Here is a 72089-nt window from a genome sequence, read left to right on the forward strand (position 1 = left end):
AGGTTGGAAAACGGGGGTAAGAACTTCAACATACAGACAATTGAATGGGAAATAATTATGGCGTATTTTTAAAACGTTAAGCTATAGTGCATAATTTCTGGGATGATGTCTTTTATCCACAGGAATCCGTTATGTCAATGTCTTTAAAATATCGAAAATTGGGGCGAGACATGGATGTATCAAAGCATGGATCTAAGTAGATAATTTTTCGCAAAAATGTGTCTCACCCCCAATACCCCAGAAGGACATATTTTAGCTACTACAATCGGAAATTGAGAACCACATGAGAAATTATGGGGGATACCATTATATGGGTGCTACCCGAAACCAATATAATTGGACCAATATTGATAATTCTTTGTAAGGAGATTTTGTACTCACTGATAAAAATTACAGCCAATTTGGTAGGAACACGTGGCCAAACCCCTCAAAATACAGAAGAGTGGACCAATATTGACAATTTTAAGTTGGATTCATGCTACCAAAGAAAACAACCAATTACAGCTGATTCGCTTAAAACCCGTGCCCAAATCCCCAAAAATGTGTAGTGCCATTATAAGAAGGCTTTTCGGAAGCTTGCGCAAATTTTCTAGGAAAATTTTCTACACAATGATCATCCAAAATATGAAATTACTGCCAAACACCGAATATACTTGGACCAATATTGATAATTTTAAGTAGAAAGATTTTCTGCTCAATAAGTATCCCCTATATTAAAAGAAATTCTGTTGAAACCCGTGCCCAAGATCTTCAAAATATGGAAAGTTTATTGCTACCGTTATATGAGCGGTACCCCAAAATATGTGCAAATATTTGTAATATTTGGTACGGACTTTCTGCTCAATTACAAACAATTCTGTTGAACAAATTTCTCATGTTGCGAGGTACCGTTATATGGGAGCTGTCCTAAATAGTGAACTAATATTGAACATGTTCAATACCAAATATCCTAAGAGTAGTAGCAATGTACGTGCAAATTTCAGAGCACTACCTCAAATCGTGGAGGGTGGCGTAGGGGATGATAGATACCAAGCAACGGCTCTGATTGGCTTATCTTGGTCCCTCTTTCATCTCAATTGTGGACACTGACCTCCCCGCGGTGCCACCTGGGGAGCTATTCTCATCACCCGATGAAATAGTGAGCTAATATGTGCCGCGAGTTCACCCATAATGAACTATAAAAAAATGGGTTGAGGCGTCGGGTTAGTTGCCCACTCTCGGAAAACCCAACCTACTATGAAAAAGAAAACCAAACCCCCCTAATGTTGACGACCCCCGCAAACGCATAAAGGACCACGATCTGCGAATCTGCACTTGGAATGTGCGCACGTTGTACAGAACAGGGGCAGTGTTCGCTTTGGCGGATATACTCAAGAAGTACAAAGCCGATATTATTGCCTTACAGGAAATGCGATGGAAAGGGACAGGCGTAAGTAAATCAGACGATTACGCCCTGTATTATAGCTGCCATGAAACGAGACATGAATTTGGCTGCGGATTTATGGTTAACAGGAGAATAAAAGACATTGTCTCCAGATTCACTCCAGTAGATGAGCGAATTGCTATAATCCATATAAAAGCGAAGTTCTTTTACATCAGTCTAATTTGCGCCCATGCTCCGACCGAAGATAAAGATGAACAGACCAAAGACATATTTTACGAGCGCCTAGAAACAGCATATGACCGTTGCCCTGGCCATGACATTAAAATTCTGCTAGGAGATTTTAATGCAAAAATCGGAAGGGAAGGAGAAACGTGTTTTCAGAAAAAAGAAGAAAGAACAAGAAAAACGTGAGCGTGAGCAAATCGAGATGTACAGGAGTCAGAATGAAGTCCGGAAATTTTACCAACGAGTAAAACACCAAACCGAAGGCTTTGGTGCAGGCACATCCTCCTGTAGAGATGAAGAAGGAAACCTGGTGACAGATACAGACAGCGTGTTGAGGATCTGGAAGGGGCATTTCGAAAAGCTACTAGTATCAAATAGTGGCGATGAAGAAGATACCCCAGAACCAATAAGAGATGATGGTATAGAGTGTATACCACCTAGCCAAGATGAGGTCATAAAAGCAATTAATCGGCTCAAGAACAACAAAGCAGCAGGAGCTGATGGGTTACCAGCCGAACTATTCAAGACTGGTGCCCAGATGCTGGTCAGGAGCATGTACCAGCTGATTAACACAATTTGGCTAGATGAATGCATGCCCAATGATTGGAACCTCAGCATTCTGTGTCCCGTACACAAAAAAGGAGACAAGACGATATGTGCCAACTATAGAGGAATAAGTCTCCCTCCCATCGCATATAAAGTGCTATCCAGTGTGCTGTGTGAACGATTGAAGCCAATGGTCAATGACATCATCGGACCATACCAATGCGGCTTCAGACCTGGCAGATTTTCACTCTGCGCCAAATCCTGGAAAATACCCACGAAAAACATATCGACACTTACCACCTATTTGTCGACTATAAAGCCGCATTCGACAGCCCTATCCGTTCAGAGGTGTTTAAAGCCATGTCTGCGTTCGGCATTCCTGCAAAATTAAAACGCTATGCAGGATAACTTTAAGTGGCACAAGGTCAGCCGTTAAAGTGGGAAAGGACCTATCGGAGCCCTTCAATACCGAACGAGGATTCAGACAAGGTGACAGTTTGTCGTGTGATCTTTTTTAACATCCTACTGGAAAAGGTCATACGAGACGCAAAGGTGAACAGAAATGGCACTCTGTACAGCAAACAACACCAGTTACTTGCCTACGCCGATGACATCGATATAATGGGTCGAACATTGCGAGCGGTAACAGCCACCTTAGAACAAATTGAAAAGGAGTCTGCCAAAGTGGGTCTAGCAGTAAACGGCGAGAAGACCAAGCTGATGGTATCAACGCGCAAGACGTCCAGTAGACTCGGACCAACTGTGGAACTTGACAACTACAGCTTCGAGGTAGTTAAAGACTTTATATACCTTGGTACCGCCATAAATAAAACGAATGATATCAGTTTTGAAATTCGGAGAAGGATTGTGATGGCCAACAGATGCTACTATGGTCTAAGTAAGCAGTTTAGAAACAAGGCCACCTCTCGCCAGACCAAACTCACACTTTGCAAGACGCTGATACTACCCGTGCTATTATATGGATCAGAAGCATGGGTACTTGCGCAAGCAGATGAGGCAGCGCTTGGGGTGTTTGAGAGAAAAATTCTCCGAAAGATCTACGGGCCGGTCTGCGTCGACGGTGAATATCGGCGTCGAATGAACCACGAGCTCTACAATTTATACGCGGACATCGACATAGTCAGTCGTATTGAGCTGCAGCGACTACGGTGGCTAGGCCATGTTGTGCGGATGAATGAACATGCCCAAGCTCAAAAGGCATATAAAAATGAGCCTACTGATGGTTCCCGTAGAAGGGGAAGGCCACGAATTAGATGGAAAGACCAAGTAGAAAACAACATCTTGAAACGTGGTCTTCCAAATTGGTGGACTTGCGCACAAGACCGACGCGCTTGGAAATCTTTTTTAAGCTCGGCTTATGGAACAACCGTTCTGTAACAAGCCAGCTAAGTAATGTAAGTAAAATCTCAAATCGTGGAAGGTAAATAAGGTAACTTAATATTGGGCTATACATCAACAATATTGATATGCAAGACAACGTTTGCCGGGCCCGCTAGTTACAAATATTTTTTAATGATTTTAAATTCTAAAGTATTCTCCTCAATGTTCTTTACAATTACGAAGAAGGTTCTTGTGAAAAATATATAATTTTAATATAGTTATAAGTCTTTTAAATTCGACATGTCCACTAATTTTTTCTTAAGAAACATGAATTATCGCTAGTGTTAGCAAACCTCATTGACCAAATGCCAAATGTGTACTGAATAAAGGTACTTAGGTCGATTTAATTTTATACAGAGATAGGTTGCAGTGTTATTAAAGACTATTCAAGGTATTTTTCATATTTAGTTATAGGATTTTTTAGTTATTTGAAGTTATATAAAACAGATGCCGACTATTGGTACAAGCCGGAATTAGGTGCGTTTACCCTATATTTTTAGAAACATTTTAAATTTATTACCTACGTAGATCAATAACCACGGTACATTTGTACCGATCTAAAGTTAGCACTGTAATTCATTCATAAATTGGACTGTCGTGCGTTTTTTTTTTTTTTAAATTAGTCTATACGGATCTGAATTAGATAGGTGGTTCCCAACCCCTCTGCAAATCATAAAAACGATTCGAAAATTCAGAGGTGCCATTTTAAGTATGATGTTATTTTGTGGATTTAATCTCAAAGCTAAATTTATAGATCTTATTGAGGGGTAAAACCTTGCTGAAGAAATAAATATCAATATTTTGAGTATTTTGTACGTATTATTTCAAAATTCACCATAAGTAGAAAAACTTAAAACCGGGTTTAAACAAAAAATTTAGCTAACAATTTAAAACCCAGCTAATATATTTCTTCAACTTGAAAATTGTGTAATTTGAATTATAAACCAGTAAGGAAAGTAGTAAAGTCGGACTGGGCCGACTATATGATACCCTTCACCACTTTGGGTATATTCTACATATGTATCCTGAAAGACCTCGCCTTTTCGAAGGAGCATTGGCGTGAAATTGAACGAACTTAAATATGTGATCTTTATCTATATCTGCTGCACTGTTTATAATTTAATCTCAAACAAACAATAAACATGAGTAAGTCGAAATTATATATGAAAGCTATGCTATATCTATATCTGAACAGATTTCAAGGAAACTTACCAGAGATTAAATTATATAGTAACTTTAGTACGTTGTGTCGATCGCCTTACCTAGGGGTCTTTAGTGCACCATTTACTTAAAATCGGACGAAAATGTATATAGAAGATTTTTGTAAATCTGATCAGATTTTCACGAAACTTTGCACACAAAACTCTGGACGTATTTAACGAAACTTAGCGCACGATTTTAACGAAACTTAGCGCACGTCATTCTAGACTCAATTCATTACGCTATACCGAAATTCGTGCAAATCTAATGATTTTCGGGACTTTGGTGTACCATTTACTTAAAATCGGACGAATCCATATATGGGAGCTATATCTAAATCTGAACCGATTTTCACGAAACTTAACACACATCATTCTAGACTTTATTCAGTACGCTATGCCAAATTTCGTGCAAATCTAATGATTTACAGGGACTTTCGTGCACCATTTACCTAAAATCGGGCGAAACTATATATGGGAGCTATATCAAAATCTGAACCGATTTTCCCGAAATTTAGCACACATCATTGTTGACTTAATCTAGTATGCTATGCCAAAATTCGTGCAAATCTAATTATTTTCAGGGACTTTGGTGCACCATTTACCTAAAATCGGACGAAAATATATATGGGAGCAGATGGGCGGACGGACAGACGGATATGCGTAAATCGACTCATAATGTGATTCTATGCATATTCTCAAAAGGAACCATGGGTCTATCTCGATTCCTTTTGCCTGTTACAAACATATGCACAAAGACATAATACCCTGTACCACAGTGTGGTGAAGGGTATAAAAAGTGTTGTCCTATGTTATCTGAAAATTATTAAGAAAAGTCTTAAGAAAATGACAATTCCTTTTTTGTTTTGTTTGTCGATTCACTAATTTTTGCATTACGAATAACTACCGAATTAGATAGCTTTTTCAGTCAACAAATGATGTCAATAGTATATTTTGTGAGTTATTTTTGGGTATAAAGTAACTAGAGGACTATATAGCAATAACTATAATAGCAGGCAATTACTCATGGTAACAGCAAATTATAAAAGGTAACAGCAAATCCCAGCTGATTTGATTCCAACATAATACTAGTGTCAATATGAATTTGACAAATTATGTTTTTAAAAATCACCCAACAGGAAAATTGGGAACGCATACCATTTCTAATTGTTCTTTATTAAATGTGCTCCTGTATTCAATTTATTCAATCTGCCCGCTGGGAAAGTTTGAGGAAGCAAATCTTTCTTCAAGGAATAACTCGCTATTCCCAGCATTTTCATATGTGTTACACATATATATGTCAATGGCTCAATTATAGGAAAAATGTGGAAGCGATAGAAATATAAATTTGATACATTTCCATTCATGTTTTTCAATTTTTATTTTGAGGATTCGAAAATATTTCATTTTCAAAATAAAAATAATTTCATGATAATTTGTTTGTTTGTTTACATTTTTCTGTCAAATGAGTTGACACTAGTAGAACTTACAACAACAAATTTCCATGTGGTTGTTGTATAGTTTTTTGTACAACAACACTTGCTGTTACCTTCTATTATTATACAATGGCAATTACTATTCATTGAAAAACTGGGTAACAACTATTGGCCTGTTCTCGTACTGCAAGAATCGACCACTTTTTACTACGATAGCAAATTTTCCCTTGTGATATCGGAAAAATATATTAACAAGTGAAAAAGACGTTTGGATACCCTCCACCATAGGTATTCTGAAATGTGAAATGAAAATATAGAGAACTTATCAGAGTGTGAACATATATCGACAATAATACTAATCGATTTTTGTAAACCATAATGTACACCCAATACAAATTTCAGCAATTTTTAATGACATCTCAAAACCCCGAAACGCATTTGTGTATAAAAGCCTCCAAATACTGAAATTTACAAGACAATATTTGTATCTTCCTTCACCCCAATTATTAACTCGGTAAGTATTTTTATATAGGCTCTAGACCTAAAGTTATTCTTCAACCAGACGTTCTAGATTTTTATCTATATATCCTACGAATGTAGAATGATTATAACGGATGACTAAATCGTCTTAGAATTGCATACTTTGTAGGGCATAAAATGACAATGTCGAGTACGGAATATTCCCCATACTATGGTGGATGGGGAATATCGGTACCTTCTGGTACCTCCCGCACAGGGGCTAGGTCTAAATACAGGTTATAGTTCATTATCGAACCTTACGTTCTAGTTTTTCATCTCGATATCCTCCGCATGTAATATGATTAGAACTAAACCCAAAACACGGAACAAATTGCACAACTATTTTTATATAAAAAGGGGGTTATATGGGGACTACCCCAAAACGGAGTGCATATTAATAATTTTTAGTAGGGAACTTTATTGCCATATACGACTACAAAGTACCAAATTTCAGAGAATTCGGTTGAAAAACGTGCTCAAGAACGTCAAATAGCTAAAATTAGGAGTACCCTTATATGGGGGCTAGCAGAAAAATTGGACCCACATTTATAATTTTTGGTGGAAATATTTGGCATAGGAACCAAGTGTACCAAATTTCAGGGAATTCGGTTGAAAAACGCGCTCAAGAACCCCAAAATACCGACATTTGGGGGGGTACCCTTATATGGGGGCCACAAGAAAAAATGGTCCTATATTTATAATTTTTAGTGGAGAGATTTGCTACCCAATAAGAACTGAAAATTAGAGGGTACCGTTATATGGGGGCTACCAGAAAAAATGGACCTATATGTATAATTTTTTGTGGAGAAATTGGGTACCCAATAGCAACTCAATATACCAAATTTCAGCGAATACGGTTGAAAAACGCGCTCAAGATCCTCAAAATACGGAAAATTGGGGGGTACCCTTATATGGGAGCTATACCTAAACGTGGACCGATATATCTTCGAACTTGACCTGCCTGCAGACAAAAGACGACTCTATGCAATATTTTGGTGATCTATCTCAACTCGTTTAGACGCTAGAGTGATTACAACAGACGGACATGCTTAGATCGTCTTAGAATTTTACGCTGATCAAGAATATATATACTTTATAGGGTCGGAAATGATTATTTCGATGAGTTACAAACGAAAAATCAAAATTAATATACTCTCCATACTATGGTGGAGGTTATAAAAAGGGGTTTATATGGGGACTACATACAAAAGGATACGAATACAAATAATTCTTGAAATGGGGATTTGTTACCAACTACAATATACGAAATTACAGCAAATTCGATTAAAAAACACCCTCAAAATACCGAAAATTATTGGGTTACCGTTATATGGGAGCTAGCAGAAAAAGTGGATTAATATTTATAATTTTTAGTGGAGACATTCGGCACGAAGCCACAATACTGCAAATTTCGTGTTATCCTTATATGGGGGCTATGCCTAAACGTGAACCGATATAGCTCATCTTCGAACTTGACCTGCCTGCAGACAACCCTATGCAAAATTTCAGCACCCTATTTCAATTCCTTCAGAAGACAACGTAATTACAACAGGCGGACGGAAATGGCTAGATCGTCTTAGAATTTTACCCTGATGAGGAATATATGGGAAATTACAAAAATCTTTTAAATTCCTTGAAACTGAGGTTTGCAAGGTTATAACTCGCGAAATATGAACATATTGCATATAATTTAAATTCATTTCTATAAAATGAAGTGTTCTCGTCAAAATCTTAAAATATTGGTAATAAATAATAAGTTGCGTGGAAGTAGTGATGGTGGTAATGTAAAAAAATGGAGCCAACGAGTTTTTTGTGTTCCTTCCTGATTTGTGGCTAAACTACACAACCCACGCACATATGATCAGTGATTAAGTTGCAGAATACCCCATGGACAATATGGTTCTAATATATGATTATTCGATATAACCACTGCATCCACCCAAAATGGATCCTCACATTTTGAAGCCGGATTTTCGGTGTTTTTTGAATTTTATCTTATAATTAGGACGCGCATGTGCTCACCGTAGCTTCTTTGCAATTGGATTCCAATTTTTATAAAAAAAATATTTTTTGAATCTAAAATTAAGAAAGTCCATTCAAATTCCGTGGAACCCCGCGTGATTTTCGTTTTTTTACGTGCCAGATCTAATGAACCCATCCATGTTCAATTCCGCCCGGATATAGGTATCTTGACTGTGGGAAAAACTGCAAAAACTTATTTTGACAAATTCGCGTATATACTCGCGTTTTTCCTCGAATGGATTACACATACATTCATTCTTGTGTTATCATATTCGCGAATCTGTGTGAAAATAGGACAAAAATATATCGATACGCGAATAATATTCGTATTTTATCCAAAATCGATTGGGGAGGCACATCCGCGGTTCTTAATCGATCCTTTTAAAATAGGTATCCTTTAGTGTATTTTCATAGGAGATTACTGAAATCGGATGCGCATAAAAATCGTATGCACGTTGTGCCATTTTTAGGGTTTTTGCATAGTAAAGTGCATCGAGCGGCACACTTTGGCCGCTTAATTAAACCTCGAAAAATTCATCATTATTGGAAGAGATTGATTCGGTTTATATGAAATCCGCATGCGCATCAACTGATTTTAACTAATACGCAAACTTGCTTTTTAATGTTGATCATTTCCATATACTGTAACTGCAATATATTTGGTCATTTTTAAAGTCAAAACTCTTAACAGAGGAATCTACCGATATTTAACAATCATCTAAAATTTTTTAGAAGAAATCGTCACATGTTTTCGAAGATCTAGACAAAACCGTATTCCCTTAACCAAACTGAAAAAAAACATTGTGTGGCAATTGAAAAATGAATTTATTTTATTTTCAGATATTTTAATGCTTTTATTTGTTTTTCGCGACTATTAAACCGTATTTTAATGTGATTTGACTAGTATGCAAAAAAGCAAATGTGTCATGAAATTCGCGAATTACTACAAATAGGAAATAATTTAATTTATATTTGAAATACAAGATTTAAACCCGCTATAACTTTTCTGCGCAGCATCCGAATTTGTGAACGCGAACAGATTTTGAATCAGCATATTTTCCTTAACCTGTGTACCAAAAATCATGAATGTGCTCGCAAACAATTTTTTATGGAATTTTAAAAGAGTTTTGTAATTTCCCATATATACTTTATAGGGTCGGAAATGAATATTTCGATGAGTTATAAAGGGAATGACAAAATGAATATACCCTCCATACTATGTTTCGGTTCTATTCCTTCTTATATTATAATTATCTAAATTTTGTTGTAACATAACATCTAATATTTTTCTTTTAAAATAATTCATTTTAACTACAAAAAAATATTTATTAATTTTTTAGTCCATCGTAAATATGTATTTTTTTTTAAATGGGTTATGTTTTCTTTAGAACTTGCTGCTTTAAAATTAACATTTAGAATATAACAAAAAAGAAATGTGAATAAACAAGTATAAAATATGAACAAGTAAAAACGATATTAAGTTCGGCCCGACCGAACCATGAGTATGAGAATCAAAATATCTAAAATTAATTAATAGAAGCTTGAACATACCGAAAAATTCTCAAAATATCTAATAGTGAGACTACCGTTATATGGGGCTATAATAAAACGTTAGTGATATATTTTTTTTTTTTTTTTTTTGCAGTGAGCCAATGATAGTGCACAATACCAAATTACACCCAATTCGGTTGAAAAACGTGTCCAAATTCTCAATGTTAATAATGTTTAGTGTGGAGATATCGTTATAATCATCCAAAGAAACCAATCCCCTTAATGCGGGCGTGGGTCAATATTAAACATTTTTAGTTTGGAAATGTGCTATACAATGAGAATCCAAAATACGAAATTACAGCTAATTCGGTTGGAAACCCTGTACAAAATACCCAGGGAGTACTTTGTGGGCTCTCTGGTGAACATTTCAAAATGTTGCAAATTGAGTGCACACTGAACCTAATGGCAGTGGGTATAAAAAATGCGCAAAAAACATGCGTATAATGGTAAATTTTCTCTATTTTTTCTTTACTTATTTAACATTCTTGTAAAAGTACGGTGGCGCCAACTAAGTTAATCTAATTTGCAAAACAGATTTTGAAATTAGTGGTGTGGAAAACAAAATTTCAAAAAGTATCGCCCTATTTATTTTTAATTTAAATTGTCAAAAGTATAAAAAATGATTCACTTTTTAGTTTCCAACTTATTAAAATATTATTAAATAAAAAATATGACATATATAAATATGTCATGTATAAATTTTTATCAGAATTAGAAATATGTTAGAATTCGCTTTAAAATATTGTTGTTACATCATTGCATTTGAATTAGATATGGTAAGTTTGAAAATTGTACTTATTTACCATATTTAACGAGCCATTTGCGACATACATATTTAGGATAATTGTAATCTGTAGAATGCAGTACATTACCTTTGATGTGAGCAACCCGAAAATTTGGTAGAGTCGAGTTAAATAAAAATTTTATTTAGTATTTTATATACAATCCGACATTGTTATATCCTTGAACAACCATAAAATGGAGGTAATCAATATTACATTTGGGAAGGCGATACTGTATATATTCCTGTGCCTCAATTCTCTAACACATTTTATCGACACTCAAATTGTTTAAATATTTTAACGACATTTTTATCGAATTCGACATTCTGAAACGTTTTTACAACGTTTCTTATTGTCGTTGTTGTTTAATAAACTGGAATAAATTTTGTGCTGTTAAGTTGTCGACAATTTGTTTATTATTTCTGAAAATGGCATTTGAGTATATAATGCAAGATTTAGCATTACACAACTATGTGGATAGAGAACCAACAGTAAACCGGCGATTACTCTGCGATGTGGACAATCCATTCAATATGTCAATACGGGAATTTAAAAAATTGTATCGTATAAGTCCTAATTTAGTTCAAAAATTGTCGATGACGGAAAAACAGGTTTGTATTCATGTCAAATCTGTAGTAATGCCTCGTACCGTAATTTGCTCACACTTTAAGGTACTTGCAACGTTAAGATTCTATGCCACGGGATGTTATCTGCGCCCAGTGGGTGATCAATGTGGAATATCAATGAGTCAGTTAACAATAAGCGGATGCATTCATCGTGTTGCAGATGCCATTAACCATTATCTGTTTATTTCTACAATTAAATTTCCAATGACTCAAGAAGAGCGCCAAGCTGCTAAAACAACATTTGCTACAGCATTGTCACCGTTTGTGGGAGGTACTATTGGAGTTTTGAAAATTACTTGTCGTTGCTTATCAAGGCAAATAACTCTACTGTATGCTCCAGGGTTTGCAGGGAGAGTTGTTAATGCGTGTTCTGTGTTACATAACATGAGTTTAACTGAAGAAACATATGATGCCTTTAATGAATTGTCGGTTTCAGAGAGCGCCATAAACGTCGCATTAAATGACTCACCGTCATCTGCAGCAAAACGCATTCAAGAAAGAATAATAAACAATCATTCTACGTAGTCTTTATAATGTAGTTTTTTTTAATTTTTTCTGTGGAAGAATATCATTAAAACCCATTTTAAAACGAGTGCAATACGCGTTTTATTAAATTTATTTAAAACTTAATAACATTGTTAGACATTAAAAGCATTACATTAGATAAATTATTAAAAGACGCAGCACATGCTTTAAGACCTTCCCCCTAAGTTTTGATAGCTTCTGCCATCATTTTTGTGCCTTCGCTTCTAGCAGCACTAGATTCTGCCAACATCTAAATATAGAGAAGAAAAATGGTTATGTAAACGTTATGTTTTCTGTTTAATACATCTTACCTTAAGTGATTCAGCCTGCTTATTGGCTATATCTAAAAATTTATTATTATTTTTCTAGAGATACCATTCCAAAATATTGTTTATCAATAGTCTTTTAAAATATGTTACTGAATAAAGCAGTCGTTGCTGCAAACAACAAAAAATGTCGATAAAAATAAGAACTCGACAATCGTTAAAAGTTACTGAATCGACCTACTGATGTATGTTCTGAAATATAATGAATGATAAATCAATAATGTATGTAGTGACTAAAGTATATATAATTTTAATTTTTATTAATGGAAATAAAAGAAATATAGTGGCTTCGTCCCAATTAGAATTAAACTACCGATGACTGAATATTATTGAATAGTGAATTTAAAGACCCATTGTATGAAAAGTATCGAATTTGGTTGAATAATAACGATTTATGTTAACAATATGCCAAAAGAGTGAAATTTTCAAGACCCATTATATGGGAGGTATACCAAATCCTGTATCAATCTATCCAATTTTTTTGTCATTTGCTTTTTAGGCCAATAATAATTTGTGTATGATTCCATCCCCCTACGATAACTTCTTCTATTTTTGGCCGCTGTTAATATGAACTCGCGACATAGTGGGCCGTAAATAAATGCATATGTATGCGTACCATTTTATTAACCTCAAAAGTTAAAAACATGTATTTCAATGAATCCCTGTAGGGAAATGAACCAATTTTAAACTTACTTTAAATTAATTTTAAAATAGTCACTACTAGTCCATTTATCGATTATTTTTCTTTGGACCAACTGACTATTTTTACATGTCGATGATCGCGGTAGTAGTCAGTAACTTTCCAACTGGTTACAAACTAGTTATTTTTGACCGATTTATAGTAAGATTAAAAAAATGCAGATAGTCATCGGACTAAAAGAGATTAATTTGTATGTAGAGTTTTCGAAATGACTATTAGTTGGTATATGTTAATATAACTATTTACTAACTTAACTTGGCTAATTTGTAATTATACGAATAGTGCAATGTTTGAATCTATGAAATAACGTTAGACAATATACAATTTCAGATTAGAATTCAATATATTTTATTATAAATTGTTGGAAAATTATATACATAGGTGGAAATATATAAAATATGCTGAATAAATAATTCATCACAGAAAATTAATATAAATGACTGACTTATAGTTTTTTTGTATGCATATGTTGTGAAAGTGACGTTTTTTAATAATATGCTTTTTGGAGCTCCACTGGAAGTGATCGCAGGGCATCCATAAGGCACTCGAAAACATTTTGGAAATCTTTTAGGCAGGCTGAATATCTGAAATATAGTGAAATTAAAATTCGAATAAGAATAGTTGGTTTTAGTTTATATAATAAATTACATACTTAAGTTTATGCTGAGGCGTTTCACTGACTTTGGCGGGGACTCCATTGGATGACTTTGTTAGAAATTTTACAAATATTATGTATATGCGCTACAAATTAAAAAAATATGTATCTATATTTGCAGATTTACATAATTTTCTACGATGTGACTTGCTAGGTAACATTTCAATTATATTATTAAAACACTTACCAATTTATTTTTAATTTCACACTTAAAGAGCACAATTACAATTAACTACGATTTACACGTCTTCACTCTCCGAACTTTCAAACAGAATGATTTTTCTTCATCTTTGCATTCGGTGTTGTTGTGTGGAATGCAATTCTAACGGTTTCTTGTTTTGCGTGTGTTATGTTTTTGATGACATGAACATATATTTGGTTTCAATGTGGTTGAGTCTTAGATGACTTTCTAGCTAATTTATAATCAGTTGATTAACAATTACTTTATAACTAAACATTTTGTAAACTAGTAGATGAAAGTCCTACAGGGATGTTACCCAAATACGCATTGGTATCAATATATGGGTAATATTACCAATTTTGTAATATTCCATTTTCAAAAAATCAGCTTTTTTGATTTTGTGGCACATCAATGATTTTTGGTACACATATAGGGAAAAATGTTTTGACTCCGAAACCGTTCGCGATTAAATTTTTGGTTGATGCGCGCAAAAGTTATCGAGTTTTTAATTTTGGGCTTAAGAAAAAAATCTTAAAATTACGCTGTTTATTATATTGACCAAAACCGTTGAGAATATGAATATATTATAATAATAGCGAAAAAGTTTCACATCATGAGTAAAATAATAAACATATAGGATATTACGTCAATATTTTCATTATAGTCATGACATACACACACCTAAAAATTCATTTAAAAATATCTACATAATCTAAACACCACGATGAATCAAATGATATAAAAATCACACAAGTCTGTGTAGCGGTTTGTAAATTACAGCGACAACAAAACAAGATATTGAGGAAAAATATTTGTTTTTAGTTCGAAAAAATAATGTCATCATATTTATTTTTGAATTTTATACAAGAAATTTCAGGGAAAAAAATTTTGCTATTTTACCCGAATTTCGCCGACAAATTGACATATATAAAAATAATCACATTTTGTGTGTAAGTATACGCCTTGCGGATTATACCAAGACCCTTCCGATAAATCTTGGGGTTCTATAAATAGGAATAAATCTTAAAATAAAATAATATTATGAAATATACATTTTATTGTCTCTAAATCGCGTAATTCTTAAAATCATTTGATGCGCATGCGGTTTCCAGGAAGTACTGAAGTTTATCTTCCAATCCATATATATTTTGCGAAATTTCATTTGACGGCTAAGATGTACTACATGTTGCATTGAAGTACACAAAAACTCGTAAAACGCGAACAATTTCCGAAAACTCCATATGCCATTAACGCGCATCAGATTTCGGTGTGCACCCTAAAGAAATACATCGATCTATACCGATTTCAACGCGTTCCATTAAGAACCATGGATGACCCAGCACAATCTATTTTTGAGATAAATTGGGTACATCTCTCTTTCGGTTGAAGATTTTAATGCTCTCTTTTCGCGAAAGTGCAAAAACCGTAACCGGTCATTTATTGAAACGGAAATTATCCACAGAAAACGCAAATAAATCCGCGATATTTTCAAAAACATTTTTTGCCAAATTTTGTGTTTTTGGAAGGCCAGTTCCCGCCGTTCTAGTAGATGGATTTTCACGAAGAAGATTTTATATCATCCGAAACATAAAAAACCTTACTGATCGCGTGATGGCCCTAAAAATAGGTTTTTTTAGAAATTTGATCGCACAAAATTCTCACCTTCGGATGAGTATTGCTCTGAAGCTGTGCACACTACATACACAAAATATATATCAAATTACTCAGATTCGCGACTATAATAATCTTATAATCGATCTTTAGAAATTCCTGCTTGCGCATTAAAACTAGAAGTAAAATTCAAAAAAACAGTCAAAATCGATCTTCAAATAATCAGCATCATTTAAAGGTAGATGCAGATAAAATTTTGAAAAATTATACATAAGGGGCGTAGTCCCCATTTTGTTGGCTTCTAGTTTTACATTGACACGAAGACCGTGAAATGAGTGGCTTAATCACAAATCGATAGAGAATATAAAAAAACAAAAAGCGCGGTATAAACAAAATGAGCTAAGTGTTTTGGAAACTTCCATCTCTGTTATGAACACATGTAAAGTTCCAAATTAAAAAGGGTTGCCATTATTGATATCTCAAATGAGACTACATGTCTGTTTCGATCTGGCAACTCCTTCATATCGAAACAGTTGATCAAAAAAGACGCATCCGCAATTTTTTACAATGGAAACATTACAAATGCTTACCTTCATTGTAAAAAAATTGCGGATGTGTCTTTTTTGAACACCTGTTTATATAAGAAGGAGTTGTCAGATCGAAACAGACAGGTAGTCTCATTTGAGATATTAATAATGGCAACCCTCTTTAATTTGGAACTCGTCTCTCAATTTCAAAATGTTTGAAAAATAAATTCCTTAAAATGTTGTGCATGTCGATTGGCATATTTAAAAAATATATGTATATAAATGTGTATGATATGTACAGACATACTTATTTTTAATCAGGATTTGCGACCAATAAAATGCAACATACATTTTTTGATCCACAATGTTCTTAAGCTATAACTGCTGATGCTACAACTTATATTTATAGATTATAGAGGCTGGGAACTTTAAAATATTAAACATTTTGTAAATTATGAAAAAAAAATGAAATTTCATCAATTATCCATCAACATTTTAGAATTTCCTCTATTCAAACTGTTTCAAAAAATATCTTGTGTCAAAAAATGACTGCATTTCAAGATTCTACCATAGAATGGAGAGTACAGTAAAATCTGGTTCTAGCTAATACGGATTATCCCAACTGCATTTCACAACTCATTGCGCATTTTACAATCCAAATTGTTTGTCTCTATTTGACTATGCAAAGGAATTGAGATAAGGTGCTGGAATTTTGCATAGGGTTGTTTTGTCTGTGGGTAGGTCAAGATGGGCTATAATGGTAACACGTTTTGGGGAAACTCTCATATAACGGTAAAACCAGACTTGCGATATTTTGAGGATTTTGGACAAATTTTAAACCAAATTAGCTTTTATTATGTATTTTGTGTTCTCAATGGGCAACAAATCTCAATATTGATTTATTTGTTTTGTAGTCCCCTTGAAACGGTGTCACAAATTTTCTATATTTTGCGGATTTTAAAGACGTTTATAACCAATAGAGATTTAATTTGGTATTTCGTTATTTTCAGGATATTCCTATCAGACGTAATCAATATTCGTCTTTAGGTATAGCCTCATACAGGAATCGTATGTTTTCATTTGGGGAAGGGGGTGGGCCCGATTGTGCGAAATGTAAAATTGTTCCTTCCTTCTTTCATTAAGGCCCCAAAAATAAATAACGTCATTACTCTTAATGTATTGGGTATATAATAATTTATAATAATCTTTATTTTGAATCACGTATTTTGTTTTTAGATTTTTAGTTATGTTAGCAGTATTTACTTCAGATTTATGCATAGACATAAGGGCGTAGACTTTGCATTTGATTTTTCAGCTACTTTTTTACTCGACGTAACTTTTTTCAGCTGATACTATGGTTACCGGTATCGTTATTAAGATTTGTAACAAACATGGGACAAATAATATAGTTCTTTAAAAATACTCGTAGTTCGAACTCATTACATTTGATCTCTACTTTTGCGTACTAACCCTTCTTGGCACTAAAACTTCTACTTCTTAGAAATAAATTCAAATTGAATCTTACCATTTCTCCTATTTCTTCAAACGATTCTACTATCTCTTCTATTGAGGTTTCTTATAGGTTTCATATTGTGAAACCTATCGTGTTTCAAAATATGAATGTAGTCGTTTGAAAGATTTCTTTGCTTCTCGAAATATTCTACATAAAGTAGCATACCTTTTTGGATTTTCTAAAGAATGAGCAAATATCCAATATTATATAAAATTTTCTTCGAATTTCTCGAATCATTGAAGCTTTATTTGAATTTATTTTTAAAATGTGAAAAGAACAATGAATGTATACCACAGAAATGAATTTTGATTTAACAATGGTCTGCACTCCATCATAATTGCTGGCATGTTAGATGCGCCGTCATAGCCTTGACATCTCAAAAATATTGGATCCAAACCCAACCTGATTACTTTATTATGACGGTCCAAAATTCTTTTTCTGTCAATCCTCTTCGCTATATAAATTTAAAAATATTTAAATTAATTCAAATATAGTCGATCAAAATAATAGTAGTGCTATTGATTTAATGGATACTAATAACTAAAACAAATAATACGTCGGCTATTTCATTTCAAAAGGTGGGCATGTAAGTCAGTATTTAGTGGCAAACCCTTTATTCGCAATTACAGCGACACAGCGTCGCACTATGTCGCGAGTTCATATAAACAGCGGCCAAAAATAGAAGGAGTTATCGTAAGTTAATGAAATTTCGTACATGTGCTTATTATTGGCCTAAAGAGCAACTGACAAAAAATTGGATATGTCGGACCAAGATTTGGTATACCTCCCATATAATGGGTCTTGAGAATGTCACCCATTTTGGCCTATAAAATCTTTAATATTCAAACAAATTCAATTAAAATTTGCAATTGACATTTAATTAGGCCTATAAAGCAAATGACCAAAAACTGGGAAGATCGGACCAAGATTTGATATACCTCCCATACAAAGGATCTTGAAAATTTTACTACTTTGGGCTATAAAATCTTTAATATTCAACCAAATTCAATGAAAATTGGCAATTTACATTTACTTATGCCTATAAAGCAACGGACCAAAAACTGGGTAGACCGGACCAAGATTTGATATAACTCCCAAACAAAGGGTCTTGAAAAATCTGATTTTTGGACCTAAAAATTGTTTATATTCATTCAAATTCCACGAAAAATTTCATGTCTTCATCCAAATTACATCAAATTTTGGCGAAGACAGTAATACGTGTTGTAATTTAGTTGTTGGCCCATATTTCAGGTACCTATCATACCAAAAGTCCCTAAAAATATAACTTTCTGTACTATAAAATTGTTATATGCAGCTAAATTAAGTATAGTAGTTTTATTTTTGTTATTTTTATTATAATATAAAAAATAAACTAATAAATTACTTTTTTATCATTCACAACATTTTATATTATGTATATATATATATAATATTGTCTTCACAAATTTAAGATTTAGTATCATTCACATTATAATCTCGGGCCTTTACTTTATGACTGTTTAAGGATATTACAAGGTCGGATTGTAATATAAAATACTAAATAAAATCCTTATTTAACTCGGCTTTAACAAAAGTTCGGGCTGCTACTAATTATTTGTTGGCATGACTTGTTAACATCTTGTGAAAGTCGCTCAAAAGGTATTGTACTGCACTTTGCGTATCCCATGCCATGAACTAATATTTTTCTGTATGAACCTTCCACAAAGGTAATTCATGTGCGACCTCTAAATTAAGATTATAATATTATGTCTCAAATGATCTGATAAATAAGTATAATCTTCAAATTGACTGAAAATTTATTTAAAAGCTATATTTTAAACCAATTCTCCCATATCTCCGCTTCGTTTTACCACTTAATTGCATATTTTATGTAAAATATTGTATTATTACTATGTTCTGAATCCATTTTCTCCTTCCTATTTGACCCTCAATAACTTATTTAATTGTATACATAACATATTTGACCTTTCGCTTCTAACCATTTCGTGAATATGCCATAATTTTTCATAAGGTGGTCACCAAAAAAGTTAAATAACTCTTAGGACCGCAGGACTCCGCAGCTAAGTTTTTTTATTCCTTAAATAACACGCTTTTCACCACTCAAATAAAAAAATAGAGCTAACCTTTTTTAAACCTTTTTTTCCGCTCCACTAATTTCAAAATTTGTTTTACAAATTTGATGAACTAAGTACTACAAGTGTGGACGACTGTATACACCATATGATATCTATACACATACAAACTAAAGCGAATCCTAGTTTTTACATCCACAGCAACCAAAATAAACACTTTTATAATAACCGTTAATTTGAATATTCAAATATTTGAGCATCAGAATATAAATAGTTTATAAATAATCATCAGATTTGAACCTTTGTAGAGACAAAACTACTCGACATGTCGATGTAAAATTTCATATTTATTCTAATTGGAGTATTTTCTTTCAATCCTCATCAAAAAATTTGTCCTCCGTGGTACTTGGTTTTGACCATTTTTGGCCGGGTTCGTGACACTGTGCGTCGTGGTATGGAGCTCGCCAAAATTTGGCACATTTTGGCTCCCATGCATCCTTTACAACATCCCACAATGTGCTGTTGCTTGTAAATAGGTTTTTTGAGCAACCACGCCTTTACATCACACCATAAATTCTCAATGGGATTGAGATCGGGAGACGTGCTGGTCATTCCAATACCCTTATGTTATTTTCTGGAAACCACTATTTTGCAAGAAGGCTGGTATGCTTTGGATAATTGTCCTGATGGAAAGTCCCAATCAAAGACATTTCATGCCCAGCATATGGAAGCATTACTTCCTGTAATATTTTGAAATACAGGTGATGATCCTTGATATATTTGATCCAGTATATTGATCCAACTCCGTAGAAAGAAAAACATGCCCATATTATTACACTGTATCCTTCACGTTTTACAGTTTTTAAAGTAAATTTTGAATTACATAGCCTTTCCTGCCATATATATTTCAACCAAAATAATGTGTCTTAGAATCAAAATTCAATGAATGGACACGAACTCGATTCAGAATAAATTCCATGTTAGGTATTCGGTTTTCAATATTTTTTTAAACCATCCTCCACGAACATTTCAGGACTAAGATCAAATAAATCCGTTCAGCCGTTCTCTTAGCGAGACTAACGAACAGCAATTCATTTATATATATATATATATATATACGCAATGCGTATTTAACTTTTGAGTTGAATAAATTTGTACGCATGAATTTTCAATACAAAATGGAATGCATTTAAAAATTATACTGTTTATGTATTATTGAATCATTTTCTCCCAATTAACAGCGGTCAATTTTGTTGTTAAGATCCACTCTTCCGAAGTTAAAGGACAAAAATTTATAGTTAAAGTATAAATGATATTTCGGTAAATGAGCTAAATATTTGATATCGCACATAGATGACACTACAAACCAAACTGTTTCTAGTATGCCGCACCTTTGATCGAATTACGTCGTCTTTAAACAACCAGAACAGCCCTATTTACACATCTTTGAGGTCTCTTGTTGAAATTGTAAAATTCATCAACAATAGGAAGTCAAGCGGTGTGGATAACATTTCAAATTATTTTATTAAAAAACTTCCATTAAAGGCCATTGAATATTTAACAGTTATATTTAATAATTCTATTAATAACGGTTATTTTCCCCGAGCGTGGGAGTTATCTAAAATTATAACTATTCGGAAAAAACCTGACAACAATGAGATTAACAATTTAAGGCCAATTTCCTTACTTTCTAATTTGGGAAAACTCTTTGAGAAGATTATTAAAGAAATTAAAATTAAAGAAAGAAAAATTGATTTAGGTTTGCAAGACTCTTATATTTCTCAATACCAGTTTGGATTCAAAAAGGGTAATTCCACTGTTCATGCATTATTGAAATTTAACAATGACATTGTACAGAATTTAAGAGAAGGAAGATGTACAGCCGCTGTGTATCTTGATATCGAAAAAGCTTTCGACAAAGCCTAGCATAATGGTATTTTGTATAAATTGATTTCAATTGGGTTTCAAACTGCGATGGTTAAATTATTCAAGAGCTTTTTTCTGATAGAGGTTTTTGTGTTCAGATTGGGAATACCCTTTCACCTATGTGTACAATGTCATGTGGCGTGCCGCAAAGGCTCGGTATTGTCCCCATCTATATAACATTTCCATTTACGATTTCCCTCATGATGTAAATAGATCAAAGGGTATATTTTATGCCGATGATTCTCTTCGCACCTGATGAATCTCCATTAATAACAAAAAAAAAATACTAATTTACTCCTGTATGCCTTCACTATTTGGTTAAGCATTTCGCCTACAGCAATGACAAACAAATTGAAATTTTTGAGCGCCATGTACTTCGGAAGCATATTTGGGCAGACGTGCACACCAGCGTTGATGTGTTCTCTTAACATTTTTTGACGTTAAAACAAAAACAAATATTAATGAATTTTTTTCCGAAATTTTTTTAATGAATTTATTTTTTGAAATTCCTTGGATATTGTTTATGCTTTAAAATATTAAATTTAATAAATTCCGAGGAATAATTTATGTTTTTATTTATTTTGCCCACCATTGTTCGGAAGTGCATAGGTCGAAATTTTCAATTGCCCAATTGCGTTATTCTAATGATTTTATTTATAGAGAGAGCAAAATTACTCCGATGGCTACTTACGCCCGAGTACTTATGAAGAGGTTTGTATGTACTCTTTCTAATTACGATGGAAACATTCTTAACGACATTTTACATATTGAACGTGAGTATGGTTGGACAAATACAATCTTTCAGCGATTGGTATTTTACAAGAGCATATAGATAGGCCAAATTTGAACTTTTATAAATGTTCTACTCCCGGCACGCATAGGGGATATTTTTTATTTTAGTTTAAGTTCATATTAGTTTTTAAATTTTATTTTCTTATTTTTTTATTTTGTAGATACGACTTTACAAATAATTTCACGTGTCGGGAGCAAGTGTCCAAATTATTAAATTAATTGTAAAATTATAATACTATTAGCATGTAGCATAAACTTGTAATGATTTTAAAATAATACATTATATTTTTAAGTGTTCGTTATTGTTATTTTTTCAATTATCCTTATGTATCGAGCAGATTTTAACCCATTGTGAACTGTTACAGATGCTTTAAATATATTCTACAACAAAAGAAGACTAATTGTTTCTTCTAGTCAATTTATAAATACATTTAATATAGCAATAACTAAATGCAATGTATCACTATTTATAATAAATACTATTCAAAGAAATATTTCGAATTCATATAAATAGATTTTGTTGTATCATCTTCATGAAATGAATCACTTCAAATTTGTATGTGTCAGAACAAATTATTTGAATCATCAATCTTCAACAGAATTGTGTAGGTGTCAGTTGTACGTATTTGTTTGTTAGACTTCACAACGGAACGTGCTGCTCATAACTGATAGTTTTTATAAAAAGTGATAATAAAGAAACATTTTCAAAAGCTCATTTTTAAGACTTACTGGAGAAAATGTATAGCCCATACCCTTTTACTGACAACAAGTAACAGTAGGATTATATTCCGAATACACCATTAACACATTATTATTATACAAATTCCTGAAATTTTAGTCAACATTTGACCACTAAATACTCATCAATTTCTGTGACCAATGTTCCAGTTTGTTCATAAGTTGTGTGGCTTTTCGAGGAGGTTAGGACATTTTACACTCGTTTCAGTTTAATGTTTGTATGAATTTCAAAAATAAAAATTACATTAATTTAAATAGTTCTTAAAATAATAATTCATACTACAAATTATACGGTTCACGAAATCAATATTTTGTCATGTTCTATGAAGTTAAATTTTAATTAAAATATTATACCAGTAATGTTAGTGATCTTCGGATCAGCAATTTTACAATAGTGTTCAACAATTTTCCTCGTTGAAATCAAGCGAGTTAAAAGTGATTTGCGTATTTCGAATTGTTTAAGAAACATTGTGTAATATTAAAATAAAACCTTTTTACATGACAGATTTTAAAAAATAGGGAATCATTTCTTTAGAATTAAAAAAAATCGTTTGCGATAAAAACCTTATTTATAAATTATTAAAACATTTAATCGCTTATAATTCGCCAAATACGATATAAATATCCTCATTTTGGGGGGGAAATACTGCTAACCAACAATTTGATTTTTCCTAAAAACACCAAAATTTGGGCCGATATTGGCGACGCATGGTAGGGTGGAACATCCCCAAACTAATGCACTTTGTATGATATATGAGCCACCACCAACGTACCCAGGTTTTATTTCGGAGGGTTGGTTGGAAGCTGTTGGTTCAATATGAAAATTGTCATTGCAGAAACAAATTGTGTGAGTACGTTCCGGAAGGCTTAAGGTAGCCAATATTCATTACATAGTGTAGGAATTACCGAACATTTGTAGTTATCATTATATGAGATGCTATGACTAATTGAAGATTGATATAGCTCACAATAAAGGCAGAACAAATCAGATAACTATTTTAATATAAAAAGGGGGTTATATGGGGACTACTCCTAAAAGGGGGCGAATATTAATTTTTTTAATAAGAACTCAAAGTACTAAATTGCAGTCAATTCAGACCAAAATGCGTTCAAAACCGGAAAAAGTGTACCTATATTTATAATTTTTAGTGGAGAAATTTGGTACCCGATTGAAAAACGAGCTCATGAACCCACAAAAAATTCTTCGTTGTTTAAAAAACAGTAATTTGGGTTCGAGATACTTTTACAGAAAGGTGCAAATTAAAGCGACGGCATATTCGAAAAATCTAACGAGCCACCGTTAAAACTAATGGAAGAGTACGTACCCAGGTATCTACACCTTTATGCACAACAATTATCCCAAACCTTCTTAATTATTAATGAAGGAAAACCTTATTCAAGTTTATTTGGACAAAGGTATTTTTTTGTCATCTACGAATATTTTAACTCGTGTTAATTCAAATGTTTACAATCATTGATAAATTGATCAGATCAGAATAAAATTCCATGTCGATTTAGTCATGTTCGTCTGTTGAAATCACGATAAATCCCACAATATAAAAAATCGAGCTTAAAATTTAACACATACATTGTTATTTATCCATGGCATAACTATACAAGGTAGTCTCATGCAGTCATATGTTTCCAATTTTTTCATAAATTTGCTTTTGACAACATTAAGATTTCAAATCTTGTGTTCAGTGGCAAAAATTTTTGAAGCATTTATATACATTAATATTTAAAAGTTCCCTGCCTATAAAACCTATACATATAAATTGCAACATTCTTAGTTAAATCTTGAGAAAAATGTGGAACTACAGAAAAAAATATATTTTTTAATTTGTTGAAAATTTGCCAATCGCCATGTGTAAAATTTTATGGAATTTATTTTTCATTTTATTTGAAATAGATATATGAATTCCATATTAAGAAAGGTTGCCATTATCAATTACTCAAATGAGACTACCTTCTGTAATTATGCCATGTTATTTATCCTAGAATTTTTGGTAGTGAAAATGAAATTCTAAAATTAAGGTAGCCCTCATAAACCTACCCCTAATATTCGGTATTGTGAAGCTTTCCAGCCTAATATTCTGACACCTTCAAAATTCCAATATAGGAAATTTTAGAGTTTTTACGACCGGTTTGGCTCTAATGTGGCATTTTGGGTTATCATGTTTCCCATGGTTCGGGGTAGCCCTCATAAAGTGGTGCATACATTTCGAAGGAAGATATTTTCCATGGTATAATAAGTGAAGGTAACAGCAAGTGTTGTTGTACAAAAAACGATACAACAACCACATGGAAATTTGTTGTTGTAAGTTCTACTAGTGTCAACTCATTTGACAGAAAAATGTAAACAAACAAACAAATTATCAACAAATTATTTTTATTTTGAAAATGAAATATTTTCGAATCCTCAAAATAAAAATTGAAAAACATGAATGGAAATGTATCAAATTTATATTTCTATCGCTTCCACATTTTTCCTATAATTGAGCCATTGACATATATATGTGTAACACATATGAAAATGCTGGGAATAGCGAGTTATTCCTTGAAGAAAGATTTGCTTCCTCAATCTTTCCCAGCAGGCAGATTGAGTAAATTGAATACAAGAGCACATTTAATAAAGAGCAATTTCAAATTGTATGAGTTCCCAATTTTCCAGTTGGGTGATTTTTAAAACCACAATTTGTCAAATTCATATTGACACTAGTATTACGTTGGAATCAAATCAGCTGGGATTTGCTGTTACCTTTTATAAATGTACCATGGATATTTTCATTTAAATTTTTAAAGCTGAATACAGTCAAAGGCAATTTTATGAAAAAAATGGAAACATATGACTGCATGAGACTACCTTGTATAATTATGTAATGAATAGTTTGCAACAGTAATTATAAAACAAATCCTCATTTCTCCGCTGGGATTCAAACGATATATACATACCATTCATCCATGGTATAACAAGGAAGGCAGTCTCGTGCACTCATATGTTTAATTTTTTTTCTTGTTTTACCTTCATTGTCATTAAGGACGTACTACTGATGGTAATATAATAATTTTAAAAAATTCGAAAGAAAAAACCCGGAATGTTAATTATACGGGACTTTTAGTGCATCCACCATACAGTCCGGACCTGGCACCTAGCGATTGTTATCTTTTTCTTGCATTGCAAAATTTCTTTAATGATAAAAAATTGGTATCTAGGGAGGATTGTGAAAATTCACTATTAGAGTTTTTTATACCCTCCACCATAGTATGGAGGGTATAATTAATTTTGTCATTCCGGTTGTAACTCACCGAAATATTCATTTCCAACCCTATAAAGTATAAAATCTTGATCAGGGTAAAATTTTAAGACGATCTAGAGTCGTCCTTTGTCTGCAGAGTCGTCTTATCCCAAGATGGGATATATCGGCCCACGTTTAGGCATAGCCCCCATATAAGGGTACCGCCCAAATTTCGATTATTTGGAGTTCTTGAGGGCGTTTTTCAACTGAATTCTCTGGAATTTGTTACATTGTGTTATTTTTGGTACCAAATGTCTCCACTACAAATTATAAATATCGGTCCACCTTTTCTGTTATCCCCCATATCACAGTACCCCCCAATGTACGGCATTTTGGGGGTTTTAAGCTCATTTTTAAACCGAATTCGCTTAAATTTGTTACAATGGATTCTTATTGGGCACCAAATTTCTTCACCAAAAATATAAATGTAGGTCCATTTTTTCGGGTAGCCCCCATACAAGGGCACCCTCAATTTTCGGTATTTTGGGGTTCTTGAGCGCATTTTTTAACGCAATTCGCTGAAATTTGGTATTTTGTAATCGCATATTGTAACAAATTAAAATAGCTGATTAGTTCCGTGTGTAGGGGTTGTCCCCATATAGGCGTATTCTACCATAGTACTCGAAATAGTAAGTTTTACCCTACAAATTATGGAATTCTAAGACGATTTAGCCATCGGTTATAATCAAACTCGAATCTGACGAGCATTTAGGCATCTCCCTATAATCTCCCTACCACCAGAAGGAAAGAATTGAGACGAAAACAAAAATATTGGGTTCGAAATTGACATTTTAGGTCATTAATTAGGCATAGCCCTCATATAACTATAACCTCCAAACTTTGTAATCTAAATTGCAGAAGTTTGAGGATTGTATATTCTACCATGCGTTATTAGTATCAGTCCACGCTATGGGATTTTCATTAAAATTGCTGAAATTTGTTGTTGGTTTACACAAACCGGTTTGTAGAACTATCGGTATAGGTTCATTTTTGGTATGTTCCCTATGTTTTCATTTAAAGTATATTTCAGTTTCTATGGTGGAGGATATCCAAAGTTCGGCCCGGCCGAACCTATCGCTTTTTCCACTTTTTAGTTTCTCATTTTTTTTTCTCAAAAAACCTTCCCAATACAATCACAAACAACTGACATGTTAGATAGATATTGTTATTTCAAATAAGGAAATAAATTCAATCAGAATCTTGTTCTATACTATAAAAAATTAGATAAACAAACGTTTTTCTTTTATTGACCAAAAACTCGCCAAGCTTAATGATTTTATTAAAAAAATTATTATTTTTCCCAATTGTTTTCTTTTATCCACGAAAGCATACTTAGTAAATAATTTTCAAATAATTAATTAATGTCATTTGAATTAAAAATTTCGTTAAATTTTCCATAAAATAAAATATTAATCGTATTATTTATTTGCTGATAATTTTCGACCTTGGGACATTTTATGAGCGACGAGTTTTAATCGTCAATCAGTTTGGCTATTTTTAGTGTTGTTAGTCACCTAACGCACATGGTTTGAATATCACACCACATCGTCAAATGTTTGTTTTGATAGACAAGCTGGTTTAAACGTCACAACTAAAGCCTTTCATCGGCTGTTTGCAGTTGTAAAGTAAACGGTTTTCATTTTTGCTAATTTCTCTTTTTCTAAATGCTGCTTAGCTGTTTGTTACTTTTTTGTGGAAGTTGAATATTTTTGAACGCTTCGTTGGAATTTATGTGACGTCGATACAGGGAAATATTTAAAAACCTGTGTATCTTTAAAATAAGGGTATGTTTTCTATTTTTGTATCTCATTTAATAATAGAATTACATTTACCGCACTTTTAAATTTTCAATAAAAACAAATCTTTGTTAATTGATAGAAGGATTTTTTTTAAATTTGTTGGTATTATCGCACCACTATTTGGAGTTCTCAAAGTGTAAATACAGGTTATAGTTATATATGGTGGACATGTTTTTGTACTCCAGGTCTATCACCAAAAAATATTTGAATTATCATACATTAGATACATAAATAAATATTATAGCAAGACTTATCATTTTGGACCGGCACGGTTTTTTACAGTGTTTGTGTTCAAATATATATGTATTTTATTCATACATATAAGAAATTCATTTATTAAACCAGTAAGGAAAGTAGTAAAGCCGGACGGGGCCGACTATATGATACCCTTCACCACTATGGGTATATTAAACAGGACTATTAGCATGAAATTGGATGAAATAAAATATGTGATATTTATCTAAATGTGAATCTACCTAGATCTATCCATAAAGTATGCAAATCGACTTCAAACAAATATAAATAGGTCATCCGTTGGGCTATGTCTGTACTTCTAAAGACTTGGAAGACATCATTCTAGACCTAAATGATTAGGCTGTACCAAATTTCGTGCAAATCGAAAGATATATAGGGACTTTGGGGCACCATTTACATGAAATCGGACGAAACTATATATGGGAGCTATATCTAAATCTGGACCGATTTTTACGAAACTAGGCAGACATCATTCTAGACCTAAATGATTAGGCTGTGCCAAATTTCGTGCAAATCGGAAGATATATAGGGACCGTTTACATTAAATCGGTTAAATATATATATGGGAGCTATATCTAAATCTGAACCGATTTTTCCCAATTTCAATAGGGTTCGTCCTTGGGTCGAATAAGTGACCTATGCCAAATTTCATCCAATTCGGATCATAAATGCGACCTGTAGTTTGTTTATTTAACATGGACAGACAGACGGACGGACGGACATGCATAAATCGACTTAGAAAGTGATTCTATGCATATTCTCAAAAGGAACCATGGGTCTATCTCGATTATTTTTGCCTGTTACAAACATATGCGCAAAGACATAATACCCTGTACCACAGTGTGGTGAAGGGTATAAAAATATATACAAAAATGTTCGAAAATTAAAAAATTCAGATCAAAATTTATTAAAACATAATATGACATAACAACAAAAATTAATATTAATCGAAGCCAAAAGTTAAAAATTCCATTTTTACTCGAGTTTACTGGAAAATATGCCAATCGACATACACAAAATTTAATGAAATTTGTTTTTCATATTATTTAAAATTTGGTCTGTTCCAGTACAGCAAGAATCTACTATTTTTTACTACGATAACGAATTTTCCTTTATGATATCGAAGAAAATAGTAAAATCGAGTAGATTCTTGCAGTACGGAAACAGACCAATTGATAGATGAGTTCTAAATTAAAAGGGTTGCCATCTCAAATGTGACTACCTTCTTTAATAATGCCATACAAACTATTAAAGGAATAATGAGAATAATTTTCAAAATAGGGCGGTAGTTTTATATGGGAGATATATGTAAATCCGGGGAAAAACGTGTCAAAAGCCCATAACATGGCATAACTATACAAGGTAGTTTCATTTGAGAAATAGTTAATTGCAATCCTTCTTAATATGGAAATAAAAAATAAATTCCATAAAATTTTACTCATGGCGATTGGCAATTTTTCAACAAATTAAAGAAAATACTTTTTTTCTAAAGCTCTACATTGTTCTCAAGATTTAACTAAAAATGTTGCAATTTGTATTTATAGATTTTATAGGCATGGAACTTAAAAATATTAATGTATATAAATGATTCAAAAATTTGTGCCACTGAACACAAGATTTGCGTACATTTCGAAGGAACATATTTTCGTTTCAATTTTGAAAACTGAATGTTGTCAAAAGCAAATTTATGAAAAAATTGGAAACATATGACTGCATGAGACTACCTTGTATAGTTATGTCATGCTAAATTTTAAGCTTGATTTTTTATATTGTGGGATCTATCGTGATTCCAACAGACGAACATGACTAAATCGACATGGAATTTTATTCTGATCTGATTAATTTATCAAAGATTGTTAACATTTGAATAAACACGAGTTAAAATATTCGTAGATAACAAAAAAAGTATGTTTGTCCACATAAACTTCAATAAGGTGGATGTTCCAACTTTCCTTCATTAATAATTAAGAATATTTGGAATAGTTCTGGGCATAAAGGTGTAAAGACCATCAAGGCTGGGTACGTAATCTTCCATTAGAATGTCTAGATTTATGCACTATTCTTAATTTTGCACCTTTCTGTAAAAGTATCTCTAACCCAAATTACTGTTTTTTAAACAACGAAGAATTGTTTGTGGGTTAACCTCGTTATAGTTTTGTACAAGATTCGCAAATTTAATTGCACTAAGACTAGGATTTTCGGTGATTGTTCTGAATATTAACCTCCCAATTCGATAATATTGCTTATTTGGACATCCAGTGCCTGGAAGAATAGGCGTATGTTCATAAATTTGCTTTTGACAACATTCAGCTTTCAAAATTTAAACGAAAATATCTTCCTTCGAAATGTACGCAAATCTTGTGTCCAGTTGCAAACATTTTTGAATCATTTATATTTAATAATATTTTTAAGTTCTCTGCCTATAAAAGCTATAAATATAAATTGCAACACTCTTAGTTAAATCTTGAGATCAATTTGGAACTTTAGACTATATATATTTTTTTTAATTTGTTGATTGCCAATTGCCATTCATAACATTTTATGGAATTTATTTTTCAGGGTCGTACCTAAATTCATGCGTATGCGTACGAATTTATTCAGCTCAAAAGTTAAATACATGTATTTCAATGAACGTTATCCAAATACGCATTGCGTTCAAAATATAAAGTTGAAAATTTTCAACATTGAAAATGTGTATTTTTGATTTTTTGTTTTTTGAAAATAGAATTTCAGTCATTGAAAAATTTGTGTTTCTATAAAAGTAAATATTTTTCCATCAATTAACAAAAGTTTTCATTCATTTTCGCCGTTTTCCATTGACACAGATGCAAATAAAGTCCTTGCTTATTTGGGTAACACAGACGTCTAACAAACACTATAAAAGCGAGTAATTTTATACGGAGCGCAAATTTTTATTTGAAATTGATTTATGAATTCCATATTAAGAAGTGTTGCCATTATCAATTTCTCAAATAAGACCACCTTGTATAGTTATGCCATGACTTTCCCTCATCAAGCTGCCAATGTTAAAAACCCGAAGGAAAATGTTGAATGTATCATTTCATTTTAATGTAATAATTGCTGAGGTTAATGATGGATTTTTAATCAAAAATATTTATTTCAATATTCCCTAAAGAGCTACTCGCAATTATGTGCTGCTAGCTATTCAATTTTCTAGAATGAATTATTTAAATGCTGATCCCTTAACAAGAATGTCTCAAGATTTTTATGAATTATATATTTTCCTATGTTTCCTAAATTAAATTTTTTAAATTCAAAATTCTTCAATAAAGGGGGAATACAAAATAGAGGGTTTTGTTAAATAAATAGTTACACGGTTTATGATTAGAAATTTGAAATAAAACATAATAAAAAAAAACCGTTTTTAAAATTCAAAATTCTTCAATAAATGGGGTAATTCAAAATATGAAGATTTGTTAAATAATAAATAAATAAAAAGTTACACCGTTTAAGATTAGAAATTTGAAATAATACAACATTTTTTTTTAATTCATTCTTCAAAAAAGGGGGTAATTCAAAATAGGAAGATTTGTTAAATAAATCGTTACACCGTTTAAGATTAGATATTTGAAATAAAATATAATAAAAATTAAATTTTTTAACTAATAAACATATTTTTTTAAATACAATTTTTGGTTAGACCAGATAATAAATTCATTGCATTTATAACAGGTAGCATTAACAACTAATTATAAACATATTAGGAACTATGTAAATGCGTTTTTGGAAATAGAAACTTTAAGTTTAATAATGCGTAATTTACAAATTTTGTATATTATTCAAAAAGAAATAAAGAGTTTGAAATTGTACAACAATTTCCGAACAATTGACGACAATATGTTATGGAAAAACTTGACTATATTAAAACTTGACTATATTTTTTTTGCTGCAATTGCGTATTAGCATGATACTTCTTAAATGTTCCGAGTCCAGTTTGTTTCTCTGCTTCGGACATATATATTTCATATCGGAAAATATTTGCTCACTTGAATGTGTAGAGGCTAAAAACGACATACATTTGTATGAAACTTCTTTGAGACAAGCATAATCGGATCTTTCTATGTTTTTCCAAAACATATTACAATCCAATTGTTGTGGGGGCTCCATTTCGTTGCGCAATGTATTCAACTCCGACTGAATTTCAAAATCGTATATTGTAACATCGCAGTCGACTTTGAAATATGTCCAGCATAGGTTGTATAATTTCAAAATCTTTAAATCTTTCATTTATATTATATAAAATTTGTTCAATAATTTTAATGTGTTCATGTGTGTTGTTATTATCGTTATAAACGAGAGCCGTTTTGGGAAAATTTTAAAAATTCTCGGACTTAAAATTATTCAGCAACAAAAGTTAATTATTTTTAAAGTCCTTTACTGCATTCCACATATCGACTAGACTTAGCTCTTTCCCTTGTAGTTTTAAATTCAACCCGTTTAATATGAAATATATATCTGCCAAAAATGCTAAGTCGAAGATGAAATTCTCATCTTTTATTAAAACCTGTTCCTCAATATTTTCTAATTCCAAAAACTCCTTTACGTCATCCCTTTAATCGAATAATCTATTAGGACTAAGACCGCGACTTAACCATCTCACTTCCGTGAACATTTTCAAGTCACGCTGAGAAGATCCTTTATTTTTTTAAAAAAAGTGATAAACTTCCTATGGTTTTATGGATGATGCCCTCCACGAATTCTCCTTATTATTTTGTCAGCAGTTTTCTGGGACGGATGAATTGATATATAATTAAGCTTCACTTACACGATTGAAGGTTTCTTCAAAATGCTTCAAACTCGTGTAAACAGCAAAATTTCTTCAAAATTTATTGAACAAAACTTTTGAAGATTTTATTGATGTCGTGTAAATCGAAATGGTCGAAGAACGCCCGCCGATATGGAACTACAAAATTGATGAATACAGAAACGGGCATGAAAAGGAGAAGTGCTGGTCAGAAATTTCTACTGCAACCAATCATTGTATAGCCGACTGTAAATCGCAATTTAACGCTGTGCGATCACGTTATAATGTAAATTGTTACTTTTTTGTTTTGTTTAAATTTACAAATATTATTATACATTTAAGGCGGAGCACAAAAAAATAAATGCCTCCAAAAGTGGACCAGGTGGCACTACGTATGTATCAAAATATGAATATTTTGCAGCTCTACACTTTTTAGATACTGTGAGAAACCGTGGATCGGGAGGTACAGAATCAAACTTCGAGACCTTATCAAGTTCAGCTTTTGACGATTTGGATGAGGTTGAAGACCAGTTTCAGTTTGTTTGAAATGAATAGTACTGAAATAATATTTGATATTTTTTTTATTTTCAGACTGAGAACTATAATTAATAATGCCATCGACTCATTTGAAGCAGAGGAAAACAATTAACTTTTTGTTATTTTTTTTTATTTTAATATTTTATATGTGAACTGTTTGTGATTTCTTTTTAATATTTTAATTTAATTTTTTGTATAGAAGCAGTGTGTAATTTTAAGTTGCCAAATAAATGAATTGAACGTTTTTCTTTTAATTGGATTTTTTAATAAATATGTTTGTATTGCCATGGAACTTCTCCTTCATTTGAAAAATAGTCAGTGAATTCTTGTCGAATGAGCTTGGATGTTTCGCTTTGACGTCCTTGGTTACACAATGGTTGTACCGAAGATAATATATTCTCAGGTCGCACTTCTTCACGCCATAGTCCATCCGTTATAGACCCATCCGCATCCACTTGGTCGTAATCTCTTGGTTGTGCATATGTTCCACATTTGCGTTTGTTCAAAAAATTGTGTAATGCACATACTGCAAGAACAACTTTGACAACATTTGGTGGGGAAAGTTCCATTGTTTTTCGGACAACGCGAAAGAGGGCTGATATTAATCCAAACACGTTTTCCGAAACACGCCTAAATCTGGACAACCTGTAATTGAAAATTCTTTCCTTCGTGTTTTGATTCCGAAAACTATATCGTTTCATAATATTGGAATTTAAGGGAAACGCATCATCTGTAACAATTACATATGGAATTGGCTTTTGTCTGCAGGGCAGTGGTTTTGGATGCGGCAAATTCAACGTGTTAGTATATAATCCGTTCGATAGCGAACATCTACTGAATACACCGCCATCGGAATCTCTACCCTTTGCACCAACGTCGATGTAAACAAAATTGTAATTTGCGTCCACAAGAGCCATCAAAACAATGTTTTTTTTCTTTTATAATTGAAATATGAGCTTCCACAGTGCGCTGGTGCTATAATATCGATGTGTTTTCCATCTAGTGCACCGATTGAATTGGGAAAATTCCAAGTTTTATTTATACTTTGGGAAATTCCCTCCCATTCCTCCTCTGTTGCTGGCATCTGCATAAATATATATTGTTTTTAATATGTAATAAATTTGGGTTTACCTTTAAAATTTATCTTTTAATACTTTACATAATGCAGTGCAGACTTCAGGTAAAATATTGCATATCGATGATCGCGTTCTTTTAAACAAGAGCATCAGACTTGCATAGCTATCCCTAGTCCCTAAAAATCTCAATGTTATTGCCAGGCATTCTCCAGGGCATATAGATTCCCCCATATTAGTATTGGCCTTTTCAATTAATGGAGTGACTATTTCCAGCAAATAATCAAAATCTTCTGGCGACATAGTTTTTGTATAGCTCGGGATCATTCTCCCTAAAGGAAACATACACTCCATCACCTTCCAAAAGAAAAGGCCGAACCCAATGTTGCTTTTGTTTTCTTCTTTTTTTCGTTTTTATCAGCTACTTCTTCCTCCAATATTAAAAATGCTGATGATATGATGACCGTGTCGTCGTCCATAGTTATTAATACTAAACCATTTCTCAAAATAATCAAAACAGCTGTTCAATAAAAATGCCAATAGTGTAAATTAGCTTCAAAACATTTTGATCAAAATATTTTGAAATATATTGAAAGAATATTTTGATCAAATTTTTGAAACGTGTAAATAGCACTTCAAAATGGATTTTCAAAATTTTGATAAGACGTCAAAATGCATTCAATCGTGTAAATGTAGCTTTAGAAGCTAGAGCGAGCTGATGAATTACACAGTGGAACTTATCAAATAAGTAGCCATTTTTATTTAAATTTCCAATAAAGCCTTCCTGTTTTCCAACCATAACATTTGCAACATCAGTGCAAACGCCAGCTAATTTTTTAGAATCTACAGCAGAAGCTTTTGATATACAATTTCAAATATTGTTTATAGTTGCATGAGCACATATAGGCTCGACTGTCAACCTACTTTCAAAAATACAGTATTTTTCATCTACAAATCTTATACAAATCAATAATTGGCTTATGACAGGGGAAGAACTTCTGCGATTTTGAGTCCCTGTTTTAGCGTTTGCATGGTTTTTACTATAATACCTTTAACATAAGGTCTCTCCGAAAATGGTCTCCCTTGCCTAAGAATGTCAAGGCTAATGGCACTAGATACACTGTGCTTCAGTTTTCTATTATCATTTTTATCTTCTTTGCCTATGTTGTCCAACCATTCTCTTATTTTTAGTAGAAAAAACTTTTGCATGTCTTCATAAAGATATGTTTTTTGTTCAATTGTCAAACAATTTATATCGTTATGATACGTATTAAAATGTTTTCTGCAAACGTCTAACCTTTGCAACATAACAAACATTGGATGTTGTTAAACGGATTTGATATCTTAACACTAGATTGCCGAAGGCAGTCATTTTGACCGTTTTTCAATTTCAAGTACAAAAACAATTGTGTATATTATGACACAGCCTTTTGAAATTTGGTGACTTTTTGTACCACATAGAACTACGTTTATTAATCATAGTAGCTGCTTCCTCCCCTCTTTCATTCCCAGTATTCACATGTGCTATACCTATATTGCCTGAAAGCGGTCATTTTGACCTTTTCTGAAATATTAAATAATCAAACTAATTTTATTATTGTATAAAGTAAATTTCTTATATGATCAGATCAGTACAACAACATCGAAACCCGTTTGCTACTCTAGAAACACAAACGAACATACAAATCGGGAAAAATAAACTTTATATTTCCATTCGATTTCACTCTTAGAGTAAAGACTTCCTCTTTTTCGAACATTTTGTCAGCGCTCTTATTTTTGAAAAGGGGAAACTCGAGAGCCCTACCACCGAAAACAAATAATAACAACGTTTTGTATGATTGTAAATAATGTAAAAAATATTAAAAAATTAGTTTAAAAAATTTTCTTTACACAATAAAAATTCTTTCAGAATGAGGTCATTTTGACCGATTTTAGGCAATATAGGTATATACAAAATTCCCGTCTTTCTAGTGTTAAAATAGTTTTCCAACGTAGCAGCAACCTAAAAAACGAAACGTTTATTTCGTTGTGTGTACAAACAAAAAATGATAAAAGCATGAGTACACCCATGCACATGTTCATTCATTGCCGGTCAAACAGCTACTGATTCACTGAGCTCGTCTGCCCAACTATGATTTCAGCACTGAATGTATTAAATTTTAAGTTTCAAGCTCTACCCGTTCACCCAAAATGCAAATTGTACTAAATTTAGCACCAATTAGTACACATAAGTACAAATTTCCAGAACTACCTTAATCCAAGATTCCAGCTCTATTTGTACACATATATAACTTTTACCAAATGTAATGCTTTTCGAACCCATAAGTACTACTTTCCAAAACTACGATCATACACCCCAACAGTAATTTTTATTCCAGAATTCAGGAGTCCAATTGTACCAAATTTAGTACCGATTACTTCACATATGTATGAATTTTAAAAACTACCCCCATATCTCAGTTCTACATTTCAACTGTAGTGACTATTCGAAATTTAAAAATTTCCAGCTCTCTCCATTACCCAAATCTAAATTGTTCCAAATTAAGTGCAGTTAGTATTCAAATTCGTATTTGCAAAACAGTCTCCATAGATCAATCATACATTTCAACAGTATTATAAATTCCAAATCTCAGGATTCCAATTACCTCAATAATGTAGTCAGGTTTCCTTTTCCAACCAAATGTAAATTGCAGCAAGTTTAGTACCATTTGGTACACATACATTTTAATCTCAATTTTCAAATTTAAAATATTTGGTTGCATTTATTATTTTTTGTTCCCATAAGTACGAATTTCCTAAACTACCCCTATCCTACACCCCAAAAGTTATTTTAATTCCAAAATTCTGGAGTCCAGCTCTATCCGTTCACACATAATCAAGTTGTACCAAATATAGCACAATTTAGTACACATAAGTACTATACTTCCATATCTCAATTCTACACTCCTACAGCAACCATCATTCCATTTTTTTGTTTCCTGTTCTCTCCGTTCACCCTAATCCAAAGTGTACCAAAACTAATGCCGTTTAGTACTTTTCGTACACATGTATACGAATTTCCAAAGCTGCCTTTACCCCAAAATCGAAAAGTATACTAAATTTAATACTTTTCGTACCCATAGGTACGAATTTCCTACACTCTAACTGTCATTTTAATTCCCAATTTTAAGACTTCAGCTCCATATGTTCACCTTAATATAACTTGTACGAAATTTAGTACCATTTAGTAATTTTCATACACATCAGAGATGGTCCGTCAGAAGCAGTGACGTAAATGACATACATTTCCGACGTATAATACATGCGTCAGAAACGTCGGAAACCCACTCAAAACCATTAGGGTTTTGACAAAATAGCTATTTCCATTAATCAATTTGGAAATTCCGTATGCTTTACTGAAATCCATATCAAATTTCAAATTTTATTCTCCAAAAAGTTTAAAATTTTTTAATAAGTTCTAGTAATAGCCTAGACAGACGACAGCCTTAATTTGCATTAACAGCCTTAATTCAAATTAACTTGTACATTATCCTCATTTTTATGTGTTGTTAATGCACAAAATCAAACTGAATTTATACTGAATTAAGCAATTTCAATATGGCAATGCTGTAGAAATAAAAATTGATTGTTGTCAAATTTGTTTACGTTTACGAAAATAAAAATTAAAAATAAAGGCAAAATTCAACATTTCTTCAAATTTGGAGCTGTTTTATCTTCATTATAGCTGTTAGTTTTCCTTCCTGCCATGTATCAATTTCAGAAAGATGTAATCCTAAAAAATATTGTAAAGAAATGTCAATATTTTCTTCCTACACACAGACAAACAGTAGTTTTGAAACAAAAAACTGGTTCATAAATGCAGAAACTCTCGTCTGTCAGGGGTAAATTTTAATTCAAATTAAGAACTTTTTAATGCAAATTAAGGCTGTCGTCTGTCTATGGTATAAGGAATACTCATATTTATGTAAAAATAATGTATATTCCTGAAAATAACTCTATATGGTAATAATATTCAAATAAATGACGTTTACTAAATTTATTACATTTTATACAGGTATATGACGTTTTCGACGTTTACACCTTTTTGACAGTCGAAAACCTTAAAATTCGTCATACGGACCATACCTGATTTTTTAAACCATTTCCATACATCAACAACACATCACAATCTGTATTCTATATACAATTTCAAGATTTTAGCTATATATGTTCAATATATATACAATTAGAACTAAATTTAGTGAAGTGTTTTACTTTTCGTACATTTATAGGTGGAATTTTCAAAAAACACTTTTGTACATCTTTCTAGCTTGCCATCTGTGAGCCACATTCCAAACCTCTACTTTTCCCGTCCGCCTAATACAAAGGGTACCATATTTGGCACATTTTAGTACTTTTCGTACCCTTCCAGTTCGAATTTCCATAAACCTAACCTTATCTCACGCCTACACACCAAAAATAACCCACACTCAAAATTTCAGCCGTTTCGTCTGAGCGATGATCTGTCAGTCAGTCACTCACTCATTTAACACTAAGCTCATTTATATATTAATATAATCAAATAATATGTTCAATGTTCTCTTGTGGGCTAAAATATTTGGGTTTTAAAATATTTGCTGATACTATAAAAACAAATCTGACAGAATGATGCGCAAAGAAGGGGCTGTACTATCTTTATGTGATGGTAGAATTGGACAATCTAGTTCACGCAGCGGATCGACCTTTCTCATTCTTTTTAAAAAGGAACTAGTCCCCTAATGTAGTTCCTTTGCTCCATATAGTTCCTTTACTCCATACAGTTCCTTTCGTCTTTGTAGGTCCTTTGCTTTTTATATTTCCTTTGCTCCATATAGTTCCGACCCTTATATATTTCCTTTGAATCTCTCTATTTCATCGTTCATCTTGTTTTTTTATTTTTTGCTCACATAGTTCCGTGCTGATTTGTTGATGATTGAAAATTTTGCAAAAAATGAAATGACGCTACAGGATTCAAATGCAGGACGATAATCATTTTTTAAATAAATATAAATATTTAAAACAAAAAAATAAAATTTAACTCTTTACACAATAATTAATGAGCGTGTTTTTATATATTGTTAACAATGTGGCAGCATTTGAAAAAGGAACGAATGAAGAATATGGAAATAAAGAAAAGAGATCAGAAAAATGATTCATTTTATTTTAAATGAACTATATGCCATGTACAGACGAGCGTTGCTCGCTCTCTCATTCGTTGTTCGAGCCTTAAATATGAAGTAATTACTTAGTTCCCCATACAAAATTTTCTGAGCGAACACCGACTTTTGTACATTGTTGAATTCGAATCACTCTCTGAATAACCAAGAAATTTGTCCCATCCCTAACAATTGAGAGCATTTATCGAAAATAAATAATTTTGACAGCTTGAAAAAAAAATTTAAAATTGAAAATGATGAATGAAAAGTAAAAAATTGCCTAGTTTTAATATATGCAGCAGGATATAAATTTTGGTATCTACATTATGCAATATGAATTTCTTTCCCCTTGGTTCTAATTAGCATAAAAAACAAAAAATAAATTTGGGGAAACTCAAACAAAAACTTCTCCAAATTCTTATATGTGACATTTCAATTTAGAAAATATAAAAATGTATGAAAGCAACAATATTTTCAGAAAAATGGAAAACATGAATTAAAAGTAAATAGATATGGGTTCATACTATAGTCGGGAGAAAGAGAATTAATTGTTCTATTTAGATCCATATGTGATTCATGCAAATATGTTAGAATTTTGGTGTAAAACAAGAAACAAAATGTTTGAAATAAAAAACTCTGATGACATGAATAAAGAATAGTGTTGTATGAACGGGTTAATTCATGTACGTAATTCTGAGAGCGAACTACGTTGTTCGAATGCCCGTCAGAACATGTTGGAAGAGTTAAAGAGTTGGAACTTGTTCCCATCGTTCCTTTCTCGGTATAGTTCCAATGAACTAGTTCGTTCCGGAACTACTCAACTCTATGTGAAGGTGTAAAGAGAAAAGTTTGAAGTTACTTTCAATCAAAGTTGGGTAGCTTTGTACATCAGCGTTGATGCGTTTTCTTAACATTTTTTTATATTAATACAAAAATCAACATTATTGAAAACTTTACCGCAATTTTTTCAATGAATTTGTTTCTGTCACTTCCTAGGCTATGATTTATGTACATATAAAAATATTAAATTAATTAAATTCCGCTGAATAATTCTCATTTTCTTCCATTAATAATATTTAAGAGAAATTTTACTCAATATTGCTTTCAATCGCCACATTTTATAAAAAATTTTATTCTAATGTTCTCTGCATTCAATGTTCTCTTGAGGATTAAGTTGTAATGAAGTCATGGTTATAAAATATTTGGTGAATAAATAGTTTGGCATAGTTCTGCATAAACATATATGCAGAGAAGGATGATGGTAAACCCCTTATCTTCTCATAGCAAAAATGTTCTAACACATCTTGATTTAAACGGCGGGTCGCAATCGAATCCATATGGTTTTAGGTATTGGTGCAGAATTCTTTAAATATTAATGTGCTTCTTCGAAGATTCCAGGTTATTTTATATTTATATAAAATCTAAAGATATTTGTTCAATTAATATGTGCCAAAATTTCAACCCTACTTACGATTTAATGTTCCCATGTCAGACACTATAACAGCAGCCCCTTGTAGTGCTTCAATAACCCCCACATCAAATAATTTTACAGTCGAAATCATATAAAACTGGCTGCTTTCAGAATGTAAATATGCCGCTGGACCCAAGTATTCAAAAGACTCAGTGTGTAATGACACACACTTTGTCTTCCTTTGGCATGTAGTTTATATCACTCATAAACTCGATGGATGTTAAGAGCAGGCCTTCGTTCATGTTTAATTTTCCACGCCATCAAGGGTACACACATGGGGCAGTGGAAACCATTTATTATATACAGTAGTTTTCGCTTATAGCCCATAACTATAGTTGCACAACTTTTGTGGACTATAAGCGAATTAGGACTATATCCGAATTTCGTGGGCTATAGACAACGTATGTACTTTTTTAAATAAAACTAAACTTTATTAAAAACAAATTCATATATTTATTTAAATTAAATCAATAGTTTAACACAAATACATATTATTTATTTTAATTCAAATGTGTTGAAAGCTTATTGTAATGAAAAAAATTATGAGATCCATTTTAAGCCTCTGGAGGTTTGAATCAAATGTGAATTGTTCAAAATTTTTAAAATAATTCTGTAACCTTAGTACGCGTTTTTATCGAATTTACAACAAACGATTTTAAAATTTAAAATTTATTAAAAAATAATTTTGTTCAATTTCGTTGTCCGTACAAAATGTTCTTATTATTTCAATGGAAACTTCATGAATATTATTATGATATTATTCAACAGATTTGTCCGAAACCTCAAATCAGTTCGTCATCACAATGCTGATATTGTGAGGAAAACAGCCACGCATTTCATTAAACCATATATGAAGCGCTTTTTCAATATCATGGTGGTCTTTGGTGTATTACACGAATTTGAAGCATTTTTAATTTTAGAACTATTTTTTTATTATTTTATAAATGTTGATTTGTCTACTTTGTATTTGGTGCTCAATAGTCCACATTTCAATCCATTTTCTTCATAGTCTTTTAATAATTTAAAATTTTTCTCCGTAACGCGTCTACTCATTTTTGCAACTTCTTTGAATCTAGCAAATTTGACTTGACTGTAACTGTTTCAAGAAATATAAATGCTATGCCAGTTTAAAATATATAAAAATAGGGTGGACTATATGCAATTTTTTTCTATGCAACGTTATTTTTGTATGCACAGAAAATATGGAAAATATGTGGACTAAAGAACAAATAATTTGTATGAATTTGGAAAAAAAATGTCAATAAATAGTACTGTATTCGCATACATTCGTTTTTGGCCTTTAAGCGTAATGGACTATATACAAAAATTACTGTAAATGTCTGTACCTTCTGGGTTCTGAAGTTCTCTGAAATTAAATCACACAAGAAGAACCAATTTTAGATAAGATTTATTTACGTTAGATGCAGATGTAAAAAATGGTGCCAAGAAATATGCGGAGATTAATGATAGAAAAATTTTGTTTAAAGAATTTTGGAACATGCATTGGGAACAAAAAAAGTTTATGTAAACACTTTTATTGGAACAATTCCAATTAAAAGACCGCGAAAAAGAAAATTACTATCTGACTCAAAAAGAAGACTAACATTAAATTATTACCTTAAGGTACATAGTAAAAATGGGAGAGTGCAAAAAATATTTCTTAGATACTTTTGACGTCGTTACTAATGCTGTGTCTAATTGGTTGAATAATCCTTCATAGTCAAGAAAAACACTTAATGCAGTTGGTTACTGTTAGGTGATGGTGTATTAGTTGATTGAGGTGATGTTATAGATGCAAAAATATTGCTACTGTTTGTGGGTGCATTTTCCTAGATATAGTAAATAAAAAATTAATGGGCAAGAAGTAAATTTGACTTATTGAGGAGATGTTACTGATCGTTTATATAGACACCAACAAGTATGAACTGCCTGAGTTTTAACCATGCCGTCAGGATTCAATTAGTTTAGCGAATTTCATCAGATTTGCCACAGCTACATCTAAGGGACTAAGTGTGTCTGTTTAAACACATCACCGCCAGTAGATTTATTTCCAGTCTTATTTATGGCCATTCTGTACTTTATATCCATTTAATGCAACTGTTCTTTAATATTGCTGAGCGTAGTGCCTCTCCGAAATATTCTGGATAATGCCGGATTCTTCTCAAGCTGCTCCACTAGATTTTCGAATTGGCACGCCGTGTTAATTTTAATTATCTCCCCTTTTGAATAAAAATATATAACAAACTATGAAACCTGTAACTAATACACAAACCATAATTTAGTCTATTTTAGTTTCTTGAAAATTATTTTATTTAAATTTTAATTTTTGTTTGTAATGTTAATGTAACTGATAACAATGACAAAATGGCGGACAATCAATGTCAGTTCCAGGTAACGGAGACGCCAATTGTGCTTACCGAATACCATGGTATAATAATAGAAGGTAACATCAAGTGTTGTTGTACAACAAACGATACAACAATCACATGTAAATCTGTTGTTGTAAGTTATACTAGTGTCAATGCCATTTGATTTATTTTGAAAATGAAATATTTTCGAATCCTCAAAATAAAATTTGAAAAACATGAATAAAAATATATCAAATTTATATTTCAATCGCTTCCACATCTTTCTTATATACATTAGGCATATACATTAGAACTTTTTCCGGGTTAACCTACTTTATGAGGATTTATTTGACATACATGCAAAGGAATTGACAATTGGAACCCACTGGGTTAACGAAATCCGTTTAAATGTAAACGTACTATTATTCAATGAATTTTGTTTTTGCAAAATAGTCAGGCTGAATCCCAGTTTGTTGTTTTTATAAAAAACAACTATTTATTAGTGGGGAATGTATGGCATTGTTTGCCGAGGGATAAGGCAGGGAAGACTATAGTTTCGGATCACGCCACTGATCCTCATCAGTTCCCTTATGCCATGTACAGACGAGCGTTGTTCGCTCTCTCATTCGTAGTTCGACCCTTAATTATGAAGTAAATACTTAGTTCCCCATACAAAATTGTCTGAGCGAACACCGACTTTTGTACGTTGTTCAATTCGAACCACTCTCTGAATAACCAAGAAATTTGTCCCATCCCTAACAATTGAGAGTATTTATCGAAAATAAATTAATTTTAACAGCATGAAAATATTTATAAAATTTTCAAACTTTTTCAGTAAAATTGAAAATGATGAATGAAAAGTAAAAAATTGTCTAGTTTTTATATATTCAGCAGGATGTAAATTTTGTTATCTACATAATGCAATATGAATTTCTTTCCCCTTGGTTCTAATTAGCGTACAAAACAAGAAACAAATTTGGGGAAACTCAAACAAAAAAATCTCCAAATTTTTACATGTAACATTTGAATTTAGAAAATATAAAAATGTATGAAAACAACAATATTTTCAGAAAAAATGGAAAACATGAATTAAAAGTAAATATATATGGGTTCATACTATAGTCAGGAGAAAGATAATTAATTTTTCTATTTAGATCCATATGTGATTCATGTAAATATGTTAGAATTTTGGCGTAAAACAAGAAACAAAAAGTTTGAAATAAAAAACTCTGATGACATGAATAATAGTTCGTTTACACTTAACCGGATGTCGTTAACTCACTGGGTTTCAATTGTCAATTCCTTTGCATATATGTCAAATAAATCCTCATAAAGTAGGTTAACCCGGTAAAAAGTTCTAATGTACATGCCGTTTTAGGAATAGTGTTGTATGAACGGGTTAATTCATGTACGTAATTCTGAGTGCGAACTACGTTGTTCGTATGCCCGTCAGAACATGGCATTTGTTTTTTGTTCAAATCAGTTACCTTTTATAGTTGTACCATGACCGAATACTTAAAAATGTTGACAGCTATCGATAAATAACATTATTGTTGTCTGGGACACCGATACCCTTCACGACACTGTGGTACAGGGTATTATGTCTTTGTGCATATGTTTGTAACAGACAAAAGGAATCGAGATAGACCCATGGTTCCTTTTGAGAATATGCATAGAATCACTTTCTGAGACGATTAAACCATGCCCCTCCGTCCGTCTGTTGATGTTAAATTGTAAGCAAAGTACAGGTCGCATTTATAATCCGATTTGGATGAAATTTGGCACAAGTCACTTATTTGGCCCAAGGACGAGCCCCATTGAAATTGGAGGAAATCGGTTCAGATTTAGATAAAGCTCCCATATAAAGTTTCCCCCGATATTAGGTAAATGGTGCGCCAAAGCCTCTAGAAATATAGTCTCTAGAAACTCAGCACACGAGTTTCGTGAAAATCGTTTCAGATTTAGATATACCTCCCATATATATTTTCATCCGATTTTATGTAAATGGTGCACCAAAGTCCCCATATATCTTTCGATTTTGGTATAGCTTACTGAATAGAGTCTAGAATGATGTGTGCAAAGTTTCGCGAAAATCGTTTCAGATTTAGATACACCTCCTATATATAGGATATATATATATAGGTTCCATATATATATCATAGGTTCCATATATTAATTTATATTTATCATAGGTTCCATATATAAATTCAACTTATTCATGTCAATTGTACAATAATCAATGGAGATTAAATTTTAAACAGTGCAGCATACCGAATAGTGTGTGTCAAGTTCGATTTAAATCGATTTACAAAATTTAGCATAGGTTGCAGAATGACATGTGTAGGGATTGATATTAGTCGGTTTAGATATAGATAAAGATCACATATTTAAATTCGATCAATTTCATGTCAAAAGTGATGAAGGGTATCATGTAGTTGACACAGTCCGACTTTACTACTTTCCTTACTGTCTTTTTATAATTGCATACCTTTGTACATATATAAAATGCAAAAATTAGCTGTTTCAATTTTTAAAAACTAACAAAAACAGAAAAATATTTATTTACTAATTTAATGTAAGAAACTTCACAAAAAATATTGGAGTTATTCTTCTATTTTACCATAATTTCATCCAAATTTACCTGAATATATCAATAATATTTTCCAAGTGACTGAAACCCTTCGTTTACTGGTACCCCAATATATTAAGCATGATTCTTATTACAGGCCCACCTAAAATAAATAAATTTAAAACCCGAAATATTAGTAAGTGTGGTATATCAGTTTATAAATTGGTAGAACTTATTCCACCAAACAATTTTTAGTAGAAGGCCAAGTTTTGATATTTCCCCAATATAAAAAGCGCCGGATAACCGGTTTTACGAGTAAATTTCAATTTTATATCGTACCTCTAAATTCTGAAATGTTATTTTTAGTAGGAAACATTTGAAAAAATAGCTGTTGAAGGTTACATATGTAGGTCCACATTTTTGTGTAGCCCTGTGCTGTCACCCACACTTCAAGTTATCGCCGAAAATACATTGTCCAAAAATATTACACTTTTTTGACAATTATGAAAATTGTGCTTTAATTTCCAAGAGCTTAGGTTCAGTAGAAGATAAGACAAAACGTAGAATATCTGACGGGAATACTAATAATACGATCATTACCATTATTTTTAGCGATAATCAGCATTACTATTGGAAAATAAAAAAAAAAATCTTTACAAAATTAGAAGTTTTGATATAAACATATCTGATCTTTTTTGATCTACTCTTATCTTAGTAGAGCGAGAGAAATTTGGCCGAGTAAAAATGGTAAACTGGAATGCCTACTTCTGATTGGCTGTTAGGCTGATTTTGAAGTATTGCCATCTAATTTTGGCATATTTACTAGATTTGCGTTTCTGAACTATTCAAATTATTTTGTACTCAGAGAGCGACTTTGAAATGTTTCCCATGGACAAACCAATAGTCATAGTCCTGATTTATAATAGGCGAGTTTACTTGCGACAATTATTATCGTTCCCTTTTGAACTTGCTCCATGCGTCTATACAAGGCAATTCGGTTTTGAAAATATTTCTTTTTCATTTGATGTCAATAGTTTTTTCACATTTAAATAAATATAAAATGTCAACAAATACGAAATACACAAAACGAATTACCAGAAAATTGTCGGTACGAGCAATTTTTTTTCCATTTCTATTCCCCTTGCCCCTCTCTCCTACAGTCAAAGACTTGCCGCAAGTAAACTCGCCTAATATAAATTGGGACATACTTTGAAAATTGCTTCACACAGGATAACTTTTATTTTCAAGTTTAATAAATCTCGATACGATCGCGAATAATGTGCATATCTTACATATTGTTATCTTTTTTCTCTTTATTACAGCCAACTTCAAAATATTTTTGCAAGATTTCGCGGATTTTTCTCATATTTTTCTTTCATAAAAGCCTTCTCACCACCGAAAATTGACAGAAAGTTTGATCGAAATCGGTCATCAACAGATGAGATACTATAATTATACCCTACACAACTATGTTGTCAGTGTATTATAGCTTTGTGCAGCCCCAAAAGTTTGTAACGCCGCGAAATATTGATCCTAGACCCAACTTTAAGCATACCGATCGTCATATCTCGACTAGCTGAGTCGATCAAGACATGTGTGTCCGTCCGTCTGTCCGTTTGTCACTTATAATTTGTAAACACGATACAGGCCACAGTTATGGAGCAATCTTCACGAAATTTTGCATATAGGATGGGTTCTGGCCAATGAAGACCACTAGATTGGTTAATATTTAGGGGATGAAATGGACCAAAAACTTTATTTTTGTCTGATTTTCTGGTCGCTACAGAGGCTGCAATTATGGCCCAAACATCTCGAATTTGTACATGGAGAAGGGGATTGGGCCAAAGAATAAGCATGTCTATTTTGATAAAGATCGGTCAATATTTAGCGGGTCAAATGGACCCTGACTTTTGTGTGAAAAATGACAAAATTTATATTCTATAGCATATATATTTACCCATGAAGAACAAAGACCCGAGAAGTTGATAACATATCCAAGAGGAGTGGTTGACCTTCAAATTGATACCAATAATATGGTCGTATGTCTCATATGTGGGAGTTACACTTAAATATTTACAGGTGCTTACGTACTGGGATATTATTTAGTAACCCATTACCACACTGGAGGGCGGAAATATAGAGCTTATCGCTTTGAAATGTTCCATGAGGTTCCAGTAGTGGTCAAGGACAGCGACTATAATTTTCGGTGATGATCAGATAATAATTTTGGGATGAAGTGGACCGAAAAATGATTTTTTTCGAGTCGGTCTATAGGCCACAATTATAAACCGAACATCACAACACAATCAACGGTCAAGGGAATCTGGACAAGTAATTAGAAGGGCTGTACTGAATATTAGTAATATTCGGAGAATATGTCAGTGTAAGGAAGTGGTACTGTTGACCTCTAATCGGGCAAGAGGGTGGAACTATCAGGAAATATTGCCAGGCTCGGAATAAAAATCCGCAGAAAGTTAGATTTCCGTGATAGTTGTGTAGGGTATCGTATGGTCGGCCCCGTCCGACTATACTGCTCCCCTCACTGTTTTTTACACAATTTTTATACCCTCAGCTTTATGGTTAATGAGGGTATAAACAATTTGATACGGTGAAAATGTACCACATCGAAATATTGGTTTTAGACCCCATGTTTCTTTGGACCAAATCCGTTTCAGAAAATGTATACATGTCAGTCTGTCTGTCTAGCTAGCTGGTGCGTCCGATAACTCTCGAAGGGAATAATCGAGACACATTAATATTTCTTCCAAACTTAGTTTAAGTTCGAAGATGGGGAATATCGGTCAACTCCTTCTGGTACTTCCCCCTATATAAATCCTATATCAAGCTAATGGAAAGTCTGATTTGAACCAAACATTGCACAAACTATTATCATAACCAATAATAGATCAAGTTTGAAGATGAGACCCATTTGTTCCACTCCACCTTCCAATCCTATGGCGATTCAAAGATGCCCTTTTGTTGATAGGCCCCATATAAGGGTACCCCTCAATTTTCCTTATTATGGTGTTCTTGAAGGTAGTGTATATTAAATTTATCATTTCATTTGCAACACCATGAAATATTCAAATACATTTATTCTCAACTAGAATAAAGTTCTATGTCGATTTGGACAAATCTGGCCATGTGTCGTTCTCTTGAAATCAAAGAAGATAAGGCTTTGGCGTTTTGGGTTCTCATTGAGTAGAAAATATTCCTACCAAAAATTATAACACTTATCCACTTTTTATGGTATTTTGAGGACTTCCGAACTATTTTAAATCTAATTATCTGTAATTATATATGTTTGGTTCATATTTCGTGGCAAATTATCCTACAAAAAAGAGATCAATATGGGTCGTCTAGAGCCCTTATGTAACGTTAACGGCTTAGTTACACGTTATTATTTAGTATGTCCTAGTCCAATTTCCAACCTGTGGGTCTTTAATTTGTAATTTCATTTTCTCCTGAGAGCTTTTTACTCTATATTTAGATATTTTGAGTGTCCACCTCAAGTTGAAAGGTATACAATTATCGTCCCTTCCGAAGTTAACCTGGTCATGACGAAATTTTTCGCCATAGAAATTAATCGTATTATATTGAACGCATCGTTCTGAAACGGGTTGAGCAATAGCTAAAACCTGGGTTAACAGGTTAACCACGATTTACAATAGACTTTACAAAATGAAGCATTTCATTTATTTTTTTTTTTACTTTTTAAGATCGTCTTCCATCCAAACCTTCCGACTACAAAAGATACCATATAAGAAATAATAACTAACCTCTAATCTTATTTTTTTTTTTTTTTTTGTTTCAAAACCAACGTTTTTTGTGTCCCCACAGCAACTGCTTCATTTCATTTCGATAAAGAAAGTACAATTTATACCTCCGAATCAGCTTTATCTGTGATTGTTTTCCTGAACTATAATTAACTGAAACGTTATCAAAGCTGATAACGGCAAAATATTTGTATTTATTTGTCCCGTCAAATACGAATGTCGCCAAAGCAAATAGACGGACCACTATAAAATGTAAATATGTATGTAGGCATGTTGGTTTATGAATTGATGAAACAAAGACAATAATTATTTCCATGTGAGATTTTCATAATAAGAAAAAAGGGAAATTATTATATTTTCACAAAATACAATAGTAAAATTTAGTGTTTATTGAAATGAATATGAAATAGCAACTCTTCAAATAGGATATAGTTCCGCAAGATATAAAATATATATAAGGCAAAACGTGATGTTGTGTTCCTTTGACATTTTGTGTGAAATTAATGAACGTTTATTTTTATTTATTTATTTTGAAATCATAAAAGAATATTTGTTATCGTAGTAAAAAGAAGCTGATTCTTGTCTAAAACTTATATATTGATGGGGCACATTTTATAAGGCTGAGCGTTTTTAAATATATTTTCAGCCTTTCTTTCTTGTACATTGACCACAAATTATCATTAGGACTAAGATCTGGGCTTGGAGGGGTTGTTTTCTGGATTTTGGGACACATATACCGTATCCAAAGTGTGGAATCTAGCGGAATACGTTGAAAGATGAAGTGCCGCGACATCTCCATTTTGACTGCACTTTGGGATTGAGATTATAACGCTAAATTTTTACGAGTCCATCTTATATTTATACCCTCAGCATTATGGCTAATGAAATAGCCATAAGGCTATTTAAGACTCCATGTTTCTTTGGACCTAATCCAAATATGTCTTCCAAACATAGTTCAAGTTCGAAGATTGCAAATATCGGTCCACTTCTTTTGGTACCTCCCCCAAATAATGTTCAAATTTGAGGAAAACATTAATTTTATAATATCATTCAGACGGACTATCCGATTTCAACCAAATTTGATCTAGGTTTGTACAGACAATATGTTGTACAGAGTTTTGAACATTTTTTGGTACATTCCTTCTTTTACATGCCCCAAAAATGAAGCAAAATTTGCAAAGCCTATTATCTTTACCAAGCCTAGATCAAGATTGGTTCAAATCGGATAGTCCGTCCGATTGATATTATAAAATTAATGTTTTCCACAATTTTGAACATTTTGTGGAGGTTCAACATTTTTAATTTTTACATAAATGCAGGATTAGGCTAATGGTATGTCCAATATTTCATTCAATCGCAAATCAAGTTCGAAGATGGGAAAATTGGTCCACTCCTTTTGGTACATCCCCCACAAAATTTTACTGAAAATGCATTTTATAATATCATGCGAATAAAGCAACCGATTCAAACCAAAGTTGGGGAAAAAGATTCGGCAGATTTACAATTGTGCAATTTTGTTTTCGTAGACGGTATCCCCAATTTTCGGCATTTTGGGCATGTAGTTTTGTATTTTGTTGTCGTATTTGATAACATATCTCCCTTTCAAAAATTATTTATATTCGCCCCCTTTTGGGGTTATTCCCCATATAACCCACTTTTTATACCCTTCACCACACTGTGGTACAGGGTATTATGTCTTTGTGCATATGTTTGTAAAAGGCAAAAGGAATAGAGATAGACCCATAGTTCCTTTTAAGAACATGCATAGAATCACTTTCTGAGTCGATTTACGCATGTCCGTCCATGTATTTTTGTGAACAAAGTACAGGTCGCATTTATGATCCGATTTGGATGGAATGGTTTATACTAAAATAGTTAACTGATTTGTTCCGTGTTTTGGGATTGTCTCCGTATACCGCATTCCACCATAGTATGGGGGATGTTCAGTGCTCGAATTTGTCAGTTTATACCCTATAAAGTTCGGATTTCTAAGGCGATTTAGTCGATTTAGCTATCTGTTGTAATCATTCTACCTTCGGAGGATATCGAAATGAAAATCTAGAACGTCAGGTTGGAGAATAACATATATCGGCCCGCATTTATGCCTAGACCCGCATTTAGTCTAGGACCTATTTAATAATTAGGGTGAAAAAAGGTATTGTGATACATAACCAAAATGTTGGGTTCGAAATAGAGCTATATCGGTCCTGAATTAGGCATAGCCCCTTCGGTAATTCCTACACGATGTAATCAATACTGATCACCCATAGGTATAGCCCTACATATAACTTTATCCTGTAAATTGCAGTATTTTGAGAATTTTATACACATTCTCCACGCCAAAAATGCGATATAAATATCGGTCCACGTTTTGGGAATTTGAGATTTTATGGAAAATCATGTGAAATGAAAAAAGTCAAATTTTCATTTCATTTTTCAGAAATCTGCTTGTCATATTTACAATTGGTTTGTCCAAACCTGTGACAAATTATGTAGTTCTATAAAAATACTCGGAGTTCCAACTCATTACATTTGACCTCTACATTTGCGTACTAAGCTTTCTTGGCACTGAAATTTCAACTTCTTACAAATAAATCCAAGTTAAATCTTACCATTTCCCCTATTTCTTCTACAGATTCGTTAAATATTTGTACACAATCATGCTGCTCAACCCATCGTGTTTCATAATATGAATGTAGTCGTTTGAAAGATTTACTTGCTTCTCAAAATATTCTACACAATGTAGCAGACCCTTTTGGATTTCCTAAAGAATGTGTAAATGTCCAAAATTGTAGAAAATATACCGTAATATTGTTGACCTCTTAATTTTTTATCCAAACCCAAACTGATTACTGTGTTTGTTATGACGGTCGAAAATTATTTTTCTGTTTATCCTTCTAATTCCAGGTAGCAAAGGAAACATTCCTTTAAATACATTGTCAAAAAGCGGATGAGACTGTATATGTATAGTTTCATCCGCTAAAACCGATAATACAGCAGTTTTCACTTCTTTAACAATAGACTTCTGATTGTATTCATCATTTAGTTATATTAACTTGTTCTGTATTTTGGAACTCTGGTATGTTGAATTTTTGGGTGTAATCCCCAAGGCGATGTCTTCCTTTTTACACAATAAAATTATCTCAATGGCCACTTTAACCTTATAATTTTGTCCTTTCAATATATCTGATGCATGTTCTAAACATTTTGAGACATCTTTCATGCTCGATATAAAGTCCTGAATCCTCATCATCGCATATCCCATTCTTTCGTGGACGGTTAAGCATTCAACAGCATCTTTCCAATTTGTAAGAAGGTGTGACAGAAGTAATTTTGGGACTTGGTGGCTGCCCTTTTTCGCACCCTCCTTTATTTGAAAATAAGATGCCAATACAAAAAGCTCCTTTTACTAAATCTGAATATGCGATACAAGAAACCTGTGGGCCGGGTATAATTAAAATGAACAACCGAACAACCCTCCACCATAGATGTACTGACAGGTACTTGAAATGAAAATATAGGGAAAATACCAAATTGTGGACCTATACCGACATTCCTACAATTCGATTATGCAAACCATAATACAAATTTCAGAAATTTTTAATGGATAATTAAACCTTCAGCCTTATGGCAAATGAGGGTGTATACACTTTGACACTGTGAAAATGTGCCTCATCGAAATATTGGTTCCAGACCACATGTTTCTTTGGGCCAAATTTGTTTCAGAAAAATTTAATTTCGTCCAAATTTTCCCCTCTTATTATTTCTTCCAAACTTAGTTCAAGTTCGAAAATGGGGAATATCGGTCCACTCCTTTTGGTATCTCCCACACAGGGGCTAGGCCTAAATTCGGGTTATATTTCATTATCGAACCCTATGTTCTAGGTTTTTTATCTCGATATCCTCCGCAAGTGAAATGATTACAACAAAGTCTATTTTAATATAAACCAGTAAGTAAAGACAAACGTTGGACAGGGCCGACTATATGATACTCTTCACCACTTTGGGTACATACAAGAGATGTTCCGTTGCATACATTTTTTTTGTTTTTGTTATCCCTCAATATTCAATTTAATACCCTCTGCCAAATTTCGTGTAAATCGAACAAACATTGGCCCTTCGGTGCACCATTTACATAAAATCAAACGAAAATATATATCAATATACATCAAAATCTGAACCGATTTCAATAAACCTTATCACACATAATTTTGTCCATTTGGGAGTTTGGTGTATTATTCACCAAAAATCGCCAAATTTCGTGCAAATCGAGAGATATATAGGGACTTTGGTACACCATTTACCTTAAATCGGACGAAAATATATATGGGAGCTATATATAAATATGAACCGATTTTCAGGAAACTTAACACATATCTAAATCTCAACCGATTTTGAGGAAACTTAACACACATCATTCTAGATCTAATTTATTACGCTATGCCAAATTTCGTGCAAATCAAAAGATATATAGGGACTTTGGTGCACAATTTACCTTAAATCGGACGAAAATATATATGAGAGCTATATCTAAATCTGAACCTTGTGTTCCTGAGATATTTGTGTTAAGAACAATCCTACGCGTTAAATATTATTCGAAATCTCTCGGAAAGAAAAGATAAGTTGGGTGGTCAATTGGATTTTGTTTGCTATAGACCTTCAGCTGTGGACTGATTCCAACCCGGGCTACGTAACACAATCTCAATGTAATTAGTTAGTATTCATAAGAAAACCAGTGTGGAAAACACGGACGGGCCGACTATATAGACATATGTTAATGTTCTGCACAAATTCGTCGCCATCGGACAAACTTTGGATTTTTGGTGCATCATTTAGATGAACGGATTTCAACTCAAGGCTATGTATTATTTCGTGAAAATCGAACAACAACATAGACTCTTTGGTGAACCATGTAGTATTTTCCCACAAATTTCTTTATTTTTACAAATTATACACATTCGCATTTTTAATAATTATGAATGAGTATTTGAAAGCTAAAAACAATATTTTAAACTGAAATGAAAATGTAACGTCGAAAAATGTGTTTGACAATTTACTTTTCAGACAAAAAGAAAAAAAGTTTGAAACCATATGATTGTCACTTACACCTTATTAAATACACCTTGATAATTAGAAGAAAACAAATGTATTTTAATATTGCCCAAAAAATTAGAAACAAGAAAAATCTTTTCAATGAACAACGCTAAAAATACACTTATTTGATATGTGTAATATTAATATATTTATTAAAATCAAGCTTTTGCGAATCTATCATAAACTTTGGTTTCTTTGGATATTTCATTTTTTGTGCGTAAGCCAACAATAAAAGCGATGCCTGATTGTTTTTTACGTGGCAGCGACATGTTGAAATAGTATGCAATGTAAATATTTGGTACTGTTGCATTATGAAAAAGGATGTATTGTTCGAATGCAAAGCAATTCATATTTTGGAAGTCAGTCTATATGTATAAAGACTCAGCAAAATGTTCCTTTAAATTCTCATAAACAAAAAAATATCAAAAAATTTTGAGCGTGAGATTTTTTACAGAATCACCCAGTCATTAAGATTTTACCTAATCTTATGTAAAATCTCATCAAGATATACTAGGATACGAGGTTGAAAAACGTCATAAGCCTTGTGTATTCCTACATCTCGTTTTGTATGAATTTTATTTCACGAAGGCCGTGAAATTTGCAAAGTCACAAATCGAGAGAAAACATACAAAAACTTGTTTGCCTCTGCCAGTTTTACCCAATCTTTGGTGGTAAAGTAGAGATATCCTAAAATAATTCCAGAGTTAGGGGTGCATCTCAGCTTCAGTTGCATTAAAAAACTGGCAATATTGCACATAAATTAAATATGAGTGATAAATGGTCGAAAATATAAGCTAATAACTAATTGTATTGTACGAATGTTAATGGTTATTTGAAAATATTAACACGTTCATGACAACATTTAGAAAGTTACGCTACTTTTGTGTTTACATACACAGCGGTATGTCAGGCATGTGTGTAAACAAAGACGGCTGTGTGTGCACTTTCTCTTAACAAAAACTTTAATGAAGATTTGTCTATTAAAGGTTTGCAAAAATAATTTAATTCATAAGCGCTTTGTATTTGGAAAACGTTCGTTGTATGCAGTAGTCAGTGTAAAAAGTCGACTATTTTGCTCATTCGTTATACCCGAACTCGTTAAAGAGAGTATTCGTTATACAGAACGTTGACTGTATGAACTATTAAACACATGGATGCAGCTCTTTTATAATACTAGCATACGCCCGATACTTCGTTAGGGGATCTTTCCAAAACCACATTACACAATATAAGTTAATATGGACTTATGAATTTTTACGTATGTTCTATAAATGTTTAAGAACATTTCAGATTTTAGTCAGCTTTTTTTCACATAGGCTTTTCTTTTGGTACCTTTTCACATTTTTCATTTTGCATCCCTGATTTCTTGTTTCTTTTGGTAGTTTAAAACTAATGGTAAAATATGTAGTACCTTTTAGTACTTGTCATGATACAACAAATAAGGTAACCTCATGCTCACATATGACCAATTTTTCTTTATATACCCTTCACCACACTGTGGTACAGGGTATTATGTCTTTGTGCATATGTTTGTAACAGGCAAAAGGAAACGAGATAGAAACAGTGTTCCTTTTGAGAATATGCATAGAATCACTTTCTAAGTCGATTTATGCATGTCCGTCCGTCCGTCTGTCTGTCCATGTTAAATTGTAAACAAAGTACAGGTCGCATTTATGATACGAATTGGATGAAATTTGGCATAGGTCACTTATTCGTCCCAAGGACGAACCCAATTGAAATTGGGAAAAATCAGTTCAGATTTAGATATAGCTCCCATATATATATTTAACAGATTTTATGTAAACGGTCCCTATATAACTTTCGATTTACACGAAATTTGGTACAGCCTAATCATTTAGGTCTAGGATGATGTCTGCCAAGTTTCGAGAAAATCGGTCCAGATTTAGATATAGCTCCCATATATAGTTTCGTCCGATTTCATGTAAATGGTGCCCCAAAGTCCCTATATATCTTTTGATTTGCACGAAATTTGGCATAACGTACTGAATTGAGCCTAGAATGATGTCTGCCAAGTTTCGAGAAAATCGGTCCAGATTTAGATATAGCTCCCATATATAGTTCCGTGCCCCAAAGTCCCTATATATCTTTCGATTTGCACGAAATTTGGCATAACGTACTGAATTGAGCCTAGAATGATGTCTGCTCAGTTTCGAGAAAATCGGTCCAGATTTAGATATAGCTCCCATATATAGTTTCATCCGATTTAATGTAAATGGTGCACCAATGTCCCTACATATCCTTCGATTTGCACGACATTTGGCATAACGTACTTAATTGGGCCTAGAATGATGTCTGATAAGTTTCATGAAAACCGGTCCTGATTTAGATATAGATCCCATATATAGTTTCGTCCGATTTCATGTAAATGGTGCACCAAACTCCCTATATATCTTTCGATTAGCATGAAATTTGGTACAACCAAATCATTTACGTCTAGAATGATGTCTGCCAAGTTTCATGAAAATTGGTCCTGATTTAGATATAGCTCCCATATATAGTTTCGTCCGATTTCATGTAAATGGTGCACCAAAGTCCCTACATATCCTTCGATTTGCACGACATTTGGCATAACGTACTTAATTGGGCCTAGAATGATGTCTGATAAGTTTCATGAAAACCGGTCCTGATTTAGATATAGATCCCACATATAGTTTCGTCCGATTTTTTGTAAATGGTGCACCAAAGTCGCTATATATCTTTCGATTTGCACGAAATTTGGCTTAACCTAACCTGTGACAAGTTTGTTTGAAATCGCTTAAAATTTTGAATAGAGCTTCCATAGAGCTTCCGCCCGATTACAAGTAAATTGGGCATCATACTACTCATGTTAGTCAGATTGACATCAAATTTTGCACAACGTACAAAATTGAACATAGAATTACGTAGTTGCGTTTTCTAGAAGTACCGACATAACCCGACGGATGGCTTATTTATATTTGTTTGAAGTCGATTTACATACTTTATGGATGGATCTAGGTAGATTCATATTTAGATAAATATCACATATTTTATTTCATCCAATTTTATGTTAATAGTCCTGTTTAATATACCCATAGTGGTGATGGGTATCATATAGTGGTGATGGGTATCATATAGTATGGAAAATCCATACACACAGTTAAAAACATTTGGTTTGGTAAATTGTAATCAAATGTTTTATTTTATGGAAAAACGTAATTTCAATTTTCTGAAATGAAAGTTAATGGACGTTAAAAATACATTCCAAAATCTACTTTTTATTGTGAAATGACATGCAAATTGTTGATTTGTGTTTATGGGCCTGGAACCCGAAAGTAAGTTCCTGCATTATTATTAATTCCAGTGAATATCTATTTCTAGAAATGATCTGAAGGAATTAAGTCCATAATGTGGTTGCACAGATAATGAAGATAAGTAATGAAGTTTTTTTGCAAGAAATCAAGTTCAAAGAATGTCGATTCACTCCTTCTGGTATAGCATACAAGTCAGATTTAGTTTAATATATATATATATATGTCATAGGCTTAGAACTTCTGACAATTTCTACTTCTTTTATATTATTTGTAATACATTTTTTTGTTTTTTTTTTTTTTTTTTTGATTCAGCGTGGTTGTAAAACGTGTAAGTTTAAATTTCAAATAAATATTTGGTGGTGTTATCATCCACATATTGTTTACTTGCTGGATCATCCATGGAACGACTGTAGGGGCGGGTGTGTTGATGCCCTTCTGAAATTCTTCAAAGCATTACGTGCGATGCGTTTGCCTTGCAACAATTGTGTGGCTTCAAATACCAATTGATCGGAAATGATTACCTCACCACAAGCCTTCAAGATTTGTTCGAGAACAGTTTGGGTCACTAAAATGTACAATCCTTTTGGCCGGTTTAATAGACATACTCGGTCAAGGTTCCGACAATGACACCAGTTGATTCCGGCTGATGGGCTGTCTTGAAATGAGCAACGCGTTGCAAGGATGGTCTGTTGTTACTGTTCACAAACAAGAGCATTAACACAATACGATTGAATATTTTCCTGGTGTAACGTTGGAGTAAGCGGTAACGCTTCACCAATATCCTCTGATTTAGATTCATTTCTGCGAGCTTTGCGATCCTTTTTTGTAGTTCATATCAATACCCATATTCCGAGGTTCAAAACGATGGACCTTTTTATTTGATTTTCTCCTTATCTCATCGCCTTCTTGTTTTGTCCGGGAAAATATTTTCTGAGTTTTATTGCACTCGTTCATTCTTTTTCGAATTAAATAAATTAAGAACAAAACGTAAACAAACATTTTTGTATTATTGACAATCAATAATAACAACAACATTCACGTTGAGTAGACGCATGGTTGTATTTATTGAACAGGCTCAGGTACAAAAATGAAAATGAAATAAGACTACCTTTATTATTTTGCCATGGTACTTGTGTACCCTTATAGTATAAATTTGTAAAGTAATATTTTGCACATTAATTTTTTTTTTATAATTACAACGACAAGTTCTGCCTTCATATAGGGAAGATTTCCATTAAAAGTTGCGAAAATTTAAATGTACACGAATTCCAAATTCTACCAATGATCGATCATTTCCCATGTACAATATTTAGTAGTTTTCATGCCCATTTTATAAACAATTTTATCAATACACTATTTTGTTTGCGTACAGATGATACCCACTCTAAGTATAAATATTTAGCATATTTATATTCCTTACCATTCGGTGTGGTGAAATGTTTAGTACTAATTTTCAAAAATATGTATGCATATCATTCTATTTGAAAAAGTTAAGGTTCATACTATGTTTAAGATTTCAATCTATGCCCTTTCCATTATAATTTAATATTTAGTACCATTTCAATACTAACTTTAATAATATATTAATGCATTGCAAAGACTTTGTAATAGTGAAATCGACCACGTTTCCAATTTCTATTCCTACAGATCCTATTGTAATTTTTATTAAGCATAATATTTATAACTTTTTAGTACATTTTTGTACTCATTTTCAAAAAATATTTTTGCCCATCATTCTATTTACGTGATATGTGATACTAAGTCATATTTCCTCTTCATGTAGTTTAAAACTTCAGTCAATTAATCTTCATGTTCCCTTTCAAATACGTATTTTCTAGAGTGTATGAAAATATCAGTAGTTTTTTTTCTACAGATATAGACACTGAACATATAGGCAAGAATAATTGTATTTGGAACTCTGACTGTGGGCCCGCATTCATTGATTAAGATTATCTGGTTATAGGAGTTTATAATTATAGGATTATTCGTTCAGTGTATATCTCATGAATGTGCTTTGCAATTGGATTCCAAATACGAAAATGTGGTGCGTAAATTTTTATAAAAAAAACCTTTTTTTGAGTCTAAATTTAAGAAAGTCCATTCAAATACCGTGGAATTTTAGTTTTTTAGTTTTAGTTTTTCTACGTGCCGAATCAAATAATATAAGTACTTTGAATGTAGGAAAAACTGCCAAAACGTATTTTGACAGATTCACGTATATAATCGCATTTTTCTTCGAATTGTTTTTACGTACATTCAAGTTTTGTATTATCAAATTTCTCGAATCTGTGTGAAAATAGGTCAAAATGCATCGATACGCGAATAACGCTATGGCACAAATCGACAAATCGCATCTTTTATAGACCCCTAGTACATCTTGAGCGCCTTAAAAGCTGAGTAAAACTGTATTTTTAGAATTTTCAATACACCCTAAAAAATCTGAAGTTATGGCCAAAAAACGTTTTTTTGGGTTTTTGTAAACAATTTGCAAGCTAAAAAAAAAACGATTTGCATATTTTTTTCATTTTACTAGGAAGAAGAAAGATAGGCCTATCCAACAGTATTTTTATTATATTTTTTTAGTAAAAACAGGCAGATGAACGAAATTCAAATTTTTCACCTTTTTTTAAATCCTCCAACTTTGTAGGCAATTTTTGCGCCATTGTTTGTTCAAGGACCTATTCTTGTAACACATTCAAATAACAGCAAATTTAATTTCGCGTCGAATGAATTCTTATTGATTCCAATTAGTTAAAACTGTCCAAGCGGGCGCCATTGTAAGATTTTTGCTGATAGGAAAAATTTTGAATACTCAACTTTTTTTCTTCTTGTGAAAAATTCATTTTTTTCATATGCCGCAAATTCTTAAAATAATCCCAACTTTGGTATTGTTCATCCAATTTTATCTAGTAAAATCTCAATCGGCGTAAAAATTAATTTACTAGCATCTTGAAATTTTGGTAAAAATATTCACTTATCTATAATATCGCATACTCCTTCTTTTCATTCATGTCTACTTAATGGCGCTGATCGCTTTAAAATTTTCCATGAGAATCCAGGTATGGTCAAGGACAACGCCTATAATTGCCCAATATACGATAACAAAAGCCTGATTGTGGTCCTATCGAGTGATTTTTTAGCGGAGATATTGCAGTTTGTTTACAAAAACAAAACCAGTAAGGAAAGTAGTAAAGTCGGACAGGGCCGACTATATGATACCCTTCACCACTTTGGGAATATTCTACATATGTATCCTAAAAGACGTTGCCTTTTTGAAGGAACATTGACATACAATTGAACGAAGTTAAATATGTGATCTTAATCTATATCTAAACCGACTAACATTAATCCCTACACATGTCATTGTGCAACCTACGTACTGTTTAAAATTTAATCTCAATCAGACACCCATTGGTTATTTAGTGTACAATTAACATGAATAATACCATAGACAGACCACAGCCTTAATTTGCATTAAAAAGTTCCTAATTTGAATTAATATTTACCCCTGAAAGAAAGAGTTTCTGCATTTATGAACCAGTTTTTTGTTTCAAAACTATTGTTGTCTGTCTAGGCTATTAATTTGAGTATGTTGTGTCAATCGGCCTAGCTATGGATCTTAAGTGCACCATTTACTTTAAATCGGACGAGAATATATATGGAAGCTATATCTACATCTGAACCGATTTTCACGAAACTTTGCACACATCATTCTAGACTTAAATCAGTACGCTGTGCCAATATTCGTGCAAATTGAACGATTTTCAGGGACTTTGGTGCACCATTTACCAAAAATCGGACAAAAATAAATATTGGAGCTATATCTAAATCTGAATCGATTTTCACAAAACTTAGCACACGTCATTCTAGACTTAATTTAGTACGCTATGCCAAAATTCCTGCAAATTTAATGATCTTCAGGGACTTGGGTCCAACATTTACCTAAAAGCGGGCGAAACTATATATGGGAGCCAGGGACGTACGCAGGGGGGCGGCCCGGACCCCCCCGAAATGAATTTTTTTCACAGTAAATTTATGTTTGCAACAGCGAGTTTTTTCATTTTGTACTCCCGACATAACATAATGTAATATGCGTATGTTATCCAAAATTGATTGTGGCGGCACATCCGCGGTTCTTAACCAAGTCTTTTAAAATATGTGTACTTTTGTGTATTTTCATTGGAGGTTACCAAAATCAGATGCGCATAAAAATTGTATGCGCATAAGTGCATCGAGTGGCACACTTTGACCGCTAAATGAGACATCGAAAAATTCATAATTATTGGAAGATATTGATTCGTTTTATATGAAAACAGCATGCGCAACAACTGATTTCAACGAAAACGCGAATTGCATGCTCTTTAATATTGATAATTTGTATGTATTGTAAGTGCAATATACTTAGTCATTTTTAAAGTAGGAACTCTTATCAGATGAATCTACCGATATTTAACATTTATCTAAAAGAAGTTGAAGAAGAAAGCGTCGCATTTTTTAGAAGATTAAGACAAACCCGTATTCCCTTAACCATACTAAAAGAATCGAAAATGCAAAAAACGTTTTGTTTTAATTAAAAAATTAATTTATTTTATTTTCAGATATCTTCGTGCTTCTATTTGTTTTTTTCGCGACTATTAAACCGTATTTCAATGTGATTTGACTAGTATGCAAAGAAAACAAATGTTTTTAACCATTTGTGAAGAATGAAAATAGGAAAGACAAGATTTAAAACCGCTATAACTTTTGTGCGCAGCATCCGAATTTGTGAACAGATCGAAATCTGTTCACCAGCGAGCATATTGTGCACATAAAAATATTATTCATTTTTTATGGAATTTTAAAAGAATTTTATAATTTCACATAGGTAGGTTAGTTATTGTTGGTAAATGTGTAATTTTATTTAAAGATCGCGCATAATAATCTAGAAAGCACTGTCCCCACCAATATATAACAGAGTTGGTCAGCATCATTTAATGAAAACCCTCAAAATCCAGCAAAAAATCCTGTCTTGCGTATCGATTTATGATAGACTGCACTGGGAGTATTTATTTGTCATGATGCATCTGTAAATAGAAACAAATCCTAAATCCCAAGAAGACAAGTAACGAAGATAACGATTACTTACCGAATTTTGAAAAAAAAACTGGTAACAAGTCATCATGGCCAGAATATGCAGAGTGAATTTAAAGTTAAAACAGTGTGAGGTTAGAAACTAATATTTTACATGTTAGGACTTAAAAACCCTACGGTTAGCTTAACAGAGCTTTTTAAGGCAGAACTAACAATACTGGCGAACTTTGGCTTTAATAATTTAAAGAATAACATATTTAAACGTTATATAAATGTGAAATAGGTTAGGACTTAACGATAACATCAATAAATTTTTATTTTTATATTTGGAATTAATTTTAATGTGCTGTGTTAATTTTTTGTGAGATCGAAATTAAGAATAATACGTATTATGTTGCCAATAAGTTTTAGTGGTGTACGGGGCCTTTTAAAAATTATTTTAAAATTTCGGAATGAAAAGTTCAAGGATGGGCGGGCAGAGTGGGGATCAATTTCCATCATGTGTGACATGGTTGTATGTTTTCGTTTTTGTGTTGTTTTTATCTCAATTGGAAACCTCCCCGGAATTAATAGTCTTTCGATTTTTTTTTTATAAATTTAGTTTTGACAACATTAAGATTTCCGAATTTAAATGAAAATATCCTCCTTCGAAATTAACGCACATATGTGTTCAGCGTCAAAAATTGCCAAATCATTTACATATGTAAATTGCGCACTTCCGTTTTTATGTCCATCATTTATTTAGCATAATCCACAACTACGATGTTCATACATGCTTCCCTAAAGTCAGGGTCGATAATGAACTTTCTCCCCATATTTACCACCACTAATAAAAATATTTAAACTTTTTTTCAAAGCGTTAATTTCGGCCGGGCCGAACTTTGGATACCCTCCTCCATAGGTATACTGTCAGGTAATTGAAATGAAAATATAGGGAACATATCAAAAAGTGGGCCTGTAGCGACATTTCTACATACCGTAAGTAAACAATAATGTACACCAAATGTACATTTCAGCAGTTTTTAATGGCTAAAGAGGGTGTACACTTTGATACGGTGAAAATGTGCCTCATGGAATTATTGGTTCTATATTCCATGCTTCTTTGGATCAACCCCGTTTCAGAAATTTCATCCAAACTTTCCACATCTTATTATTTTTTCCAAAGTTCGAAGATGGGGAACATCGGTCCACTCCTTCTGGTACCTCCCACACAAAATGGTCAAAATTGTGCAAAAAAATATATATTTTATAATATGATGCGAACGGACTATCCTATTTGAACCAAACTTTGTACAAGCTATTATCTTAACTAAGCGGATTATATCAAGGCGCTTCCGATAAATCTTGAGGTTCTATAAGTAGGAATAAATCTTAAAATAAAATTATATCATGAAATAATACAATAATACAATCTATGTATATTTATCAAAATTTTATTTGACGACTATGATGTACTACATGTTGCATTGAAGTACGCAAAAACTAGTAAAACGCGAATAATTTCCAAACAGTCCATATGCTTTTAACGCACATCCGATTTCGGTGAGCACCCTAAAAAATGCATTGATCTATACCTATTTCAATGCGTTCCATTAAGAACCATGGATGACCCAGCTGACACTATTTTTGAGATAAATTGGGTACATCTCTCTTTTGGTTGAAGTTTTTTCTGAAGTTTTTTTCAGAAAAGTAGAAAATCCGTATCAGGCCATTTATTGAAATGGAAATGATCCACAGAAAATACAATTAAATCCGCGATATTTTCAAAATCATTTTTTGCCAAATTTCGTGTCTAGTTTCCGCCATCCTAATCGATGGATTTCCACAAAAAAAAAAATATTTTATCCGGAACGTAAAAAAGCTTACTGATTGCGGATACCCATATCATTCAATTGACAGATCTAAAAATTTGTGTGACCGAAAAATAGGTTTTTAGAAATTTGATCGCACAAAATTGTTACCTTCGGACAAAATATATATCAAATTACTTAGATTCGCGACTGTAATAATTTTATTATCAATTTTTAGAAATTCCTGTTTGCCCATTAAAGCTAGAAGTAAAAATAAAAAAAAATCGAGCTTCAAAATGTCAAATTTTGAAAAATGATACATAAGAGACGTAGTTCCCATTTTGTATGCTTCTAGTTTTACTTTGACACGAAGACCGCGAAATGAGTGGCTTAGTCACAAATCGATAGAGATCATAAAAAACTGGTTCGTCTCAGCCTGTTTTTACACATATTTTTTACATTCAAGTAGATTAAGTAATTCCCGAGTTATAAAGAGGTGAACCTCCGCTTCGACTATGTTAAAAAATTGACAATATATATATAATTTTTTTTTGATTTGAGGGATATTTCCATATACTTTTGATATTTTTTTTAAGTTTTCAGTTCCAAAAACAATAATAGAGAAAAAATCCTTTTGCATCACCCGTGGCATAATTATGGAAGGTATTCTCATTTGAGGAATTGATAATGGCAATCATTTTTCATAGATTAATTTCAAATACATTTAAAAGCCAGTGAGCGGAGCAGTATAGTCGGACGGAGCCGACCATACGATACCCTACACAGCTACCACGGAACTCTAACTTTCTGCTGATTTTTATTCCGAGCCTGGGCCGACTAGAGGTCAACAAATATTACTAATATTCAGTAGAGCCATTCTAATTACTTGTTCAGATTCCCTTCACGGTGGCTTGTGTTGTGATTTTCGACTTTCAAAAAATACAAAAAAGTTAACAAACAGTTGATCCATATTAACAAATCATTACCAAAAAAATTGTGGTCTTTTTTGTTCTTTACGAAATTAGAACTTCTTGAGTTATATATGGGGTTTCACTGGAATTACAAACAACGGACAGAAAATGTGAGTAAAATCAATGGAAACATTTTTCAAATCATGGAAAATATAGCTCTGTCAAATTATTCAAAACCTTTTTTTAATTTGCAAAGTTCAATTTGAAATTAAGTTGCATAAAAATTACGGAAAATGGAAGAAAATTCGTAAGTAATGCAAATTTTCATTAAATTAGAAACTAATTCTTTATATTTTTAGGTAAGTTCCAGAAAAAGGGCAATGTATTGATGCAGGAAGCTTAAAAATTCAAGTTTTCTCTTATTGTTCATTTTATTTTTAATATTAAATGCAATACAAATAATTGTGTTGGTCCTTCGTTTGTTTGTTTATTTTGGCGCAAATAAAAATGTTTCTTGAATCAGTTGTTTATTTGCTGGATCTTACTAAATGTTGTCTGTTTACTTTTCTCAGTATTATCCCAAAAGAGAGTAAAAACGGCTTACTCTCTGAACTAGAACTTACTGAGTAAATGTTATTGGAAAAGTAACCAGGCACACCTTATATTTGATGAACTATAAAGACACATCAAGAGCATCTAATTCGGAATTGCCTCCATTAAGGGTTCAAATTTAAATATATGCTTCCCGAATTTAAAAAAATTCAACAATACATTTCATATATTGGTAGCTAATTTGTTGTCTTATTTGTAATCTTATGTAGCATCATTGAACTGCATTTTATATCGAACATTTTTGATGGACGTTTCGATCAATGCCCCCTGATATCGTATGAGATATATATTATGTGTTGTTTTAATAAGTTAACGAAATTGCCTCGTCGTTTTGGTCCATATTTTGGCATAGTCCTTTTTAGGTACTTTAAAGTAAGAATTAAAATGTCCTTTAAATTGCCTTTAATTCCGTATTTCCCATATGGTAGAAACTTTCTGCTTATTGCCGATATAGTACCACAATATAGTCATACCTTGAAAATTGGTTCACACAGGATAACTTATATTTTCGAATTAAACAAATCTTGATCCTATATAAAATGTGAGCATATAATGATCGGGAATAATGTGCGCATCTTTCAAAGAGTTCTCTTTAATTCGGTTTTATATTATTAAATTAATCTCTATTAAAAATATAAGTTAATTTTCACTTTATGACATTCAAATTAATTTTAGGAAATTTACATATTTTGAGAATTTTTCACAGTTCACAATTGCTCAAAGAAATTAGAAGCTGTCAATTTCCGCCCAAAATATGCAAAAAAAGAACTACAAAGTGATTAAATCATAAAACTTCGATATAAAATGTGTAGAAATGCAAATATACTTCAAAATATATTTTGCATCATTTTCGCTGATTTTTCTCAACATTTTCATTCAATAAAACTTATCCACTTCAATTACAGCCAACTAAAAGTTATTTTCATTCAAATCGGTCAAGCCGTACCTTAAAAATATTTTTTGCAAGATTTTTTCTAAAAATTTTCTTTCATAAAAACCTTCTCCCTACATTCACATACAACTGCCGGAAATTTTGAGTCAAATCGGTCCAGCAGTTCTTGGAACCTCAACATCCTGTGTCCCGTGCACAAAAAAGGAGACAAGACGATATGTGCCATCTATAGAGGAATTCGCCTTCTTCCCATCGCACATAAAGTGATATCCAGTGTGCTGTGTGAACGATTGAAGCCAATGGTCAATGACATCATTGGGCCATACCAATGCGGCTTCAGACCTGCAAATCCAACATTGACCAGATTTGCACTCTGCGCCAAATCCTGGAAAAGACCCACGAAAAACACATCGACACATACCATCTATTCGTCGACTATAAAGCCGCATTCGACAGCCCTATCCATTCAGAGGTTTTTAAAGTCATGTCTACGTTCGGCATTACTGCAAAATTAATGCGGCTTTGTAGGATAACTTTAACTGACAGTCAGCAGTTATAGTCGGAAAGGACCTATCGGAGCCCTTCAATACCGAACGAGAATTCAGACAAGGTGACAGTTTGTCGTGTGATCTTTTTAACATCCTGCCGCAAAGGTGAACAGAAATGGCAGTACAGAGTACCAAACAACACATGTTACTCGCCTACGCCGATGACATCGATATTTTGGGTAGAACATTGCGAGCGGTAACATCCTGCCAAAGAGAGTCTGGCAGTAAACGGGGAGAAGATCAAGCTGATGGTGTCAACGCGCAAGACGTCCAGTAGACTGGGTCCAGGTAAAAGATTTTATATACCTTGGTACCGCCGTAAATAAAACTAATGACATCAGTTTTGAAATTCGGAGAAGGATTGTGATGGCCAACAGATGCTAATATGGTCTATGTAAGCAATTTAGAAACAAGTCCACCTCCCGCCAGACCAAACTCACACTTTGCAAGGCGCTGTTACTACCCGTGCTGTTATATGGATCTGAAGCATGGGTACTTGCGCAAGCAGATGAGGCAGCTCGTCGGGTTTTTGAAAGGTACTAAAATGTACTAAATATTATACTACGATGCAACAGGTAGGGATAGATATTTGAAACTATTTTGGAAATTAGTACTAAAGTTACTAAATATTATACTACGATTGAACAGGTGGGAATATCTGAAATTTGGTAAGTAATTTAAGCCATTACAAATAGAACCATGGGCAAACATTTTTTTTTAATAAGGCCTAGAATATATTAAAAAGTTATAAAATGTATAAATGTGAGATTCGTATATAGTTTTAACTATTTTAAATAGAACACTATGAACGATTTTTTTATAGTACTAAAGTGGTGATAAAAATACAATGGAAAAATAAATAATAAAATACAATGGAACTGGTATAAATAGAAATCTCAAATTTAATATGTAGCTTACTCTATTGCAAATAGAATAATTCTTTTGAAATTAGTACTAAATACTGTAGTATAATGGAACCAAAGAAATAGAAATCTGAAACGCGGTAAATATAAAGATTTAACTATTACAAATGCTATGCCAAAATGTAATATATTTTTTAAATTAGTACTAAAATGGTACAAAATATTAAATTATAATGGAAACGTTTGATATTGAAATTTAGTATGCAGCTTAACTATTACAAATAAAGCGATATGCATAAATATTTTTGGAAAATTGTACTAAATATTGTACCACAGAGTAGAAAAATGACCAACTCTTAGTACAAATAAGAGACTTGGTTTATTGGAAATTCATACTAAATGGCACCAAAAATACAAAATGTGGCACTGTTTAGGAAAAAGTAAAATTCTGAAATTCAGTATGTAGTTTTATATATTATAAACAAATAGAATACGAATGGAATACAAGTACTAAATATTGTGTACGGTAGAACGGATAAAGTTTGGAACCTGTTATTAAATACTTATCTGCAACTATTACAATAAACATTTATACATACATATTTTGCAGAAATAAGTTCTTAAATGTACTATAAATACAACACATTGAATTCCACCGTATTCACGGGTGGATATAGAATTTGGGTACAAGGCTTTTTCTATGAAAAATGATGCTTTTCGCAATTTTGTATGACATTTGTACTATTTTATTTTTGACAATTTGTAGTAAAAAGTACTAAATAGGAAAGGTAAGAGAAAGATATCCGAATTTTAGTATTTATCTTTGACTATGGTCAATAAATTATTTTGGCAGAAAAATACATTCTTTTATATCAAAATTTAAACAAATAAATGTATTTAATAAAGGTTCTTAATTATATTAAATGTAACAGATTATTCTTAAAAATGGTACAAAATCTAATATTTTTTGAAAAACTTTGGCAATTCTAAAATAAAAATTTACCATTGTTAATTATGATGTATATTTCTGGCAAGTTTGTTATAAAACTGAAAGTTGGGAATGAAAAATACAGTTCGATACACATAAAGTTCGCTATATCCGTATTTTATAATAGAGTAGAGATTTCTATAAAAAAAAACGTCTGAAAACTTCGGGACTAGGAAATGTGTTCGCTACAAGAAAAGTTCGTTATAACCGGTGTTCGTTATAAACGTTATAACCGGTGTTCGTCAAAAAATAGAAACAGAAAATGCAAAATTCATTTTGAAATAAAAAATATGTCTCAATTATTGCTAGGACAACTCGACTGTACAAACAGATGATCTCTGATTTTTTAGTCGTTTTTACCTTTATAATTCAATTAAGACTCAGGCCTCAGTACTGGGTACTGTGAAGCATGGAGGTTGGTCAATAATGATATTGAACTGTTTTTCTTTTTATGGAGTTCGACCTATTTACGAAATTTATGAAGTAACCAATCAATGAAATGTATGAAGTAATGATACAAACGCTATGATTCCCTTCGCTGAAGAAAATATACCACTTGTTTGAGGGTTTCAAATTGACAATAACCTCAAACACACGCCGAAACATGAAATATTGCGGAAGTTAAAAATTGGCAAACACCATCGTCAGATATAGCAAAATCAAAAAAGATTCACTAGAGTTCAGGATGCGAGGAACAGTATATCCAAGAGTCAAATTGAGCCGCCATCAAAAATAATGGTTACGCTGTCGATTACTAACTTAATTTACTTATATAACAGAAAAAAATTGTTTTACGAAGTTTTTGTTTTTTTATTTCAAAATAAAATTGGCGTTAATATTTTTTGTTTTAGTGAATAAATTACCTAATTATTTCTGAAAAACTTTTAAATATTTATTATACGTTTTTCTTTTAAAGAAAGGTTACAAGTCATTTGTTCATTTTGCAAGGTCTAAACTTCTACTAACCCTAGATTTGGACAAAAATTGCAAAAATTATATATTCAAAAAAATGCCAGATATTTCTTGTGTAACATTTAATCAATCTAAGTTCATTTAAATGTAGCTTTTTATATTAAGGATTTTTAATATCAATAATTCATGTTCAAAAATAATAATAATGGGAGCGCCAATTTTTAAAGTAATTATATTAAAATTTGCTATTTTTAATTCAGAAAGTCGCCAGCACGTTTTATAAATTAAAACAATCTGCAGTCAACGTCCGATATAACGAATGATATATTCTCAGACCCACTCGTTATAGTGAAAAGTTTTTGTAGTTTTGAATAAGTTTTTTTTTTAGTTTGCATATGCGGTAGTCACTATAAAAAGTCTACTATTTTGTTCATTCTTTATATCCCGAATTCATTAAACTAAGTATTCGTTATGCAGAGCGTTGACTGTATTTGGCAAAAAAGAAACAATTGTTTTGAAATTGTCAAATTACTCATGAACATTTATAAAGATTGTAAATCCTCAAATCCTTAATTATTTATTCAAATTGTTCTTTATACTTGAATGGAATAAGTTTATTTTAATATGTATTATTTTTATTGAATTAAATTGTGTAATTTTAATTAAATTATGAATGTATTATGTTAATGCCTTATATGTATGTATGATATAAGTCATTTACATAATATACATACATTAGTTTTCGTTTATAGTCCACAACCATAGTTGCTCAATTTTTTGTGGAATATAAGCGAAT

The 72089-nt window shown here is 32.4% G+C and overlaps 1 protein-coding gene across 1 annotated transcript; it reads right to left on the reverse strand.

Moving 5' to 3' along the window:
• Nucleotides 1-12397: 12397 nt before the first annotated feature.
• Nucleotides 12398-59506, reverse strand: LOC133323863 (large ribosomal subunit protein eL18-like). The gene is made up of 4 exons (XM_061532767.1): nucleotides 59313-59506; nucleotides 59234-59240; nucleotides 12528-12581; nucleotides 12398-12466 (listed from the first exon to the last, which is right to left on the reverse strand). The coding sequence occupies exons 1-4, from the start codon at nucleotides 59504-59506 to the stop codon at nucleotides 12398-12400; spliced, it is 324 nt and encodes a 107-aa protein (XP_061388751.1).
• Between the last annotated feature and the right edge of the window lie 12583 nt (nucleotides 59507-72089).

This window comes from Musca vetustissima, unplaced genomic scaffold, assembly GCF_032173495.1.
Source record: "Musca vetustissima isolate MV318-11 ecotype Yass unplaced genomic scaffold, APGP_CSIRO_Mvet_v1 utg50210, whole genome shotgun sequence".
In the NCBI taxonomy this organism is placed as follows: domain Eukaryota; kingdom Metazoa; phylum Arthropoda; class Insecta; order Diptera; family Muscidae; genus Musca; species Musca vetustissima.

Coding starts and splice junctions, on each gene's coding strand:
- LOC133323863 (XM_061532767.1), bottom strand. CDS start 59,506: ATGAATCTAAATCAGAGGATATTGGTGAAGCGTTACCGCTTACTCCAA. Junction 12,467..12,527: donor AGCAGGCTGAATCACTTAAG/GTAAGATGTATT, acceptor CTCTATATTTAG/ATGTTGGCAGAATCTAGTGC.